This window comes from Ranitomeya variabilis, chromosome 3 (assembly GCF_051348905.1).
Source record: "Ranitomeya variabilis isolate aRanVar5 chromosome 3, aRanVar5.hap1, whole genome shotgun sequence".
Lineage (NCBI taxonomy): Eukaryota > Metazoa > Chordata > Amphibia > Anura > Dendrobatidae > Ranitomeya > Ranitomeya variabilis.
In genome coordinates, this window is record NC_135234.1 from 676,669,851 (window position 1) to 676,741,367 (window position 71,517).

The 71,517-nt window shown below is 44.3% G+C and overlaps 1 protein-coding gene across 8 annotated transcripts; it reads right to left on the reverse strand.

Moving 5' to 3' along the window:
- Nucleotides 1-18,723: 18,723 nt before the first annotated feature.
- Nucleotides 18,724-55,623, reverse strand: PCBP2 (poly(rC) binding protein 2). 8 transcript variants are annotated; one of them, XM_077297980.1, is made up of 13 exons: nucleotides 55,308-55,623; nucleotides 48,834-48,980; nucleotides 47,973-48,029; nucleotides 42,896-43,012; nucleotides 42,672-42,803; nucleotides 41,816-41,944; nucleotides 34,449-34,523; nucleotides 28,907-29,008; nucleotides 28,170-28,211; nucleotides 27,863-27,938; nucleotides 24,000-24,055; nucleotides 23,290-23,459; nucleotides 18,724-19,138 (listed from the first exon to the last, which is right to left on the reverse strand). In XM_077297980.1, exons 2-13 carry the CDS (start codon nucleotides 48,900-48,902, stop codon nucleotides 19,102-19,104), a joined length of 1,062 nt encoding a protein of 353 aa, XP_077154095.1. In that variant the 5' UTR covers nucleotides 48,903-48,980; nucleotides 55,308-55,623; the 3' UTR covers nucleotides 18,724-19,101. The 8 variants fall into 8 exon arrangements, with proteins under 8 accessions (XP_077154095.1, XP_077154097.1, XP_077154093.1 ...); XM_077297976.1 differs by lacking the exon at nucleotides 18,724-19,138 and adding an exon at nucleotides 20,158-20,785 and having other exon boundaries at nucleotides 55,308-55,525; XM_077297982.1 differs by lacking the exon at nucleotides 28,907-29,008 and having other exon boundaries at nucleotides 55,308-55,525.
- Between the last annotated feature and the right edge of the window lie 15,894 nt (nucleotides 55,624-71,517).

Below are 71,517 nucleotides of genomic sequence, written 5' to 3' on the forward strand. Positions count from 1 at the left end.
ACAGAAGAGGATCCCGCCAACCAGAGGAAGAGATGACGATCGCTATCATCAGGACAGACGACCCATCTGCTGCCGCTGCAATCAGGCAGGCCACATTGCAAGGTACTGTCATTTAAGCGAGTGACCCCTGGGGCAGAGGGCCAATCCCCAGGAGTGGGACGATCAGGCCCACAAAACTGGAGAGCCAAGTATGTTGGAGGACGACCTGTTCTCCCCATTGTGATCGACGGTATCCCCATGAACGCTCTGTTGGACACCGGTTCTCAGGTGACAACTATGCCTTACATCCTTTATAAACGTTATTGGGCTGACACAGACATTACTCGTGGCCCTGATGATGATTTCACCATAGTAGCCAGTAACGGTCAGCCATTACCACAAGTGGGATACAAAGAGGTCACCATTAAAGTGGGGCGGGTAGATTTGAAATCCCAAGGGATAGTGGTTGTTGATATTGATCGCCGTGAATGTAACCCTATGATGACTTTTGGTACTAATGTCATAGAAAATTGTCTTGCAGAGGTTATTGTCTTATTACAACAGGTGGCCGAAACTGCTGGTTCCAGTGAGCAACGTGTTTTGCAGAAAGAAATCAGAGCTCTGGTACAGAGACAGCAGGTAGAACTATCTGGTGGAGAACTTGGCCGTGCCACAGTGAGTGATTCCATCCCCATCGCAATACCCCCCATGAGTGAAATGTTAATATGGTGTCGGGCAGCAATAGGCCGCCTCAGAGGTAAAGACTACCAAGCCCTGGTAGAACCTGTGTATTCAGATAGTAGGCCCACAATCTTGACAGCCAGAGGGGTGGTTGAAGTCCGCAAGGGGAGGGTACCAGTACGTGTCCTTAACTGTGGAGAGAAGGAGGTCCACCTAACCAAATATGCCACACTTGCCAAACTGTTTACTGTTGATAATAATGTGATACAGGCAACAGAACCCTTGGTCCCGTCCAACCAGGCGGAGCACAATGGCTGTGCAGGACAAATGGAAGATTGGTGTCAGAAACTACATGTGGGCACTGATTCTACACCGTCACATCAGAAACAAGGGGCTTACAGGGTGGTCCATGAGTATGAGAGAGTATTCAGCAAACACCCACTAGATTTGGGGCAGTTAAAGGGGTTCAACATGATATCCCCACGGGAGATCATCCGCCCATTAAAGAGAGATACCGTCCTGTACCTCCAGCTCAGTATCAGTGTGCCAAAGACATGTTACGAGAGATGAAGGAGGCTGGGGTAATCAGAGATAGCTGTAGCCCCTGGGCAGCTCCCTTAGTCCTCGTCAGGAAAAAGGATGGCACCATGAGAATGTGTGTAGATTATAGGCAGATAAACCGCATTACACACAAAGATGCATACCCACTGCCCAGAATCAAAGAGTCATTAGCTGCTTTAAAATCTGCTAACTACTTCTCTACCTTGGATCTCACCAGTGGGTACTGGCAGTTTCCCGTATCAGAGGCGGACAAGGAAAAGACGGCCTTCACCACACCGATGGGTCTCTGTGAATTCAACTACATGCCATTCGGACTGTGCAATGCCCCAGGAACGTTTCAGAGGATGATGGAGTGCTGTCTTGGACACAAGAATTTTGAAACCGTCTTGCTGTATCTGGACGATGTCATCGTCTTCTCCAAGACTTATGAGGACCATCTGGAGCACCTGGCTGAGGTGTTCAAAGCTCTGTATAGCTTTGGTCTAAAGGTAAAGACATCCAAATGCCATCTGTTAAAGCCCAAAGTTCAGTACCTGGGCCATGTGGTGAGCGCCGAAGGAGTGGCCCCAGACCCTGACAAGGTCACTGTGATCAGAGACTGGCCGAAGCCCAGCAACCTCCTCCAAGTCCGGCAGTTCCTCGGGCTGGTAGGCTACTACAGAAGATTTATCAAAGACTTCACCAAGAAAGCCGCGCCACTACAAGACCTGTTAGTGGGCTAAACCAAGAAAACCAAGGGTAAGAATACCCCATTTGACTGGGACGACGGACTGGAGAGATCCTTTACTGGTTTGAAGTTGGCTCTGACGGGAGATGAGGTACTGGCTTACCCTGAATATGACCAACCATTTGTGCTGCACACGGATGCCAGCAACATGGGACTAGGAGCCGTGTTGTCCCAGGTCCAGAAAGGCAAAGAAAGGGTAATCGCCTACGCTAGCAGGAAACTTTGCCCCACTGAAAGGAACCCTGAAAACTACAGTTCCTTTAAGTTGGAGTTCCTCGCCATCGTCTGGGCAGTGACGGAGAGATTCAAGCACTACCTGGCCTCGGCAAGATTCACCGTCTTCACGGATAACAATCCACTGACACACTTGGACACAGCAAAACTTGGTGCCCTGGAGCAACGGTGGATGGCCCGGTTGTCCAATTATGATTTCACCATCAAGTACCGGGCAGGGCACAAGAATGCGAAAGCCGATGCATTGTCCAGAATGCCCAACTTGCCAGAGATGGGAGAAGATTCAGAAACACTCGAAGAAATAGAATTGCCAGCTTTCCATCGCCCCAAGGCAACTCAGTATTCACATCATGTGAAGAACAGGCACAGAAACAAGCCAGAAGCCACGCTGAACCCATTGCCCCACCATGGATGGGCAAAGACACAGCACAGTGACCTCGCGGTCCTAGTCAAAGAACTCCTGACGCAGGCAGGTTCACACCCTGGTCCAGATGATCCACAAGAGATGCAACAACTGTGGAAGGAGAAAGGCAAACTATTTATCTACGATGGTAAGCTGTGCCGGAGAAACATCGACCCCCGCACTCATGAGTTAGTTTGGCAGATGGTCCCAAGACAAGACGCGCCAATGGTTCTGGAAGCGTACCACGATGGAGCAGGGCACTTCGGATGGAAGAAGTTCTACTTCGTGGAAGGTTCTACTGGATTGGCATGAGAAAAGCCATCATAAAGTGGTGCCGAGAGTGTGTAGCCTGCGCAGAAAGGATTGTGACAGCCAGAGGGCTCCCCTACAGCCCATAGTCACCAAACAGCCACTTGAACTCGTGGCCTTGTACCACATGAAGCTAACGCCCAGCCGATCAGGCTTTGTCTACGCTCTGACCATTGTGTATCACTACTCCAGAATCCTGGTAGTTGTACCTGTCAAGGATCTAACAGCAAGAACAGCAGCCAAGGCCTTCCAACGGTATTTCTGTAGACCATACGGATACCCAGAGAAGGTCCTTACTGATCAAGGTCCAGCCTTTGAAGCGGAAGTGTTTCAAGAATTCTGCAACCTGTACGGATGCAAAAAGATCAGAACAACTCCGTATCACCCACAGACCAATGGAATGTGCGAAAAGATGAACCAAGTAGTGATTGACCTACTGAAAACTGTACCTATACAGGAAAGGAACTTATGGCCAGAAAAGTTGCCAGACTTGGTAGATTTGTACAACCACATTCCAGTGAATTCCACCAACTGTACTCCAGCATACCTGATGAGAGGAAGGTCCAGCAAACTGCCTGTTGATCTAGACATGGGAGTCCTAACCCCAGAAAATGCCTCACCAGATGCAGATTGGGATACAGAAAGACAGTGAAAGTACCGCCAAGTACAAGAATGCGTTGAAAGAAGTCTATCTCAAGCCAGACAAAAACGAGAGAGACTTTAACCAACGTGCCCCTGCAGTTCCCTTGTCACCAGGTGAACAAGTGTTAAAGTGTAAAAGGAGAATGCACAAACTTGATGATCAGTGGGAAGCAGAAGCATATACCATCTTACCGTCCAACTTTGACAATACTAAAGTCTGTCTCATCAGCAAAGATGGAGGAGAAACTTCCACGGCAATATCCAGAGACCATCTCAAGAAATGCCCTGATAAATTGAGGAACAGAGAAACCGATCCAGGAAGATGATACACACTGTTCTTGGAGATTTTCCCCAGTCTTGGACTCAAGTACATCAGGCCATCATGATACCTGTCTTAACGTTTCCCCAGCTGGAAATACCAGAACAAAATGTGATTCCAGACCATCCTGAACCAGAAGAGACTCTCCACCAACAAGTTCAAGCAGCAAATGTCACCCCAGCAGTGGAACCAGAAAATCCACCCTCTGCTATAGGTGAATCTGTCAGACCTATGTTGAGTTTAAGAAGATGCAGACTGTTGCCCAATTTACCTACACAATGCAGGCCTACAGATAGCACACACACCAGTGGGTCCACTACAGTAACAGCAGACATGTTAGATCAGGAACTGCGCAGGTCTACTCGTAGTACCAAAGGTCAAATCCCAGCTCGTTACAGGGATTGACAATGTCAATAATTGCTGTTACATGTTTGAATTGCTTGCTTATCTTTGTTACAGGTTTAAAAAAATGGACATTGCGGTAATGGACAATGCTTACCCAAAAACTTTCTTTGTAAATAGTTTGGCACCCTCAAGGTGCACCTTGATTCTGCCCAATTTGCCGGCGTGGGTAGAGCCTTTCTTTGCTGCATCTGACCAAAGACAATACAGATGTACTTTTTATAAACATGTTTTGCAACGTTCAAGAGTCCTCACCTCCCATAAAGGGAAGCATCACTTATATTAATTTGTTTTATAAGCATTTCAAAAATTTGCTTAGTCTATTGCTAACCTGTAACTGTTGTGTTCATTTCCCAGTCCGGGAGAACTGGATTTAACGGGGGGGAGTGGCACCCCAGGGTTCTGGTCATCGCAGTGGTATTGCTTCCCTCTCGGGGAGAGTGATGCTAGGTTTGGAGGCAACGAAGGATAACTGCATCCAGGTAACACAATACATGCAACATGTTCACACTCCAGACCAGAAGAGGGAGCTCTAAGCCTGTTTAAGGTGAACTCCCCTATAAGAACATCCGGATCTGGAGGGAAAGAGTTCAGTTCCTGTTAGAAAGACAGAGCTCCTAGGAAACAGACAAATAGAAAGCCGAACGGATTGCAGAGAGCGTAAAGGAAGTCAGAGCAAAGGAGAGGATACCAGAAGGGGATCAGCCCTGCACAGGCTGCCTCCTTCCGAGGCGCAGAATCCCGGTAGCCAGCATACCGAGGGAGTAAGGACCTTTATGCTTTACTTCAGAGACCGGCAGGACAGCTAATTGCAGGTTACCTGTCCACCCTACACCCAGGAGGCACGGTGGCAACCTTTGTAGGCCAGGGCGTGCTAGAGTCACTATAAACAGCCCCAAGCCACCAGTCATACTGGTTTGTCCTATCCTATATGGGGGACAGAGAGAAAGACATTACATCTGTGAGGACCTTATGTGAAGCCTTAGGCAGTAAGGAACTACAACACTGCAGCGCAAGGGAAAGAAAGCTGATTTCCACCTGGACAAAGGGGACTCTGGACTTGCCTCCAAACCGGCCGGACTCTGCCTGCCCTGTGATCTGGTGCCCTGGACTGTGGATGCTGAAGTCTTCAGTAAAGGTAAAGAGACTGCAACCTTGTGTCCTCGTTCTTCTCTGCGCCTCTCATCATCCACCATCTACACACCGGGAAGCCCTGGGGATATACTTCACCTGTGGGAAGGTATACCATCTAGATGCCATAACATCACCCCAGCGGACCCCTTAAAGCAGCGTCCACAGGTGGCGTCACGAACACAAACTCTATCCCTTTTAAAGACCTTTCCCTTTTACACGGACGTCCCAGGGCCACGGACCGGGTCAGCCACCATGACATCCCCCTGTGAGCCAAAGGACCCAGTACCGAGTACCCCACGGCCCCATGGGGGAGATCCATTACCAGCCATGTCTGTTGCGGCATACCCATCCCCCCTGTATGCTACAATTTACGAACAATTTTTGATGACAGTGGTGGAGATCTTTTGAAGGTAGCCATGCGCTTGGCTTCAACATCTTTACCAGGTAACTTCTTGAAATCGGTGTAGAGAAGAGCAGGGGTGACGACGCTTTTGGTATCATCATTAGTTGTCCCAGTGCAGAATTTCCTAATACGTACAGAAATACGCCAAAGAACAAGTTTTTGTATTACATATATAACAAGGATAAAGGCAGCGATGTGTAACAAACTTTGCAAAATTCTAGCTATCCAGCCTCCAATTCCTTTGAACCAATTGGCTGGATTACGAAAGGAAAAGGTGTCTGCCCACCAACTGTCCTTATTACGATGTCCTTTATCATATTGATCTCTGAGTCTTTGAATGTCTTCTAACTTTATATAGATCCTAACAGCACTATGAAGTTAATGACAGCAAGTGGGTCCAATAACCTGACACATACCGCCTTGTGCTGCTGTTAAGTAATCCAGTACTATAGTATGTTGATTAGTGACTATGATAAGTTGGTTTTGGACAGCAACAGTAGTAGTAAGTATATCCAATTTTGATCAAATTTGATCATCTAGATTGTCTGTGGCCCTAACCAATTTATTCCACATTTGTGTAATCATAGAGTAAATGAAAATAGAACTGACAATTTTATTGGCTATACCCATCTGTACTACATGTGGTCTCCCCGAAGGGCGGGGTGAGTTATCTGTAGCTCTTTTATATAATGTATGTATCCAACTGTTTATTTGAGAGGACAAAGGTGGCCGGGGTCAATCGAGCTAGAGTACAAGTACCCTTTACCCCTACTGGCACCCATTTATAAGCATTGTCTCCACACACCCAGAACATATCAACAGGTAAATCCCATAAGGCTGAATGTTGCAGTACCAATCTATGAACTAAGTCTATGAATGTAGACACATTCTGAAGCATACACCAGGTTGGAGACTGTCCCAAAGGACTACAATAACCTACATTAGGATTCCCACAAGTGGGGGTTCCTGACACATATTCAGAGGACTCATTACAAGGTATATTGCCAGGAATACTAGTGCAGATGTCTTTAGAACCTTGTAAAAACAGACTAGAAAATTTCCATGACGTATTATGTATCATTCTTTCTAACAATATTGGTTTGAAGGCATCAGTAGAGTGTGAAGTCACATTAAAACTAATTTGTAAACCATACGTTGGAACTTGCCCTAGATTAGTTAGACTAGTCCTATTGTTAGGTACCCAAGCCCCTCCTTTATAGGCCAAATATTGAAGGTGTGTACCGCTTCCTGAAAGGTTACCTTACCACCAGGGGTACCCCACACATCCCACAATAGGTATACCGACAGTAGTATTCCATAACTTAGCATTATCTGTAGCATTGTTAGCAAATGTGTCAGAACAGTTAGTCCGAGCAAATAACTCCTCAGGTGGGACAGGGATAGCCAAAAAGGGGATGCTCGTGGCTGACACTTGTGAATACGTGCAGATCCAGCTGTCTGCCAGAGACTGGGAATTATCCAACAAATCTCTCAGTAATCTTTCATGATGTTGTATAAACCTATTATTCAAGGACGTGGGGGAATTTAGGCTGTCCCATGCGGTTACCAATAATATGGAAAATGCGAAAAGCCAAAACAATATGCCCCCTTTATTTGCTATTGGCTTGTTTAACCAGCTTGCAGTGCGATGCGTGGATCCACGTCGGCCTTCCTTCCAGTTTCACTGACGTAGGGGTGATGAGAAGGACTTGATAGGGACCGTCATACAAGTGTTCTAGTCCGTGTTTTCTGACATGCCTTTTCACGACCACAAAATCACCAGGCTTCAATTTGTGACAAGTGTCGGTTTCTGCTGATTCTGGAAGAGAAGAAGAAACTAGAGCATGGGTGTTAGCAAGATTTTTACTAAGCTGAATAACATATTGAACAGCACGGTCAGTTTCTTCTGATAACTGCTGAGGCAGTACTTACTGGGGGCCTGGCACCAAACAATATCATATATGGGGACAGGCCATGTTTTGCAATAGGGGTAGTACGAATATGGAATAGTACAATGGGTAGGAGCTCTGGCCATGGAGCCGTAGTCTCCTGCATAATTTTGGTCAATTGTCCCTTCAGTGTACCATTCAGCCTCTCAACTTTCCCACTGGATTGTGGATGTTACGGAGTATGGAGGCTACAGTGGATCCAAGCATTGTCAGAACCTCCTGATACACATGAGAAGAAAAAGCCGGACCTCGGTCACTTTCAATGACTTCTGGAACACCATATCTGCATATGACTTCCATCACCAGTTTCTTCGCTGTGGTCTTTGCAGTCATGTTGGTAACGGGGAATGCTTCCGGCCAACTGGAGAACATGTCGACAACCACCAAACAATATTCATACCTTCCAGACTTAGGCAACGTGATATGGTCCACCTGGAGCCTTTGGAAAGGATAGTCGGGCTTGGCAAGGTGCTTTGGAGGTACACGTTGAAGTTGACCGGGATTGCAGGTCTGACAGATATTGCATGCACGATTGAGTGCTGTCAGGACTGTAGAAATACCTGGAGCCCAGTAGAATTTTTGTACCAGGGCTAGGGCCTGTTTTTTTATCTCGATGTATGGGTCCATGTGCCCACGTGGCAATAGCAGGGTACATCTTAGGGAGAAACACAAGTTGGTCCTTTTTCCAGAGACCATTGTCCATACGTGCTCCATCAATCTTCCATTGCTTCACCTCTTCCTTTGGAGACATTCTCTGCATCGTCATTAAGCGGTCTCACGGGGTCCGACAGAAAACCTCAGTCTGTCATGGATCATCAGGTTCCTGTAGAGTTAGTATCTCTTGCAACTGTTTACGCTGAGAGCGTGTGATCACCATAGTTGGTATGGTTGGTTCAACAGGCAGAAGAGCAGCGGCTTTTGCTTGCATATCCTCAAAGGCGTTGCCAACAGTCTGTGGACTGTTCCTACGACTGTGCGCCTTAACTTTGATAATGGCCATCTAAGTAGGTAATTTGATCGAATCCATGAGGGTTTTAACAGCTTCAGCATTTTTCACTGGAGTTCCGGCAGTAGTAATAAAACCTCGAATGGTCCATAGAGCCCCAAAATCGTAAGCAATACTAAATGCATACTGTGAGTCCGTGTATATATTAGCCCACCTGTCTTTGGCCAAAATACATGCAGTAGACAGAGTCTGAAGTTCTGCTTCTTGTACTGACTGTGAGGGCGGGAGCGCAGCTGCGTGCACTACAGTGTCCTCTGTGGTAATGGCATATCCCGCGTGGAATCTACCAAACTGATCAGCATATCTTGAACCATCCGTGTATAACACCAGATCGGGATTTGGAAGTGGATTCTCACTGACATTTGGCGGAGTAGCTGTTTCTTCAGTCAGAAGTTGGGAACAATCATGTTGGAGATCATCCTCTCCCTTTGCTGGGTAGCGATCATAGCCGAGGCATGACTCTGCAGAGCCTGAAGCAATGTGGAGGTTTGGTTATCTATAGACTGCGTCATAGATTGCGACCTGAGTGACCCATTCCGGCGTGGCATTAGACACCGAAGCATTGGCAGGGGCTTCTTGGGGCTCTGACGCAGTAGTCTGGATGCAGTCCTGGCAGCGCATTACGTGCTGCCACTGGGGAGAGCGGTCCAGCAGGCTGTACAGAATGCATAATAGCAGTCCTGCCTGATTCTCTTGGACCTTTAGCCCGGCATAGTGCACAGAGTGCAGAAGGGCTGCTATGCAAAGGACCTTACAGGGGTAGAGAAACCTATAGGGGAGCCTTATAGGTAATATGGATTCACAGCCGAGTAAAACAACCCAGCTGTGATCTTACCCCACCAGTATGCCCCTAGGTCCAGCGCCGAAGATCCAGTCTTGTGCCCCCCGGAAACTGGCTGGCCTGGTCCTGCTGACCGGGAGATGCAGGGTTAATCCTTGCTGCAGTAGAAATGGCGGCCGAGGAGAAGAGGGCGGAGAGCTGAGAAAAAGACAGCAAAGCTGTGTAAAAACGCGCCCTTTCTGTCTCGATCCACCCCCTTTATGACACTGTAGTGTCGTATTTCTCATCCGGGAGGCAGGCGGGGGGGGCAGAGAGGAGGCGGTGGCTACAGCTAGGCCGAAGCCGGGGCCTAAATTAGATGCCTGATGCCCAGAAGGGCTCCAGGCCGGCGCAGAAGTCAGATCCGAACCGGACCCCACCGGATTTAAAGGCAGGATAGCGGTGGGGCTATAAGCGGAAGGGGGGCCCGGTGTGGGGTCCCCCTGAGGCAGTATAGAGCTGGTGTTGCCGCAGAGACAGGGACGCAGGGAGCCCTGTGTCTGTATGTGCCATGCCTGCCTGCACTCCCCCTGGCCCCGACAGGAGCCCGCAGCTGGGCTGGGGTCCCTGGATGCAGGCGCAGTGTGCTGGCCCATTGCTGGGAGCTGTAGAATGCTGCCTGTACAGGCCCTACCTGAGGCGTCTCAACCTAATGCCCCCAGAGGGGGATTAGGGAGGGTGCTGTTGTTACCTTCAGGGGCCTTTATCCTCACCTCGACCTCAACCCAGAAACCAAAAGGAATTGGGGAGGGGGGGGGGGGGGTTCTCGACTTCGAACCAGCACCCGAGGGACTGAGGAAGGAGCGACATGGGGAAAATAGCAATCTCGACTTGAACCGGGCACCACGTAATACGGGGCCGAGGAAGGAGCCATGCCGGGAGTCTCACAGGAGACCCACTTTTCTTCATCTGTAATCCGTCGGAAAAAAACGGAGTAAAAAATCTTAGGTGTGCCTCCTATACGACACTAAGCAAAAACTGGAGAAGGCTGACGCAGTCCAGGGGTGTATACTGCAGAGGAGCCACGGTTAATCTTTTTCAGATTATGCATAGTGTCACCTCCTAGTAGACAGCAGCATAACACCCATGGTCCTGTGTCCCCCAATGAGGCGGCAGAGTAATACACAAAGAAAATGGGAGACGTTTATAAGCATCCTGGATAGGACCTGTGCACAGTATATACCGTATGGGAATAAACATACTAGAAATAGGAGGAAACCAATATGGCTAAATACAGGTCCTTCTCAAAAAATTAGCATATAGTGTTAAATTTCATTATTTACCATAATGTAATGATTACAATTAAACTTTCATATATTATAGATTCATTATCCACCAACTGAAATTTGTCAGGTCTTTTATTGTTTTAATACTGATGATTTTGGCCTACAACTCCTGATAACCCAAAAAACCTGTCTCAATAAATTAGCATATCAAGAAAAGGTTCTCTAAATGACCTATTACCCTAATCTTCTGAATCAACTAATTAACTCTAAACACATGCAAAAGATACCTGAGGCTTTTAAAAACTCCCTGCCTGGTTCATTACTCAAAACCCCCATCATGGGTAAGACTAGCGACCTGACAGATGTCAAGAAGGCCATCATTGACACCCTCAAGCAAGAGGGTAAGACCCAGAAAGAAATTTCTCAACAAATAGGCTGTTCCCAGAGTGCTGTATCAAGGCACCTCAATGGTAAGTCTGTTGGAAGGAAACAATGTGGCAGAAAACGCTGTACAACGAGAAGAGGTGACCGGACCCTGAGGAAGATTGTGGAGAAGGACAGATTCCAGACCTTGGGGAACCTGAGGAAGCAGTGGACTGAGTCTGGTGTGGAAACATCCAGAGCCACCGTGCACAGGCGTGTGCAGGAAATGGGCTACAGGTGCCGCATTCCCCAGGTAAAGCCACTTTTGAACCATAAACAGCGGCAGAAGCGCCTGACCTGGGCTACAGAGAAGGAGCACTGGACTGTTGCTAAGTGGTCCCAAGTACTTTTTTCCGATGAAAGCAAATTTTGCATGCCATTCGGAAATCAAGGTGCCAGAGTCTGGAGGAAGACTGGGGAGAAGGAAATGCCAAAATGCCTGAAGTCCAGTGTCAAGTACCCAGTCAGTGATGGTGTGGGGTGCCATGTCAGCTGCTGGTGTTGGTCCACTGTGTTTCATCAAGGGCAGGGTCAATGCAGCTAGCTATCAGGAGATTTTGGAGCACTTCATGCTTCCTGGCACCTGCTCACAGTGCCAAAACCACTGGTAAATGGTTTACTGACCATGGTATTACTGTGCTCAATTGGCCTGCCAACTCTCCGGACCTGAACCCCATAGAGAATCTGTGGGATATTGTGAAGAGAAAGTTGAGAGACGCAAGACCCAACACTCTGGATGAGCTTAAGGCCGCTATTGAAGCATCCTGGGCCTCCATAACATCTCAGCAGTGTCACAGGCTGATTGCCTCCATGCCACGCCGCATTGAAGCAGTCATTTCTGCCAAAGGATTCCCGACCAAGTATTGAGTGCATAACTGAACATTATTATTTGATGGTTTTTTTGTTTGTTATTAAAAAACACTTTTATTTGATTGGACGGTTGAAATATGCTAATTTATTGAGACAGGTTTTTGGGGTTATCAGGAGTTGTAGGCCAAAATCATCAGTATTAAAACAATAAAAGACCTGACAAATTTCAGTTGGTGGATAATGAATCTATAATATATGAAAGTTTAATTGTAATCATTACATTATGGTAAATAATGAAATTTAACACTATATGCTAATTTTTTGAGAAGGACCTGTAGAGCTGCAAGGGGCAAAATAAGTGACAAAAAGAAAGCATTTCAAGAATTAAAGGAAGTAGGTAGTGATGAGGCATTAAATAAATACAGAAAATTAAATAAATTCTGTAAAAAGCAAATCAAGGCAGCAAAGATTGAGACAGAGACTCATTGCCAGAGAGAGTAAAAATAATCCCAAAATATTCTTTAACCACGTAAATAGTAAGAAACTAAAAAGTGACAAGTGTGGGCCCCTTAAAAATAGTCTGGGTGAAATGATGGATGAGGAAAAAGCCAATATGCTAAATGACTTTTTTTCATCAGTATTTACACAAGAAAATCCCATGGCAGACAAAATGACTAGTGATGAAAATTCCCCATTAAATGTTACCTGCTTAACCCAGCAGGAAGTACGGCGGCGTCTAAAATTCACTAAATTTGACAAATCTACGGGCCCAGATGGGATACACCCCCCGAGTACTGCAGGAACTAAGTACAGTCATTGATAGACCATTATTTTTAATCTTTAAAGTCTCCATAATAACGGTCTGTACCACAGGACTGGGGTATAGCAAATGTGGTGCCAATATTCAAAAAAGGGGACAAAAACTGAGCTCTAATTATAGGCAAGTAAGCTTAACCTCTACTTTGGGTAAAATCTTGGAGGGCATTTTAAGGGATGCTATACTGGAGTATCTGAAGAGGAATAACCTCATGACCCAGTATCAGCACGGGTTTACTAGGGACCATTCATAGAAGCTGATCAAATTAGTCTGACATGAAGAGGTAAGTTCGGGACTGGACGAAGGGAACCCAGTGGACGTAGTGTATATGGACTTTTCCAAAGCTTTTCATACGGTGCCACACAAAAGGTTGATACATAAAATGAGAATAATGGGGATAGGGGAAAATATGTTTAAGTGGGTTAAGAGCTGGCTCAGGGATAGGAAACAAAGGGTGGTTATTAATGGAGCACACTTGGACTGGGTCGCGGTTAGCAGTGGGGTACCACAGGGGTCAGTATTAGGCCCTCTTCTTTTTAATGTTTATTTACGACCTTGTAGGGGGCATTCAGAGCAGAATGTCAATATTTGCAGATGACATTAAACTCTGCAGGGTAATCAATACAGAGGACTACAATTTTATATTACAGGATGATTTATGTAAACTAGAAGCTTGGGCTGATAAATGGCAAATGAGCTTTAATGGGGATAAATGTAAGGTCATGCACTTGGGTAGAAGTAATAAGATGTATAACTATGTGCTTAATTCTAAAACTGTGGGCAAAACCGTCAATGAAAAAGACCTGGGTGTATGACAAACTCATTCAGTGGCCAGTGTCAGGAAGCTGCTACAAAGGCAAATAAAATAATGGGATGCATTAAAAGAGGCATAGATGCACATGAGGAGAACATAATTTTACCTTTATACAAGTCACTAGTGCGACCACACTTAGAATACTGTGTACAGTTCTGGTCTCCGGTGTTTAAGAAAGACATTGCTGAACTAGAGCGGGTACAGAGAAGAGCGACCAAGGTTATTAGAGGACTGAGGGGTCTGCAATACCAAGATAGGTTATTACACTTGGGGCTATTTAGTTCGGAAAAACGAAGACTAAGGGGTGATCTTATTTTCATGTATAAATATATGGGACAGTACAAAGACCTTTCTGATGATCTTTTTAATCATAGACCTGAGACAGGAAAAGGGGGCATCCTCTACGTCTGGAGGAAAGAAGGTTTAAGCATAATAACAGACGCGGGTTCTTTACTGTAAGAGCAGTGAGACTATGGAACTCTCTGCCGTATGATGTTGTAATGAGTGATTCATTACTTAAATTTAAGAGGGGACTGGATACCTTTCTGGAAATGTATAATGTTACAGGGTATACATATTAGATTCCTTGATAGGGCGTGGATCCAGGGAACTAGTCTGATTGGCGTATGTGGAGTCGAGAAGTAATTTTTTTCCCCCCAAAGTGGAGCTTACTATTTGCCACATGTTTTTTTTGCCTTCCTCTGGATCAACAGGTTATGTTAGGTTATGTGTTGAACTAGATGGACTTCCTTCAACTTTAATAACTATGTTACTATATGTTGATGGTAGTCAAAATGTTGTATTAACTGTAATCTGCTAACTGTTCCCTGCTGTGAATGGACCTCCACCTCCTTCCTCTCACCTGGCTTCATTTCTTGGACACTTGTATGGTATAAATTGCATGGAGCTGGTCAGATCTGACTTTAGTCAGAAGACATCATTTAAAGTGACATCTTTTTAAGTGTATCATCAGAAATATACCAGAAATCGGACAGACAGTAAGACTAATCCCTGTCTAATTTCACTTGCCTCTCTTCTTCCCCTGCTCTTTAACCATGCTCACATTTGCCCTCAGTTTTTGCTCCACTAATCCTCACTCCTTCGCTAACCCCAAAGCCCTGCACCTCCGAAACAAATAACTACCTCCCCCTCCTCGCTTCATCCACAGACCCGCTCTTTAACTTCAGACCTCACCTACCAAAATATAATATAAGTTGATCACTCTCCTTCACCCACCTGCTTTCCCTTTCTCTTCTCATTCCCACTACTGGTGAGGTGACATATCCCCCAATCCTGCCCGCCCCCCCCCCCCCCCATCCCACTAATCCTCACCCCTATCCTTCTCACACTATGAGAAACTACCACAACCCCTCACTTAAATCTGTGCCACTGACCCCCACCACCCCGCTTCTCTGGGGCTCTTAGGAATGCCCGCTCCGTCTGCAACAAGCTCCGTGATCTCTTTACTTCCCGCAACCTTTCCTTCCTGGCCCTCAGACCTGGCTGACCCCCCCCCCCCCTGCACTGAGTTAGTGGCCTCCACTTTACCCACACTCCACGCTCTGGCAATAGACATGGCGGAGGAGTGGGCTTCCTTCTTTCTAAAAACTGCTCCTTCAACCCTATCCAACCCCCACCCTCCCTTCTTTTGAGGTTCACTCTGTCCGTATCTACTCTTCCTCTCATCTCCAAATGGCTGTCATATACCGACCACCGGGCTCAGCCACTGCCTTCATTGACCAATTCTCCACTTTCTCTCTGCCGACATCCCCACCATCATAATGGGTGACTTTACACCTGTCAGCCAGAAACCTCCAAGCTCCTGGCCCTTACTTCATCCTTTGGACTTAAGACAGTTGTCCTCCACAGCCACCCACGCAGATGGACATACACTAGACCTCATCTTCACCCGCCTTTATTCCTTATCTAATCTCACAACCTCTCCCTTCCCCCCCCCCCTATCTGACCACCATCTACTCACCTTCTCTCATCTTTGTCCTCACTTGCCCCCTATGTCCAGCCACTACCACATCCTCGCAGAAACCTTGCACACCTATACATTCAGACTCAACTCTTCTACCCGTCCTCCATATCTTCACTCCACGACACAGATATCACCGCTTTCTATCACTCCACCCTCACATCAGCCATATACTCAGCTGCCCCTCTCATGCACGGCAAAGTGCGTCAAATAGGCAACCCTGGCATAACCTCACAAAAAAAACTCGACAAGCATCCAGGGTCACAGAGCGGCGTTGGAAAATAACACTCCTGCCAGGCGACTTTACTGCTTTCAAACAAGCTACACTTGCCTTCAAACTAGCCCTCGCTTCTGCTAAACAAACCTATTTCATTAACCTTGTATCTTCACTATCCTACAACCCAAAACAACTGTTAAGCACATATAACTCTGCTCCGCCCACCACCGCCCCTCATCTCTGAGGACTTTGCCACCTACTTCAAAAACAAGATCGATCAAACAAGGCAAACCTTTACTGTTCCACCACCCCAACCACTACATATACCAGACCTCTGCCCTTCCCTAATAACTTCCCTCTCTCTCCCCAACATCACTGAAATAGAACTTACTCACCTCCTTTCTAAATCACACCTCACCACCTGTGCACTTGACAGCATCCCATCCCACCTGCTCCCCAACATGCTCATTTCAGCCCTAACCTCTCTCCAACCTATCGCTATCTTCTGGTACCTTCCCCTCTGCCTTCACACATGCCACCATCACACCCATCCTCAAAAAGCTAACCTTGACCCAACTGCTATGCCCAGCTATCGCCCCATATCACTGCTCCCATTTGCTTCCAAACTCCTTGAGCAGCATGTCCATGCTCAACTTTACTCCCACCTCTCATCTAACTCTTATTAACATCCAATCTAGCTTCCGCCCCCACCACTCCACCGAAACTGCTCTGCCCAAAATTACTAATGACTTACTCAGTCATAGCCGACAGTTCTCCATCCTCCTTCTCGACCTATCCTCTGCTTTTAACACAGTTGACCACTGCTACAGATTCTTTCTTCCCTTGGCATCAAAGGCCTTGCCCTGTCCTGGATTGCTTCATACCTTTCCAACCGCACATTTAGAGTTTCCCACTTCCACACTACCTCCTCATCCCACCCTCTGTTGGAGTCCCTCAAGGCTCTGTCCTAAGTCCCCTACTTTTTTCCATCCTTGGCCTAGGACAACTCAAAGTCCCATGGCTTCCAATACTACCTGTATGCGGTTGACACGCAGATCTACCTCTCTGGCCCAGATGTCACCTCTCTGCTATACAGAATCCCATAGTGTCGAGCAGCCATATCCTCCTTCAACTCTCGTTTCCTAAAACTCAATGTAGACAAAACCGAAATAATCTCTCTTTCCCCCCTACCAGATCTATCTATTACGGTAAATGGCATCACGCGCTCTCCTGCACCCGAAATCTGCTGCCTCGGGGTAACTCTCGACCCTGCCCTGTCCTTCAAGCCGCATGTCTGATCTCTTTGCCACCTCCTGTCACTTCCAACTCAAAAATATTACCAGAATTCATCCCTTCCTCAGCCCACAATCTACTTAAACCCTTGTGCATGCCCTCATCTCCCGCCTCGATTACTGCAACACCCTTCTGTGGCCTACCCGCTAACTCTTGCACCACTCCAGTCGGTCCTCAACTCTGGTGCCCAGCTAATCCACCTCTCCTCCCCTGCAAATCCCTCCACTGGCACCCAATTCCCCAAAGAATTCAGTTCAAACTACTAATACTGATCTACAAAGCCATCTACAACCTTTCCCCTCCCTATATCTCTGAACTAATCTCCCAGTATCTTCCCTCACGAGACCTCCTACTCCTCCACCCTTATTCGTCCCTCACACATCCGCCTCCAAGATTTCTCCAGAATATCCCCCATCCTCTGGAACTCCACGCCTCAACACGTCCGATTATCCACCACCCTTGGATCCTTCAGATGGAACCTGAAAACACATCTCTTCCGGAAAGCCTACAATAACTATTCTGCCATGTCACCAACCACCAGAGCTGCCACTCCCCTGACCTTCTGTCTCCTCCCCATTATCCCGTAGAATGTAAGTCTCTCCCCTCTGCACCAGTCTCATTGTAAAATTTGTTTACAGTAAACGTTATCCATAACCCTGTATGTAACCCCTTTTCTCATGTACAGCACCATATTATAATAATAATAAACCCACGATCATATGACATAGTGACGATGGGCAGGATTAGTGACACGCTTCCGGCACGATGTTAAATGCAGCTTTCAAGAGATTGACAGCCGTATTTAACATGTTAACAGCTGTGGGTGGATTGATATTCCACCTGTGGCTGTTAGGGGAACATATCAGATGTTAGATCCGCTGACATGTGCCAGAATGATGTGAGCTCAGCGCCAGAACCCACATTAAAAGGTAGGGGGGGCCACATGGGCCATACATGTATGGTGTTTATTGTGAAGGGGTTAAAACCTGGCTAACAAAAGTTTGAACTGATTCTACTTATTGGAGTGGGGGGGGTTAGAAACAAAGGAAATGTGCATTTCAAAAGTTAAAATTTGAAGATGACAAATTGTTTGATCGTGTGGAGTTTCGCTTCATCTGCAAATGGCTGATAAACTATTTACATTGAAGGCACTGGAAAGTGAATTGGACCTCACCTAATAAAGCACCAGGGCTTGGACTGCCAGGAGAGGTGCATTCGGTACAGTGCAATACACTTGTCATAATTACTTTCATTTAATAGTTTTCAGGAGCACTTCCAAAATCTATGCTGAAGGTTGAGATGACTATTACCCAAAACAAGGAAAAACCAATGATGTGTCTTTGTTATATAAGCAAGGTTCATGCAAAATTTAAAAATAAACTATAGGGAAGTTGTTAGCAAGGTCTTTCTTTTAACGAAGATGGTTGTGCTTAGTTTTACAAAAACAGGTTTTACAGGAGTCAGAGGGTGGATAACTTCTCATTTATCCCTTTAACAAAGTCTTCTACATTAGTCACACTGCTTTGTGGGGGCTTACTAAACACTTGAAATGTAGAAGAGTAATGACACAAGATTTCAGTCCATCTTTATTTTGTTTTATGAAAAATTCCTGACGTTACAGAACTAAATTGAAATGCCTTTAATACCCCACTCTTTACATTGTGACTTAAATTAAAAAAAATATATAGGTAACAGGACAAACTTATGAAACTAAAATCTGTATCAGCAGGTTTTAACAGCGGGAAAAGGAAAAACAATTTGTTAAAATGCGGTCACTTCATTTAAAAAAAAGTTGACGAGTGGATGAGGAAAAGCACGATGAAACTGAAAATTTGCAAACTAGTTAAAACCTGGAGAAATAAAGATGGAAAAACAAAAAAAAAAATTACAAACTTTGCAGAGCTATGCAAACTGACATGAGCTAAACAGAGGAAGAGATGTTGGAAGATGTTTAACTGCTTCCCATGCCACCGGCTTCTGAAGAAAGCCTAAACAGAAAAACAAAAGATTTAATGTAAAACCAATAGGACACATTACCCATACACATCCAACCAGCTACCAGATGTATCTGCTCTGAATGCACAGTACACAACTATATCAAGACTTCAGCCATTGTAAGCTGTGCTATGGTAAGGTCTTGTGGTGTGGCCAAGCATCCTGTGAGTGGGCCATCAGTTTGATGCTTGGGCTACAAAGCAATTTTGGCCACACAAAATTAAAATTGTAATATGCTAGGACTGAAATTTTTGGCATCAATAACCAGATTGCAGTTTAAGTCTTAGGTCCACCTAACATTTAACCTTAGTAACAGCATCTTCTCTTGCAGCTCAGACTTTAGAGAAACTACATTAATAGGTACATGCACTGCCAAATGCAAGGGGCCCCCTTAAGTAACAGATTGGTTGGGGGTCCAGACTTGCTGTACCTCCTGGTTGTGGCTCCAGGTGTTCAATTCTCCAGCAGTTGGACTTGCAGCAAACATTTATCCACATTTTTTAGTATTCCACGTTATACAAGTCATTGCGTTGTGTAGATAATTGTAAAACCCCAATTTGCAGAGATCAGTCTCTGGGACACCATTTGACCTACAGGTGTTCACACTAGTAGGAGTTTCTGCATTTTAAAGGACAGCAAGTTTCCAAGCCAAAAGCATGGTGTTATCTTGCCATGAATATAAATAGGAATCAATTCTTATGTTTATAGTTCGTGATGAGCAAACGTATTCAGATAATGTGTAATCCAAATATCTTGGGCATCCGAGTAATATGTTAGGAGTTTCTGCAGCTGTCTTACAGCCGCAAATCATGCTTCAGCGGGAACTCCAACACACTATTCAAGCACGCCCAAGATACTTTGATAACGTCCTAGCATGCTTGGATAATACCTTTATTTCCAAGCACGCTTGCTTAACTTTTTGCAAAAAAAAAAAAAGCACAACATTAAAGGCCATTTAAGAAAATATGTGTAGCGTACAATATGGACAGCTCAGAAATAACTCATACTAGGGTTTCTCAAACCATTGGCGGCTTTATTGAAATACAGTGAATGCTGATCAAAGCCATAGAATAATTGCTAACACTAAGCCGAACGATGCACAAAGAGGCAGGAATCTACCTATCAAATTATCAATGAGAGCTGCAATCTTGCCCACTAACCATTTTGACAGCTCAGTTTTTAGCATTATGTGCATTTACAGCAGGTTTAATAGACAGTCAATGCAATCAATGTTACTTAGAGAAGTTCAGTTTCTAGGACAACTCCAACCACAGGCTACTCAGTATGGAGAGAAGCGCTGCTTGTCCGATTTCACTTTAGAGTATTGCTGGGCGGCAGAGGCAGGAGCAGCACAGGAGGTAGAGGCTGTGGACACGACATTTAGAGCCAGGAGCGGGACAGGTTTCATGTCAAGCAGATTGGAGACACAAGGGGCAGTCGAGGGATTAGGGAGGCTGGAAGGTGTTTCCGAGGAGGAGGAAGAGGATGTGGAGGCTGAGGAGGGTTCGCCGCCCCCGGCCGTGGAAGCGTTCACCAGAGAGGGGGCAGCATTGGAAGAGGAAGGGGTGGAGGGTTGAGAGATGCTGAGAAGGTCAGGGGTCGTGACGCTCTGGGAGGAGGAGGGTTTAGCAGTTTCTAGACTGAAACAGAGGAAAAAAGAAAAAAGGGAACAAAACTAAACGGGTGGGTGGGAGAACAGGAACAAACGGAGGAGTACAGGAGGATAACAATGGAGGCTGAGAGCAAGCTAAACACTATAGTGAAACCCAGATACTAAGCAACTTAACGTTATTGTTAGCTCAGTGCCTAAAAGCAGGCCAACTACATTTTATCTTCAATTGAAGGAACACTCCGGGCATAATGGATACTGGTCAGTCTAGAGAAGGGCCTATGTGAGAAACACATGACAGATGGAAGAGGAGACCAATCCCAGTCTCCTGCATCATTACCTCCATAGGCCTCACACTAGTAACCATGTACAAGTTATGTCCAAAGTTATTGTAAGGCAGAGGTGTCAAACTGCATTCCTCGAGGGCCGCAAACACGTTAGGTTTTCAGGATTTCCTTGTATTGCACAGGTGATAATTTAATCACCTGCATAGAATGATTCCAGCACCTTGTGGAATGCTAAGGAAATCCTGACCTGTTGGCGGCCCTCGAGGAATGCAGTTTGACACCTCTGCTGTAAGGTGTTGTACTCCTCTTCAATACTGTGTAGTTCAGGAGTTTTGATGATGGTTTATCCAGTGGGGCCCATGTACAAAGCAGAGTCAGTCTACAGCTCTTCGTGGATCAGCATTATTCATCTCAATGATGCCAATTCACCAAGAATCAGACAAAAAGATCCAGGCAACCAGCTCATGTAAACCGAGAGCTACAAGAGGTCCCACATGGACCGAATTTATGGGTATGACTACCATGGACATAACTGGTGACGCCACTGCAGAGATGCTGCCAATTTACTACAGATTTCACCAGTTTTTGAAACTTGCTGCTTTGCAAACAAACCTTAGAGGAAAACCCTCATCAGAAAAACTAATTTCTGTACTAAAAAATAGTTTTAAAGTGCATTTAACTTCGTACAATCTATATTTAAAAATAAATTTAAAAAATTGAAGACATGCAATTTTCACACTGTCCACTGGGGCATTTTATTTTAGATTCCCTTTTGTTTCAGGAAGTAAAAAGCACACAGCCACTTGTCAGATTCTGACACCATATTGTCAGATGTGATATCATCTATGGGGAATAAGGTGTCAGTTGTGTATAGAATAGTCATTGTAATCCTACCTCTGAGGAATAAACTGATTTACTCTTTAAAAAACACAGGAAGAGTATAAAAATAGTTTAAAAGTGGGCAGTGTGAAAGTAGCAAGATTATAACTTTAAGATTGAGATTTGATTCAGACTTGCAAAAATGTATGTAACAAATACCAGACTAAAAATAATAAGTCATTTTTGGACTATTGCTTCCCTTTAAAAGAGGAATTTGTAACAAAAAGCTACTTTCACCTCCTGGACTGATCTTTCACTCAATTCATTGGTAAAAATCTGTATTCAGTGGAGACAGATGTTCACATTACTGAAACAGGAGTTGTTGCTTTTGAAATAGCGAGGCAGAGACTTTGCTGCAGATTCTCCAGAAATGATACCTACAGCTCTCCATAGAACTTTGGATTTTAAAGAGGTTACCCAGGACCATTTAATTTGTATTTATTTTTTGTTACTATTGGCCTAACAACTAACAAGCAGGTAGTGGTCATCTACCTCCCTATTGTGTCCAGCACTGTTCTCTGCTGTCTCAGCAGTCAGACTGCTCCTGCTGGCGATTCAGTAGCTCCCACTGATGGTCATGTCGACAGCAGCAGCTTTTGCTTCCACACTGCTGACTGGGCACAGCTGCCAACATCACACTGATTAACAGCTGGCTTCGACAACCTGCTTCCCACAGTTATGCAGCAATAAGCCTGGTGTCAGCAGTCACTCCCTGTGGTCAAGCCTGGAAGAGCTGTTCTGTTGACATGGAGCAGCTGAATCGTCAGCAGGAGCAGGCGAGAGACAGCTCAGATAATGTTGAGTAGAACAGGCAGGTAGCTGCCTCTTAGGAACTTCCTGTTTTTTTTTTTTTTTGTCTCAAAGTCCTGGACAACCCCTTAACTCCTTTCTAGGAATGATAAAGTCTGTATTCACTGAAGACTGTAAGAGTGGACAATGAAAAGATTGTTATGAGACAGTTACTCTTTAAACATTTAACAATCCAGCACAGAAGCCCCAGTGGTCCCTTAAGACTATGCCCGTATGTTTTATAATACCAGCATAATGACCTCCCTTGCCGATTAGTGATGTCAACAGTACAGTGTGTGACCAGAGGCCACCCATAGGCTATCAGTGTCACATGCTGATTCTTGTAAAGATCAGGGAGCAGACCGCTTCTGTGATAGTTTGCTGGTGGAAAGAGCAATTTAATTTAAAAAAAAAAACTCAGTAAGAAAAGACTTTGTACTGATGTCATTTCGATTATATGTTGGTCAACTATTTTACATTTTTTGTTCATTAAAAATTAACAATGATATCTAAGGGACAGAGTTTAAATACCCCTTGCAGTACTAAATATATATAAAAAAGTCTAGACAAGATGTCTTACCTGACATTGATAAGGTATTGGGCCAAACTGATGCTGGCTGTTGATCCAGTAATTGTAACCTGACGATCAGTAGAACCTTCAACAGGGTTCGCAATCTTGATCTGTGCTCCAGACATCTGGCGGATCTCATTTATTTTAGCTCCCTGACGTCCAATGATACAGCCGATCAGCTAGGAAAAAAAAAAAAGTTATCAGTTTATCCATTCATTTATGCAATGGAACAGATCAGATACTGGTCACTGAGGAAATCACTAGAATGCAGAGTATAAACATTACACTGATATATTAGTTTCATAACCTGTGGGACCACAAGGATTGGCCCCATTCAATGTGACAACAGTACTAAAGCAACTCCTTGAGCCACCTATGGAAACCGTTTGCAAATTCATGGTGAGAGGCCACAGCCAAATGAACAATTTAGATTAAAAGTGGAAGATTGTTTATGGGGAAATTTCACAGCGATATTTGTACAGAACATTAAACTTTTTTTAATTTAAGAGGTGGAAGAAAGTAATCAAATCAGAGGGGAAGAAACACTGCAAAATATTTGAATGTGTCAACATTCCATTTCACATTTATGTCAATTCAGTTCTATATCAATGTCAGACTTCATTACATTCTGTATAGCAGGCAAGTCCAGCTACTTGCATACAGTAACATGCTACTCAGTCAGTGGGACTTCAGCACTAGCTTGGACATTTGATACATACATCGTTTGGAATGGTGAGTTCATGGGAGGTCGTCTGTGCTGAAGCATCAATACCTCCTAAGAGATAAGAAAAAGAAGAGTATTAGTAAGCTGCTCATAAGGCTATAAAAATGTGTTTAGACCAGTAAAGGGGAAGTGTCCGATAGCTTATCTAATGCCAAATTCACAACAGAAAAAAAAAATAATAAAAAAAAAATGCAGAAGCGGCCCATGCAACTGTAAAAGTGAACATTTGCCTGTGATCATTTTCAGTACATTACTTGACTAGCACCCCACAGCTTAAGGCCTTAGAGCAGACCTGGGCACAGTACGGCCCGCGGGCCTTATCCGGCCCTCTAGCTGTTTCAGTCCGGCCCTGTGGAGGCTGTGTGGGCCTCATACATCATATTATAGAGGCTGTATTCGGGTTCAAATGGTATATATGGAGATGTTAGCATACTTAATTATGCTCAATATTAAGTGATATAATTTATAATATAATTAATATGTTGCTATTAATATTGAGTAGAATTAATTTCAGCCATCTTTGTCTTGCTTTGAAGCCCAGCCTGGATGTGGGCTTTGTAAGACATCATAACAGGCCATCTGCATGGCCTGCAAACCCAATGTTAAAAATAGGGTACGCAGGATGCATGCAGACATAGGCGGAGCTGAAGGAAGAGGCGCAGCAGTGGGCAGGGCTTCACAGAGGAAGAAGGCTTTCATCCACAGCCCTGCCGAATGCTAGGGTGAAACAAGCATTAATGTAAAATAAAAAAAAATAAAAAATAAATGGGTAGTTCAGTTCTCAAGACTGCAAAAAGCCGTAAAAAAGCTATATTTTTCTCATTTATATAGCGCCATTAATTCCACAGCGCTTTACATACATTATCTCCTGTACATAAACATAAAATATAGCAAAGACATATGCTCACAACTCCACTGAGGAAAAAAATGAAAAACGTGACAGGTCTCAAAAATTATTATTGTATACTATAGTTGATTCATGAGTTTTAATGGGAAACTGAACCATTTAAATGACGCTGTTAGATACTAAACTGGCATTTAAACTTAAAATCAGCAATACGAGCACACTCCTGCCTCCAAGCTGGCATCTATTGGGTACAATAAGAGATCAGCTCCAGAGCTGTTTGAGACCAGTCACATACCTGTACGTCAAATTTTGAGAAGGCATTAAGTACTGCAGCTTGCCTAATCCTATCATTGTGTAATCTACACTCTAGAGGGCAATGCTTGCTGGATTTAGATGCCGAAATAAATTACCTATTGAGGTATGAAGTGACACATTAGTGAGTGACAGTAAAAAAGATCTTTATTAACAATTAGTTTTAAAATTACAATTCTTAAAAAGACAGGATGGTGTAAAGAATTGGACCTCCAAAATGTAAACAGGTGGTGACCCACGGTTCCCAGTGGCAAGGTATTTTATGAATATACATATAAGGTATTACTATATTAAAGATAATAAAATCCCTATAGAAGAAACAAGGCTGTCTATGTGGATGGACGTGAACACGTCTCTTTAGAAATCCCACATAACAGTCTGATATCTAATTAAAGGGTATAGTAGAGAAATAAGTGAACAGGTGTGTGTGTGTGTGTGTGTGTGTGTGTGTGTGTGTGTGTGTGTGTGTGTGTGTGTGTGTGTGTGTGTGTGTGTGTGTGTGTGTGTGTGTGTATATATATATATATATACATACATATACACATATACATATACATACACACATTGCTGTTCACTTATTTCTCTACTATACCCTTTAATTAGATATCAGACTGTTATGTGGGATTTCTAAAGAGACGTGTTCACGTCCATCCACATAGACAGCCTTGTTTCTTCTATAGGGATTTATTATCTTTAATATAGTAATACCTTATATGTATATTCATAAAATACCTTGCCACTGGGAACCGTGGGTCACCACCTGTTTACATTTTGGAGGTCCAATTGTTTACACCATCCTGTCTTTTTAAGAATTGTAATTTTAAAACTAATTGTTAAGATCTTTTTTACTGTCACTCACTAATGTGTCACTTCATACCTCAATAGGTAATTTATTTCAGCATCTATTATCGAAGTGCTTATGTTCTGCCTATACTAAACCCCTCTTTTTTCGGATTATGGGATTAATTGCTGGATTTAGAGACAAGAACTTTGAGAGAAGTGGATTAGAATCTAGTTGGCATGTGATCATACAAAATCGCTTTCTAGTGGTCACGCGAGTATTGCATTAACTGGCAATTGGAGCAGAATCTAACACTAAATTACATTCTGCTCAGAAGCGGGCTAGACAACCCCTTTAATAAGTCCATTCACATTTTAACATGCACCAATACTAGATGAATTTGTGCTTTAGAGTCTGAGTGTTTTAAATCCACTTTAACAGACTGTGCAAGGGAGATTACTGCAGCAGAAATGTAGACAATCAAAGGCTATGGGATGCTGGAATAATGTGACTAAAGGAATGAAAGTTTTAACTTATTTCCCTTTGGACAACACTTTCAGTTGTACACTTTGTACAAACAGAAGTGGCAAGGCATCTATTGAGAATGTCACAGAGCATCAGAACTGCAGCAAGTTCACAGAACCGACTGCAGAGTTTTTTTTGCACAATTGAGAGTCAGTCTTCTGGCAGATTTCCCTGCAGGAAACCACTCGTCTGTTGCATGGTACCCTAGAGTTGAAGGGCTCACCCAAGACCAGAAGTCATCTTGGAAGGGGCTAGGCTGATCAGAGATCAGCCGAGGACCAGCAGAGAGCCAATGAATCCAGTAGAGAACATATCCAGGTGAAGTGTCACTTGATGCGCTGCTAATATATTAAATGGATTTTTTCCTTAAACTTTATTTTAGCAGGTTTACAGAGTCAACCTAGACTAGGTTTTACTCCTAATGAAGAGGTTCTGTGTTGACCTCAAGATGTGTTGACTCTAAACCTGCTAAAATAAGGTTTTACAAGCACAGAAACAAACATGGGTCTGCTCACCTGGTGTTGCACCTAAACATGTAACAGTAGCACGTATAGCTGCTGCAGGACACGTCCAAAGGACTTTAGAGAGTACATAGCCGAGTGAAGTCACTTGATGCGCTGCTAATATATTACACGGATATTTTCCTTAAACTTTATTTTTCACTCTTATTTCCCAGTTTTCCACATTACTAATGACTCCAGTAGGGAGAGCTGCTTTTTTTTATTTTTTAAGTTTATGTAACACTAAACAGATCAAAAGTAGCCAGCTTTAGTGTACGTTCACTGTTTCTTTAACTTTTCTATTACCATAGCATTCCAGAGATGGGTTTTTATTTAGTGTGCCCCATAAGCAAATTTTATTAACTTTGCCAATGTGGAACTGTTCACAGGATAATGCTAAAGGCATGCCCCCAGGGAATCACATGAGCATCTCCCCTCAACTTCATTGCATCGTCAGTATACATTAATGTATGCCAGAATTTCCATGTATACATTGTAATGCAACAACGCATTTAAAACTTTGATTTAGTGTGAAAAGCATGGGGAAGAACAGCCCGTTATGGGGTATCCCAAGCAACAGCATTTATCACTTTCAGCACTGTTACAATGGAAGCAGCAGTCTGTCCAGAACCTGCCTGAACATACATAAAGTTCAAGTGCAGAGTGTTTCACGGGGCTGCTCTGTGTATTTGTCCGAGAATGTACATTACAAAGTCCCAACATTGAGACTAGTGTAGAAATCTTAACCCAAAAGGTACACTTGCACTGCCTACTTTGGTTTGCTCCAAATGATCAAGTCATACTTCTAGCACAATGTGAAGTGTGTAGGACATTGCAAAGCCAGCAGTGAGCGGTGTGGCCATCAAAACAAGAGGCAAGCATAGATTCCTTACCACTGAATCCGGTGTTGCCACTATGGGACATGGGGAAGTGAGATTGCTGCATTGCCAGTTGGTGTAACTTGGTCAGCTAAAGGGAAAGAAAAAATAAAGCAGTTCTACAGAGGTGCACGGCTCTTAAATATTGTTAGAAGGAAGGTAAAAGATTGTTTCCAGGTGAAAATAGGTAAATCGACAGTAGTAGCAGCTTTAACAGTACAGACCCTTCCTGAGCAGAAGCAGTGCATTGGGAAGAGGCATTTGGCAGGGGACACCATTCACCTTAGTACATGAGCACAGCATAGAGCAAAAGCACACTTACATCAGGCTGAGGAATGGCATACTGTCCTTGAATGGTGTAGGCCTATAAAAAGGAGTAAAAGTAGTCCTATTATACCCTTGTGACAGCCAGAAAGATCTGAAAGGTGTAAAAGCAAGTGATCGCGAAGCAAGACTAGAGCCCAAAACTATAAGCAGGATACAGACAGCATTAAAGCAGCTTATGAAAATTAGAACCACCCCACTGAGCAAGAAGACATTTGATCTTCACATACATTTCAGCAGGTACCACATAAGAATGCTAGCTAAGAACAGGGAACACTACTACATACACAACTTGTAGCAGGTGTCTGTGGTCAATGCTGCCCGTCTTGTGTATTTTATATATGCACTGATATATATGGTACCGTTACACAAGCTTCATTTAAAGGGGACTGATCATTAAGCTGTGCCAGGATTTCATCCTTAGAATAGGGAGAGTGGCAGCTGCTCATCTTCCCACCCCTAATGAAAATCACAAGCACATTTGCCCAAGACAAATGCTCATGTTATGATAAACTGCTAACTATTAAGTTGGGGTGTAACTCATGATCTACTCTTCATAGAACAGCTCAGACTGCACATGATCTGTGATAAAGGCCCAGAAGTTACATTTAAGATTTTAATGATCAGCATAACAAGCAGCTTTCAGTCTTCACAAAAAAAAAAAAAAAAGCCAGAGAAAACAAAACCCTAACATTAGGAAAGGGGTAGATATAAAGTGAATATAACAGGACCTACCCCATGGAGATCCACAGCATCTAGGGAGACTCCCCCTGAGTGGGACCTCCGCCCCTCCCACAGGTCAGTCTCACATGCGTGCCCTCCGGCCTGGCGCGACACCTGTTGAACAAAGCGAAAATGGGGTTCAGTCATCTCTGATAAAAGTCACAGCCTCTGTCTTCAGACGTGATAACCCAACCACTACCACCTAACATGGGGGAGCAGATTGGGTCATGGATCCAAAATGAGGCCAGTTTTATACTCCTTTCACTCATGCACTGTACAGTGAACCGCTGGCACTTAAGACTGCCCATGCCCCTAGTACCTTGCAGGATTATAAATTTATTATGTTACTTAATGCTATGGTCTCTGTGAAGTAAAAGAAAGTTATTCCACTAACGGTACAGTTCTGTTTAGCCAAACCATAGTAATCAAGTTGGTTTTAGGGCCCGATCGGATGCAGACCCATAGTAAGAGGGCCATAGCAGTTGCCTCACTACTGCCAATTATACTGACATTAATATACAGGATGAAACACGAGCTATGAGTAGTATTAAAGGGAAGTGTTTATTCTCAGCTACATAGCACACTACATGATTAGTCCTGATCCTGCCAAAGATCACAGCAAGTGCCTCAAGGTGGCAGTACATTAAGTTATAGATGCATCTTGCAACATACACTGCATGTGACTGATCACTTTAAACCATATGCAAGCAACCATGTCTCAATCATTACATCTACTTTACCAATAAAGTCATTTTGGATCCATGCTTACAACTCAGTGGGTATTTAAAAAAAAATAAATAAATAAAAAAAGACAAAAAAATAAATAAAATAAATAAATACAAGTGAAGACCATCAGGCAGGCACTTCTATCAGAGACACTTACACTTTGTTCAGTAGGTGATGCATCAGCTTGGCACACGCATAAACTTTCAGAAATCAAATGCCTAACAGAACCTTGATTGTGATTTGTGGGCCATCCCAATTATTTTCTACGAAAGTTGACAGATATTTGATGACCGCCCCACAGATGACTAGAGCAGTGCAGCTCTTCCTTACTGCAGCCAGTCACTGAACGAAGCATAGTCGTGCACATTGTTTAGTGTGTATAGATCAGAGGTAATCCTGTCCATCCCATTTCCATCAGCCCTAGAAATTAGAGAACGGCACACGCTACTCTGCTCAACCTCCGACTGCAGTAATGAAGAATGGGCCTCCAGTAGGGTTGATCGAATAGCTTTGGGCAAGTGCTTATCCGAATAGCTATAGCGCTTACTAAATAGCTGCATCGGTAACCCAGATACCTGGAACATGATAATTAGCTGCTCGGCTCCGCAGGTACATGTGTCGTGGCTGTGACTGTCACAATACATGAATGGAGAGCCTGTTTGTTGTGACTCACCTAGCTGCAGAACAGCTGATCGGGAGCGTTCCAGGTATCAGGCTCTCAATGCAGCTATTTAGTAAGCACTGTAGCTATTCGGATAAGCTCTTATCTGAAGCTGTTCGATCAACCGTAGCCTAAAGCAAACAGATATTTATGGCCCATCACATGATTTTAACTAAAAATTCAGTTTTCACAAGTTACAGGATTTTCTTCTTGATATTTAAAAGCCAGACGATAATTCTCATAACTACTCCATAGGAAAAAGCATGTGGCTCGCTTAAGAGTTTGTATAGCTATAAGGTTTTCCCAAAAAGTCAATCAAGTCAGTCCATTGATCGCCATTACAATTGTTTTGCTTCCATGAAGGGGAGCAGATTAGACTGGATTCAATGTAAAAGCACATATACAATGAAAAGTTTAAGAGGGAGTGGCTGCACAAAATGACAAGCACAGGCACTGTGCACCCTTGCCCATAGCCAGTTCAGCGCACCCTCCTACTGGTTTTCCCCATACTCTAGCTTGACAGCCGTCTTCTCAGGAGATAAAGACTGTAAACCACTAGGAAGGTGCACTGAATTGTGTGACCATTAGTGATGAGCGAATATACTCGTTACTCGATATTTCCCGAGCACGCTCAGGTGTCCGAGAATTTTTTAGTGCTCTGAGATTTAGTTTATCGCCTCAGCTGAATGATTTACAGATATTAGCCAGGCTAAGTACATGTGGGGGTTGCCTGGTTGCTAGGGAATCCCCACAAGTAATCGGGCTAACAGATGTAAATCATTCAGCTGCGGCGCTAAAAACAAACTCCGAGCACTAAAAAATATACTTGGAGGACACCCGAGCGCGCTCGGGAAATCTCGAGTATATTCGCTCATCACTAGTGACCATGCCGTGAGTGTGCAGAGCTCCTACACTTGGGTCATTTTAAAACAGACTCGGCTTTTAAGATCTTAGTGACCGGGCAAATTGTTGAAATCCGACCAGTATCACAATGTGGTAATAACTCTGGAACGCTTCAACATAGCCCATTGATTTTGCGATTGTTTGTGAAACATTCTACTTTATGATGCTAAATTAATGTTGATATTTTCTGCATTTATAAATATTAGAAGTTATAAAATTAAAAGGAGTTTGAACTTTGAATGATCAAACTTTAATAAGCATTTCCCTCCTGTCTGCTTTACATGAGCACCATTTGCAAAATTTTATTTTGTTTTCACTTTAGGTTTAAAAATGTACCAGCAATTTTATGTTTTTTCAAGGAAACTTACAAAACTTTAGAGACCTACTAAGTTTTGAAGTGACCCTAGTCCCTTATTGGAAATCCCCCAAAAGTGATGCCATTTTAAAAACAGCAGCACCCCCCCCCCCACATATTTCAAAATTGCTTTCAGGTAGTCCATTAACCCTTCAGGTGATTTTCAGGAATTAATGCAAAGTGGAGTGGAACAGCAAAGAAATGTACTTTTACAATCAAAATTTTGAAACTTCCAATCAGGCCACAGTAACCAGCAGACCAAGCCCATTATTTGGCCATGAATTGCCATGGCAAACATCAGGACCACACAATCAATGTCTCAAGGTACCCATGTGGTTTAAGAGGGAGCCCCCCGCTCTCTTAACCATCTAGATGCTGTCATTGACAGCAGCATTTAAGGGGTTAACAACTATAGGTCGGTCCCAACACTAATCGTGGCTGCTGCAGCAAGTTGTCAGCTATTGTGTACAGCTGACAGCTATAGTATTGTCACTAGTCAGGGAATGCTAGTCTCTTGTAACGCAGGTCAGTAAAAAGGAGTATTGGTGGTCACTAAGGTGTGTAAAATCTGTGCTGAATACATATGCACATTAACAGTGGGGACACTAGCACAATAATGGTTTCTATGCAAACAAATATCCTTGGCTCATTAGCTGTGTGGTCTTGTACTTTTACAAATAGTGCTCAAAGGCCAGCAGCTCACTTCTAGAGAAGATTCACAAATAAAGCATTTGTCGCAGATCATGTGCAAGGTTACATTGACACCTCAGTATTTTACACTAGTATTTGCAAGCCAAAATAAAGAGTGCAAAAGAGGAAAAGTATAATAGAAACATCACTTATGCATGTTTTCACCCACTCCCGGTTTTGGCTTACAAATTTTGATAGTCTGAACATTGCCCTAGAGAAAAAAAAATAAAAAAGCTTTAAAAGCACTCCCACCTCATTCTCTTACCTCCCACTAGATACTTTATATGTATTGTAGTGTCATTACATTACTTGACAATCTCAGAGCCTTTTCAGGACCATGTGACCACAAATCAGACTAGCCAGCTCACAGGAGTTGTGTTTACCAACAGTCGCTTTCTAAATGAGAGTCTAAGTCTCAGACTTGCTTTGAAAAATCAGCACCGCTCCACACAAGTGTTGTGTGAAACAGCAAAACAGATCAACAAGGAAAGAAACTTGCTGAAAGCTAATGTTTAATTTAAAAGAAAAAAAAAAATAAAAAAATAAATGACTGGAAACTATATGCCATAAAATTACACAAAAAACTTTGATACAATATTAAAGGACTAAACGTAAAACCAGTTAGTATGGGGACAGCAATATGCAAAAAAAAAAAAAATGGGTACACATTACAGGTGAATCGCCACCTTTAACAATGGGGCTGTTATTAGAATTAAAGTGAAGATTAAGTATTTATAAATTTGTGGAGCATGCACGTGTCAGGGGTGCTACAGTCATTTAAAGGTACAGTACTTATCTAATTCCATCCTTAAGGTTTCCTATCCCTGTTCTCTACTATCATGCCCCCTTCTTATGAATCACATGGAGGCAGTTACTATTACCGTATATACTCGAGTATAAGCCAACCCCCATGATTTTGCAACAAAAAAAAAAAAATACTGGAAAAACTTGACTCGAGTATAAGCCTAGGGTGGAAAATGCAGCAGCTACCGGTAAATGTCAAAAATAAAAATAGATACCAATAAAAGTAAAATTAATTGAGACATCAGTAGGTTAAGTGTTTTTGAATATCCATATTGAATCAGGAGCCCAATATAATGCTCCATGCAGTTCTTTATGGCCCCATATAATGCTCCAAGCAGTTCTTTATGGCCCCATAGATGCTCCATATAGCATTGTGCCACATGTAATGCTGCTGCACTAAAAAAAAAAAAAATAAATAAAAAAAATAATGACATACTCACCTCTCATCGCTGCCCCTCAGCGTCCCGTCTCTCCGCAATGACTGTTCAGGCAGAGGGCGGCGCACACTAGTGCGTCATCGCACCCTCTGACCTGAACAGTCACTGCAGAGGACACAGAAGATGGGGCGGCGGTGGAACGAGGGAAGGCAAATATGAAATACTCACCTGCTCCCGGCACGGTCCCTGCATGTCCCACTTCTCCGGGAGCGGCAGCTTCTTCCTGTAGTGAGCGGTCACATGGTACCGCTCATTACAGTAATGAATATGCGGCTCCACCCCTATGGGAGTGGAGTCCATATTCATTACTTTAATGAGCGGTACCAGTGACTGCTGATCAGGGGAAGAAGCTGTTGTGCCCCATGACCGTGGGACATGCAGGGACCGCATCAGGAGCAGGTGGGTATTTGACAGGCGTCGCTCTCCCTCACCTGCCGACCCCCCGCCTTCCATGACTTGAGTATAAGCCGAGAGGGGCACTTTCAGCCCATTTTTTGGGGGGCTGAAAATCTCGGCTTATACTCGAGTATATACGGTATATGGATTGACAATGGAATATTTATAAGGATATTGCAAACACTTATGGGGCTTGTTATATTTTGACTACTTTACTATGTATGATATATAAAAAGATTTTTGGAAGCTTCATTGCTCCACAAGTTTATAAATACTTAATCTTCACTTTAATTCTAACAGCTCCATTCTTAAAGGTGATGATTCACCTGTAATTGTGTACTTTTTTTGGCTGTTTGCATATTGCTGTCCCCATACTAACTGGTTTTACGTTTAATATTGTATCAATAAAAAGTTGTGCAATTTTATGGCATATAGCTTCCAGTCTATTCTTTTATTTATGTAATGTTTGGAAGTGCCATGGATCTAGGCATGGTATATACTCTAATGTTCTTAATTTGTTAATTGCATCAAAAATGTGAACAGCTTTAAAAAACAAACAAAAAAAACCTATGTATGTCTTACCTGACCACCTGCAAAAATCACAGGTGAACTGGAGGGCTTGGGCCTATATGGGATGGTGACGCCCTTCGGTGGAGACTAGAGAGAGTAATAATTAGAATTTAAACCTTAGTTTAAATGTTAGAAGGGAAAAAAATACAGATAGACGCAAGAACAGACATTGAAAAAGCCCTGATCATGGTTAAGGAGTTCTTGTTCAGGAAAACAAAAGACCCAATTAAGAATTTGTGAAATATATTGACAAACAATTCTTTAAATGAAAAAAATTTGTTGGAAAACCCTCCCAGTGCACATAATCAAATATAGAACACAGTTATAACAATAACCTGACAATTCAATATACTTGCCTGCTATCCCTTACTAACAGTGGAGGTTGGCACCCTAATAGATACGGTTATTTGGCGCCCCCACTCCGCGGCGGCTGTCCCAAACTAGCCCTGATAAATCCTAATTGAGAATTTACAGCTGGCAAGGCACCATTCAGGAGTCATCTGCTAAAAGAAAAACACCAAGGTTACTTACCGGTAGCCGGTTTTTCCGGAGCCCATGACAGCACACCTGAGAGAGGGATCCGCCCAGTCAGGACAGGAAACCTACTGAAATAAAAGGGCGGTACCTCTCCCTCGCTTCAGTTGGTTTTCAGAGCATGAGAGGCCCTTTTGGTTAGTACATGGTAATCCATCACCACATTATAAATATAACAAAATACACCCAGCTAAAAAGTGCGCACCAAAGGGTGAAAAAGAAGGGAGGGAATATACAGGTGCTGTCATGGGCTCCGGAAAAAACGGCTACCGGTAAGTAACCTTGGTGTTTTCCCGTCTCCCATGACAGCACACATGAGAGATTTTTGGAGAAAGAACCACCTTAGGGAGGGACCACCGCTTGTAGCACCCTTCTACCAAAGGTAAGGTCAGACGAGGAGGATAGATCTAGCCGGTAGTGTCTAAAGAAGGTAGACGGAGAGGACCAGGTAGCGGCTTTACAAATTTGATCTATCGATACCTCTGCTTTTTCAGCCCAGGAAGTAGACACGGCCCTGGTGGAGTGAGCCTTGATGCCATCAGGGATTGGGGCGCCACAGGAAGCATAGGATAATGAAATAGCCTCCCTAATCCACCTAGCAATAGTACCCTTGGATACCCCATATCCTTTCCTACTACCCTGGAAGGCTACGAAAAGGGATTGATCTTTTCTCCACTGATTAGTCAAGGATATGTACTGCACAATAGCCCTCCTCACATCCAGTGTATGAAATTTTGCCTCCCCTGGGTTCCTAGGATTATTACAAAAGGAGGGCAACACAATCTCTTGACTTCTATGAAATTTAAGTACAACTTTTGGAAGGTATGCCGGATCTGGTCTGAGTACTACCCGGTCATCAAAAATTTGCGTGTAAGGAGGGGAGACGGACAGGGCCTGTAAGTCGCTCACCCTACGGGCTGATGTTAACGCAACCAGGAGGACCGTTTTAAGAGTGAGTATCTTTAATGATGATTCCTGCAGGGGTTCAAATGGACTATTGGTTAGAGCATTTAATACCAGATTTAAATCCCACGGGGGAAGTCTGAATTTTTATCGGTCTGGACCTACTACAGGATTTAATAAAGCGGGATACCCATCTATTGGAGGCAAGATTGCAATTATATAAAGCACCTAATGCCGATACCTGGACCTTGAGTGTATTGGTTGCCAACCCCAGTTGTAAACCCGCTTGTAAAAATTCTAAGATGGTACCCACAGGAGCCTTGTCCCCCAAAGGTTGCCCCGAAAAATCCAGAAACTTTTTCCACGTTCTACCATAAATTCTAGATGTTACTGGTTTTCTACTTTTTAATAAGGTGGAAACTAACCCCGGCGAAAACCCCCGCCTACTCAGTAATGCCCTCTCAAATTCCAGGCTGCAAGATGGAAGCCCTTCACCTGAGAGTGGCATATTGGGCCCTGGGTTAGTAGGTCCGGAATCTCTGGTAGGATCCACGGATCGGTTATAGACATTTGTCTCAGGAGGGAGAACCAAGGTCTTTTCGGCCAAAATGGAGCAATTAAGATTACTCTCGCTTGTTCCATTCTGATTTTCCTCACTACTGCTGGAATCATTGCTATTGGTGGAAACACATAAGCGAGACTGAAATCCCATTGAATCTGCAGGGCATCTACTGCGAAGGGATTCTCCCTCGGGTCTAGTGAACAGAACCTGTCTACCTTCCTGTTGGTTAGAGTGGCAAACAAATCTATCACAGGTAAGCCCCAGGCCTGCACTATCTTTTGAAAGACCCGGGGATTTAAAGACCACTCCCCTTGCCTTAGTGTCTTGCGACTTAGGTAGTCTGCTCTCGAATTCTCGATTCCCCTTATGTGAAGAGCAGAGAGGGATAGCAGGTGGTGCTCTGCTATTTGTAGGAGGACAGACGCTGACTTCATTAGGGAAGGGGACCTCGTCCCCCCTTGGTGGTTGATATATGCCACCACTGCGCGATTGTCCGACATGACCCTGGTATGGTGGCCCTGAATGATGGGAAGGAAGTGTTTCACAGCTCTTTCTACGGCCCATAATTCCCTTAAATTTGACGCCTGTTGTGACTCTATATGGGACCAAGATCCCTGAACTGAGAGAGTCCCTAAATGAGCTCCCCATCCTGTACCGCTTGCGTCTGTGGTGATGACCTGTTCTATCGGAGTTACCCACTGGGCCCCCGATGTTAAATGATTTCTTATGGTCCACCATTTTAGGGAATCCGTTACCCCCAAAGAAAGACACAGCTTGCCCTCTAAACGCCCTTTTAACAGTTTTTGCGCCGACAGGACCTCCCACTGCAACAATCTTAGATGGAACTGAGCCCATCTTACTGCGGGTATACAGGACGTCAGAGAGCCCAGCAAGGACATTGCTTTTCTCAAAGTCATTACAGGGTGTTGAATTGCTGCTTCCACAAGATTTTGGATTTTGACCAGCTTGTTTTCTGGTAGGAGACAAAGCTGACGCCCGGAGTCCAGAACCAGGCCTAGAAAGGACTGAACCGGCTCCGGCGTCAACCTTGATTTGGCAAGATTTATTTTCCACCCCAGCAATTCTAGTGTCGTCATAACCTCTTCTATTTGTGACAGGCAGTGCGCCGCTGAGTTCCCTATTATCAGGAAGTCGTCCAGATATGGAACTATTACCACGTCCCGGGAGCGGAGGAAGGACATGACCTCTGACATCAGCTTGGTAAAAATTCTTGGCGCTATTGACAGGCCGAACGGGAGGGCAGCGTACTGATAGTGCCTGAGACAACCTTGGACATAAACCGCTACCCTTAGGAATTTTTGAAAATCTTGATGAATTGGGACGTGATAATAGGAGTCTTTTAAAATCGATAGCTGCCATGAAGCACTGTGGGAATAAGAGTTTTATCGCTGTATTTACAGACTCCATTTTGAAGGAACAGTTTACCACCGATTGAGGTTTTTTAGATTGACGATAGTTCTTAGTGACCAGTCTGGTTTTTTTTATCAAAAAAAGAGGGGAATAAAAACCTTTTCCTTGTTCCCTCCGCGGGACTTCTATCAAAACACGTTTTGAAACCAGCTCTAGTACCTCTGTTTCCAAGGCTAGCTGCTCTTCCGGGGTTTTTCTTTGGGGTGTTGAAATAAAAGTCCGTCGCGGTGGATAAACAAAATCTATTTCTAGGCCATCTTTGACCACCATCAGAGCCCAATGAGAGGGGGAGATGTTTACCCAGGCTGGGAAAAAAGATGAAAGCCTCCCCCCTACTGGCCTGGCGTCATTGGGAGGGCTTTTTAGTTGAAGTTGAGGAACCTTTAAACATATATCCAGATCCCCTTTTGTCTCTGGAGTCCCAGCCCCTTCTGTCTCCCGGGGGGCGGCCCCTACTAAATTTGCCCCTCCGAAAATAAGGCCTTCTAAAGTCTACTGGAAAGCGAGGAAAACCCTTTTTCCTGTCACCGGCTTTTTCCAGAATGTCCTCCAACTTTTTACCGAAGAGGAAATGGCCATCACATGGTATAGAACAGAGTCTATTCTTTGAGGGCAGGTCTCCCGGGCACCCCTTTAACCAGAGAGCACGCCTAGCTGCATTGGATAAACCTGCAGCTCTGGCCGCCAGCCTTACGGAATCTGCTGATGAGTCTGCTATAAAGGCGGCCGCCCCTTTAGCCATAGTCACATTAGATAAAATTTCGTCTCTTGGAGCTTTTGATGTCAACTGCTCCTCTATTTGCTGTAACCAAACAATAAGGGAACGAGACACACAGGTTCCTGCAATTGCAGGTTTCAGAGCGCCTGCGGTTGCTTCCCAAGTGTGTCTTAAGAAACCGTCCGCCTTTTTATCTAAGGGGTCCCTTAATACCCCAGAGTCCTCTAAGGGAAGGGATAGCTTTTTAGAAGATTTTGCTACTGCGCCATCAATTTTAGGCACTTTATCCCAAGTCTCTGAATCTTTTTCCTCAAAGGGGTACCGTCTTTTAGAAGCCGAGGGCAGATTACCCGATTTTTCCGGCTTTTTCCATTCTTTCTCAATAAGGGCCTTTATTTTGGAGTTAACGGGAAACGTACGTTTTCTTTTTTCCTCCAACCCTCCGAACATAATGTCCTCCAGGGATTTGGCTGTTTTCTCGTCTTTTAGGCCCATAGAAGCTCTAACGGCTTTAACCAGTTTGTCCATGTTCTCGGTGAGAAAGCATGGACGCCCCCCAATATCACTATCTGAAGAGGAGCCAGAGGACTTAGAGGCGGAGGAGCAGGGAGATAATGGATCCTCCTGATATTCCTCTTCAGAATGAGAAACCTCCGACGCGGAAACCGGTTCTGGGTCTCTACTACCCTTTTTCTTAAGGGCCGCTTTAACAGAGCCTTCTACTTCAGCTCTAATTATTGCCCTAAGACTAGAGGCAAAGTCAGGGGTTTCTTCCTGGATGGTTTTTTGAATACAATCTATGCAAAGACTTTTCTGCCACTGGACTGCCAACGGAGCTCTACAGAGGGCACATTCCTTATTCCTGGTCTTGGAGCTAGCCTTCCTCGGCGCCTGCCAAGTAAACAGAAAATGTAGCCCATTACCACCAGGGTGACATTCACGTAGATCACTCACCACCCGCTGACCACAAACGGTACCGGAATCTGAGGCAGACTAGGAGCACGCGGAACGATTCTCCTGGGGGTAGAATCCTGAGACGACCGACCAGGACGTTTGCCACTCCTTGCACTCGAGCGGCTATCTTTTTTGGTACGCTGGTGAGCAGGCGTATCACTTGAAAGGGGCTCACGCTGCTGCTGCTGTAAAGGCTGCTGCTGCTGGAGTTCCATACGATCCTCCATGTCTGGAATAGCAGTATGGAAATGAGCGTTGTTCCAGCGTTATTTCTCCCTTAATAAAGGGTACTCGTGCTCTCCACCTCTTCCGGTGACCGTTGCGCTCTTTTTCCTCCCCCTGGATACCGCCGGGTAGCCTGTGGCGCTACCGGCGTTCTTTGCATGGGCGCCGCCATCTTGGATCCGGCGCGCCGGTCTGACGTCACGCGGGCACGCCCACTCCCAGCGTACCTTGCGCGCAACGTCAGCCGCGCACCCGGAAGTGGCCCAGCTGAGGGGGAGAGAGCGGCATGGCGGACAGAGACCGGCCCCAGGAGTCCGGACTGTGCCGGACCGACGCCCGCACGTGCGCAAGAGCCCTATGGGATCTGCGAATGGCGCTACCGCTCCTGAAGGCCGACATACAGGCGCCCTGCCTGTGCTTCCAGTGCCGGGACAGGAGCGGGTAAGTGGATCTTCTATCAACAGAAATGAACCGCCGTTCTTCAGCACAAGGGGTTCACATCAGGACAGGAAACCCAACTGAAGCGAGGGAGAGGTACCGCCCTTTTATTTCAGTAGGTTTCCTGTCCTGACTGGGCGGATCCCTCTCTCAGGTGTGCTGTCATGGGAGACGGGAAAATTAAAGAAAACACTAAAAACAGGCAGAGATGCTTACCTGTCTGGTGACAGGTAAGCATCTCTGCCTGTTTTTGGTGTTTACTTGAATTTTTCCTTTTTTGGTGTTTCATGTTAGAGTAGGACTGGCAAAACGTAAGGACCCTTGGCGCGGGTTGCCGGCTTGCATATTATGGCCAGAATATCAACTAATACCTTACATATATTTATGTTTTGCAGGTATATTTTTTGCAGGGTGCAGTTGGGCCCAAATTGTTCTGTACACTGTGGCCTCTGTTCACACAGGATGCATTTTAGCACTGGGCAGCCCGCCATAGGGCGTCATTAATAGGCTGGAGCCAGATGCTTGCATTCCTTGTGTGAACATGCCACATACAGAGTATGTATCTTAGTGCATTGGTGTGCCACACGGCCAAACCCTTATTGAAGGCTGGCTGTTTCATTAGGTATTGCACCTGTGCATTTGCCATTTTATTTGGGTCCGCTGCATCCTGCTTGTGCATTTGTTTTGAGGCCCATTTAGACAGGTAAGCATCTCTGCCTGTTTTTGGTGTTTTCGTCATCTATTAATAGACAGCCCACACACTGGCTAACTATTGAAGACAAGATGGCAGTAAAGGGGGTTGAAAACTTTCCATCACTTATGTTCTTGCAAACTCTGCAAGTCACCTTTTCCCTGTTGCATCCTCTACATGTGCAGTAACAGGAAGCAGAATCTCCATTATCTGCTTATGCACAAAGTACACAATTATTTCTCTGCCAGGTTGGACTTTGTATTGATCCCTGTGGCAGGCTAGATTAGTTTAAGTTTTTGAAGCAAAAAGCTTCATTGTGCCCCTAGTGGTGTTTCAGAACTCATTTGTTGCCAGACAGCAACAGATCACAGCTTCTAAAGGAAGGGGGATGATCAATTTATAGAAAGAACCCACTAACAAAGCAGTAACCCTTTTAAAGGTAGGCTATGTTCACACTTTGCGGTTTTTGCTGCAGATCCGCAGCGGATTTGCAGCTGCGGATCTGCAGCAGTTTTCCATGCAGGGTACAGTACAATGTTACCCTATGGAAAACAAACCGCTGTGCCCACTTTGCGTTTTTCCGCATGAAAATCCGCGCTGATTTTCCGCATGAAAATCCGCGCTGATTTTCCGCGGAAAAAAAGTAGCATGTCAATTCTTTCTGCGGATTCCGCAGCGGTTTTCCACCTGCACCAATAGGAAAGTGCAGTTGGAAACCTGCAGTGGAATCCGCAGTAGAAACCGCACAAAAAACCGCAGGGAAAACCACCGCCGTTTTGCACTGCGGGTTTTACAAATCCGCAGCTGAAAAATCCGCAGCAAAAAAAAGCATAGTGTGAACAAGCCCTTATTGTACAATTAACACCTACACAAGGCATCCAGCTGGTGATAGTTAATAGTAAAAGCATCAAAACTTCACTCACCTCTAACATTACCACACAGATCTGCTTGACACACTCAATGATGGACTGAGGGATACCAGCAATAGTGATCGCCCGCTCTGTGGAATTAGGTAGCATATCTCCTGCAACTTGTACCTGAGCTCCGGTACTCTAGCGAAAGATAAATATTTAACAGTGAGACATGCCTTAGGCCAGGTTCACATTACGTTTTTGGCGTTCGTTAGACGGACTAAGTTACACCGCGGCATAAGGCGGTGTAACAGTCCGTTAACACCGCCATTTAGTCCAGTGTATAGTTGTGGGCGTGCGCTAGCAATGTGCCAGCATTGAGTGACGGACCCTGGGAAGCGGGTTGCAGCGTTTCCGGGTCCATCACTGCTAGCGCAGATAGAGCTAGCAGATGCTCTATCTGCACTAGCGCGACGACAAACACATGCGTTAACGGGCTGCTGTTAACGCAATGTGAACCTGGCCTTAGTGTAAAAAGGATGGTCGGCTGAATTTAGCGTTCCATGGAGGGGGAATAACAGGTTTTGTTTTGGCTGCTAGAAGAAACGACATTACAGTGGGGACTCCCTAGTTATCAGTCCTCTACGGAGAGAGCCCACTACTCTGTGGAACAGGCTGTGATATATGCACAGTCACACAACAGCCTGCAAGTCATCACTGCAGGCTGGGAATGTGCTCATAAGTACCAACAGGCTATAAATCAAACAGCACAATAATTCTGTGCCATTTTGAACATAACCTGTAGCTGTAGGTTACCGTTCCATAGGACAGAATACAAAGCAGATAACCACATTAAAATCCAGGAACATGAGAAGGCAACAATAGACATGTGCAATTTTCTCATCCAATGAATCAATACAGAACTCACCTCTCTGATTTCCTTTATTTTACAACCTCCTTTTCCAATTAGAGATCCACACTGACTTGCAGGAACTACCAGACGCAGAGTCACTGGTGGTTTGCTGGATGCTGTACTGTTTGTCATGGAGCTGCTGATATCCTAGGCAAAAATTGTTAATGCAAATTAGTCTTCTATACACAGAATTCCAGGAACAAACATCCTCGATGACAAAATGTACAGGTTAATCTTACCTCTTCCAGTTTATCAATAATCATTGAGAAAGCTTTAAAGATAGCATTTGTTGGGCCAGCTAGGGTGATAATGCGTTCAGGGCAGTTGCCTTCTGAGATGTTTATCCGTGCCCCACTCTAAAGAAAAAAACAAAAAACAAAAACAAGCATTTATATTCACTACGCCTTTATAAAAAAAGGTTATACAAGTTTTTGATTATATTCAAAAGTATAACGTGAAAAACCAGGGTTGAAAAGTTCAGGGTATTACATAAAACATGGACAATAAAGCATGCTACTACAATATAAATTTGTTTTTGTATATTTCAACAAAATATGAAATATATAGACAAAAGCATAAGTATTATAAATGGATTTTTTGAAAATATAAACAAAACTAGAAAATGTGTCTTCATTTTGTTCTGGATTTTACAGGCAGAAAAGCAACAAAATGTTCCCATTAAAATGGGTAAAAAAAGTTTAAGGACAGACAACTCAAAAAATACAAAGTTTCATCTACAAATTAAGCCCCAGAGTATATTGAAGGACAAAGAAGGTCCAGTGTTTCAAGAGTCTGATCTTCAGCCAGTATTCCCTTACACAACCACTGAATAAAATTTGTTTGGTGGACATCACATCGGAAGCATTTATCAGCTGTGTAGATAACCATTGTATAGCCAATGGATAGGAAAATAAAAGGTCTGTGGAAAATACTTAGGGTCATTTTTAACACTGACAGAAGGAAACTTTTTTTTTTTAAACACTTAGAGTACGTTATCGTGGTCGTTAAGTAGGTGATTTCAATGTCAGGTATTGGAAGTTTGACAAGGATGGCCTGTCGTGGACGTGTTATATTCAGATATACAGCCTATTGAGATGGTCTTGCAGAAAGTTTGGGATTCAGAAACAGATGGTGCAGAGGCATCTACCACAACTTGTCGCCTGCAAGTAAGCAAAAAGTTGGATATGCATCTCTGTACGTCTTTCCCCAAGAGTGAATTGCTCAAGGTTTGGTCACCAAAGTTACTTATTGAGCAAAAAAGTCTTGTTCATACCAACTGTCAGAAGTTAGTATGGGAAAAACCTGTATTTGAAGTCAGGGTTTCCACCAAAAGGTTTTCTATAAAGAAATAAATAATTAAAACCAGGCCCTTTAAGTATCCTACTTTCGCACCAGACCCACCATTGCGTAATCAGCAGGGGATGTGGAAGGTTTCACTTTGTCGAGTAAAGATTGGGTATGAAGAGTGTTGAGCGATACCGTCCGATACTTGAAAGTATCGGTATCGGATAGTATCGGCCGATACCCGAAAAGTATCGGATATCGCCGATACCAATACAAGTCAATGGGACACCAAGTATCGGAAGGTATCCTGATGGTTCCCAGGGTCTGAAGGAGAGGAAACTCCTTCAGGCCCTGGGATCCATATTACTGTGTAAAATAAAGAATGAAAATAAAAAATATTGATATACTCACCTCTCCAGAGGCCCCTGGACATCACCGCTGGTAACCGGCAGCCTTCTTTGCTTAAAATGAGCGCGTTTAGGGCCTTCCATGACGTCACGGCTTCTGATTGGTTGCGTGCCGCTCATGTGACCGCCACGCGACCAATCACAAGCCGTGACATCATTCTCAGGTCCTAAATTCCGAATTCTAGGAATTTAGGACCTGAGAATTACGTCACGGCTTGTGACTGGTCGCGTGGCGGTCACATGAGCGGCACGCGACCAATCAGAAGCCGTGACATCATGGAAGGTCCTGAACGCGCTCATTTTAAGCAAAGCAGGTTGCCGGTTACCAGCGGTGATGTCCAGGGGCCTCCGGAGAGGTGAGTATATCAATATTTTTTATTTTCTTTATTTTTTACATGGATATGGATCCCAGGGCCAGAAGGAGAGTTTCTTCTCCTTCAGACCCTGGGAACCATACACTGGGAACTTCCGATTCCCGATACCACAGAAGTATCGGATCTCGGTATCGGAATTCCGATACCGCAAGTATCGGAATTCCGATACTTGCGGTATCGGAATGCTCAACACTAGGTATGAATAATCAGTGAAAAGGTCTGGTCCAAGTCTGGATTAGTATAGTATGAAGTAGTGTGCATCCGTCACTAGTTGTAGGATGCAAAGATGCTAAAATATATATAAAACTTAGGCTACCATGTAGTCACGATTGTTGCAGAATTTTAAAAGATTTTATTTTTGTTACCCCACCTGAATGATTAATTTTCTTTACCAAATTCTTTGCTCATCTCTGTGGTAGAGAGTTAGCTACACTTTAAGGGGTAGTCAACTTCTTGGACAACATTTAAATGCCCTGGTGCCCTGAGCATGAGTGAAGCTTACTCACACGCCAGCTCAGTTCTAGTGATGCCAGGTCACCATGAGCACTGCAGTCAATCAGCAATTGCTCATCAGTATTTCATTTGAGTTGACATCTGCCATGATGAAGTTATTATACTAGCAGTCAGTGGGCATGTGAAAACTGTAGGCAAGGGTACAATTGCTAAGAGACCTGGCACTAACCAATGGAGCAGTGCCAGTGCAAGTAGAGTACAATCTTTAGCACTGTGGCTCGGTGCTTCACACTTTCTTTGCAGCGCTGGGTTAAAATCCCACCAAGGACAACATCTGTAAAGAGTTTGAATTTGTGTGGGTTTCCTCTGGGTTCTCCGGTTTCCAACCACACACCAAAGGCATACCGATAGGGAATTTAGATTGTGAGCCCCAATGGGGACAGTGAATGTCTGAAAAGCTGTGGAATACGATTGCTCTATATAAGCACAAAACAATTTGGGTTATCCAAGCAGAGGGCCACTTCATTAAGGCCAACACTAACCAAACATTAGATAAACATGTGGCATGATTAGCTAAAGGAACTAGATGGACTTTTCTAGTTCAGAGGTGTCTTGAGTAAGGCTGTATGTACACGTTCAGGATTTTTCACGTTTTTTTAGCTATAAAACCGCTTTAAAAAAACGCACATATGCATCCCATCATTTATAATGCATTCTGCAATTTTTGTGCATAGTGATAAAAAATGCAGCATGTTCATTAATTTTGCGGATTTCCCCACTATATTATCGCATTGGGAACCTCCGGAAAAGATGCGAGAAAAACGCAAAAAAAAAAAAAAAATGCATGCGGATTTCATGCAGAAAATGTCTCCAGCTTTATTCAGGAAATTTCTACAAGGAATCCTGACGTGTGCACAGAGTAAAACTACTTCCCATAATTGGGCAGTACATTCTTAACAGCCTAATCTCTCCCTGCTTAATTAAACATGTAACAATTTTGTTAGCTCTGCCTACCACTACTGACTGTTTACCAGTGACATGGAAATGTTAAAATTTGTGTAAAAAAATTGCAACACAATGGAGGATCCCCGACACTGGTTTCAAATTTGTGTCTTATATGCTTAGTCTACAAAGCACCAGCTTTGTTACTGGCCCAGAGTACAACTCACAGCGATACAATAATTTGGATTAGCCTGTCTAAAGCATAATAAGGGTGAAACTTGGGGCCAGGCAGGGTGGTCATGTAGGCAGAGGCCCAGGAAGCTTTCCATCAGAGCAAAATGCTACTTGAATGTTGCCAGCATGGTGCCAGTCTCTAACTGGCAAGGAAACAATTAATTTTACGTCATTATGATTACATTACACATCCATGTAGGAGTATATAAGAAATGTAAAATGCACTACCACCAAATATCAATCTGCTTCTCAATGCAGTTGCACTCCAGATTCTTTATTTCAGGTTGGGAACTAGTTTAGAGGAGCAAGAAGTAGCCATTCACAATTGGTCTTAGCCACATCATGCCAAGCTAAAAAAATAAATATAGATTAAACTGCACTCAAGTTCATCTACCAAAGAACCTTCATGAGTGGACATGCCAACTCACTGTAGTTCTTCTGCACAAACTTGTAACTATATTATAAGATGCAAGGTGTTGATTGTTAGTGTGGCAACCATGCCCTTATTATGCACCTTCCTCCCTCTGACCATCTTTATTACCTCAATTTGCATGCAAGTCACAGGACTATAATTCTGAACTATTTCTTATCAATTACTGTGTGTAGGGCTGCTGTTATACAGTCTTTCCATTAATAACACTTTGCCCCTAGATACAACCATTGTTAAAGCTTTTTAATTTGGCAGCACTTCAAGGTTAACACATGAACAAGATGACATTGGGAACAACATGTGACTAGAAAAGAAGTTGCCAGTGAAGCAGAGCACAAGTATTCAACAATTTGAGACAAAATAAGAAAAAAAAGCCATTTGACAATAGTTGTAGTTGCCATTTTTGGATCGTTAGCAAATACAAAATGCTGTCTCACAAATCTGCCATGATGAATATTCATGCTCAGAATTCTTTAAAGCACAACTTGAGTTACAATCAATATCCCAGATGCATACAGAGAGCAGATGGCAATATAACGTTACCTAGAAGGGTAATGGTTCTGTGGATCATGGAGCCGTCTGTGTTCCCCTCACACCTGATGGGCACCTGATACACACCTTCCAGCATTATTCTGTTAATGCCGCTCAGTCTCTTGCAGTTTGTGACCTGCAGGCTGCTCCAATGTCATGGCACGCTGGAGGTTACTAATTAATGCTAGTCAAGGAAAGCCTTGTTCGGGCTCTCAAGACTTTCATTGAGAGCTCATGACGTAACTTCTGAGTTCCGGCCAGTCAACAGCTGCACTCACAAGGAGGCATCAAAGTACTAGGTCGGTGGGAGAAAAAAAAAACAAAAAAAAGAACAAACAACTGAAGATACTGGAGAGAATAGAATACTGAGGCAGAGGACCTGTGCTTAAAACATCACTCCAGTGGCAGGAGAAAAAAATAAATAAATAAGCCACTGGAGCAGTGCTTAGTGCTCTACTAGTACGTACTTTCATTATCAGGAATATGGGAGAAAGTTAGATGTTTTGGCATTTTTTAAGGTTTAACTTAGAGATTCTTTCATTTTGCAGATCATCCCCGTAACCACAACTAAATATCTTAATTATGCAACACACACACACACACACACACACACTTGTCCTCCCTCCAAATCATAGCAGCCATGTTATGGCTAAGAACTTACCTCTTCACGCATTTTTTTAACAGACTCTCCTTTCTTTCCAATGATGCTACCAACTTCCTGAAAAATAAATGAAGTGCTGATAATGTCATACATTACATTTTTATAAGGAAGTGATTAAGATCGGATGTGAAAAAAATAAAAAGTGAAAGATATGTTCTCTTCTAAAGCTGCTGCCGTGCAATAATGAATATTTACACAAGAGGTCTTTCAGGTAGACTAAGCCTGGAAGGATGCAAAAACACCAAAACATATGCAAAGCTGTGCATATGTTCTGACTTTCATCATGTAACAGCTTCAGGCTTTGATAGCTATGGAGTGGCTAAAATACACCAATTCAGGCTGCTTCTTCAAGCCACCACAGGACTGACAAGATGGGAGAAAAAAGTGCAGGTACACCACAAAGATGTGTACACATACCAAAAGCCTCCTCACTAAAAGTAAGAGTTTGCTAAAGCTGGTTCTGCTTGGAAGACTGGATGCAAACCTTGGAGTTAATATGGTTTAGGTGTGCCCAACAGTCAAGATTTTGTTTTAGTAAATATACGCTGAAAACAATGAACACCCAAACAGCCGAGTTAAGCAATTTCTCAGCTTAAAGTAGAATTTAACATTTGATACATACTGTAAATTGGCTTTATAATTGGTTATAGTAATTAAGGAGATTGTTCATAATCCCTAAAAAGCATACAGAATATGCCCGTCACTTGGCACACCCTTTATCAGGGGCCAGACTTTGCTGCATACAGTGATCATCCGGGAAGTCTTCTCCAAAAGCGACAATGTCCACTTAATGTAAGGTTACACTGGCATCAAGGAAACACTGGTTAAAATAGCCCAAGCAGGTTTAAATAATGCACCTACCTTGCCATGCATCAGCAGCCTGATGGTGAGGGTAACATTCAGGCCTCCTTCAATAACACCGGTGTCCATGATGAGACAAGTTCTGTTCAATCGGCACAACAGCCAGAGGATGAGCAATGCAGTCTTTGGTCACAGGAGAAGACAAGACTAGAACAAAAGAGACTTCAATTTATCTGAAGAACATGAAGATAGACAACTTTTTATCTGAAGCTACAGAATACATGAAGATAGAATCCTCCACGCTCCTGCCCATTTCTATTTCATATAAACCATAATTGAGGCACATGGCCAATGTAAGGTCTTCACAGGAACACAAGCTGTATCCAAGTTTTGGCAAGACCATCTGATGTGTATATGGTACTGCCACCTCCCACCAACCGACAGATATGTCCAGAAAACAAGGACGGGGGAAAGTACAATTTCATCACGTGTGAAGAAGGCGCTATGAACAATCAAATTAGATAAAAACAACATTTTACTATCAATTACAGGGTGACATTAGAAGCCACATATGTAAGCAGATAAAACTGCTTCAGGTACAGCCTGCACTGATTCCGCTGCCTCCTCACCAACACCGGAGCTGCTGCAACCCTCCCCCCCAACCTATTGTCTCCTTCCCCACCATCCTGTAGAATATAAGACCTCTAGGGCAGGGTCCTCGCCTCTCTGTATCAGCCTGTGATTGTTAGTTTGTTTACTGTAAGGGTACCGTCACACATTGAAATTTTCATCACTGCGACAGCACGATTCGTGACGTCGCAGCGTCGTATGATCATCGCTCCAGCGTTGTAGACTGCGGTCACACGTTGCAATCACGGCGCTGGAGCGATGCCGAAGTCCCCGGGTAACCAGGGTAAACATCGGGTAACTAAGCGCAGGGCCGCGCTTAGTAACCCGATGTTTACCCTGGTTACCAGCGTAAACGTAAAAAAACAAACAGTACATACTCACCCGTCGGTGTCCTTCAGGTCCCTTGCCGTCTGCTTCCTGCTCTGAGTGCAGCCGTACAGTGAGAGCAGATCACAGCACCGCTGCGCTCTGCTCTCACTTTCCGGCCGGCACTCAGAGCAGGAAGCAGACGGCAAGGGACCTGAAGGACACCTACGGGTGAGTATGTACGGTTTGTTTTTTTACGTTTACGCTGGTAACCAGGGTAAACATCGGGTTACTAAGCGCGGCCCTGCGCTTAGTTACCCGATGTTTACCCTGGTTACAAGCGAAGACATCGCTGGATCGCTGTCACACACAACGATCCAGCGATGTCAGCGGGTGATCAAGCGACGAAAGAAAGTTCCAAACGATCTGCTACGACGTACGATTCTCAGCAGGGTGTCTGATCGCAGTAGCGTGTCAGACACAGCGATATCGTAACGATATCGCTAGAACGTCACGAATCGTAACGTCGTAGCGATGGAAATTTCAATGTGTGACAGTACCCTAAGGCTATGTGCACACGTCAGGATTTCTTGCAGAAAATTCCTGAGAAAAACCTGAAATTTTCTGCAAGAAATCGGCATGCGTTTTTGCCGCGTTTTTTTCTGGACATTTCCCCAATGCATTTTATAGTGGGAAATCCGCAAAAAAACTGCAAAATTAATGAACATGCTGCATTTTTTACCGCGATGCGTTTTTTGTGTGGAAAAAAACGCATCATGTGCAAAAAACATGCGGAATTCATTCTAAATGATGGGATGCATATTGTATGCTTTTTTTTGCGGTTTTATAGCGTTATCGCGAAAAATCAGCAACGTGTGCACACAGCCTAAGTGGTATCTGTAATTTGTATGTAACCCCTTCTCCTGTACAGCACCGTTATTATACTCGATTTCCTTCCTGAACGTCCCAGGCGCTGTAAGTTATTTTTTTTCAAGCATGCGCAGTTTGCGCTGCAATTCAAACTTACAGCGCAGGCACCAGGGAAGTTCATGAAGGAAATGGAGGCGGCGCCCGGAGGCCCCAAGTGACAGCTAGGAGGCGTTTGTGTTAGGGGGAAAAAAATAAATAAAATATATATATATATATATATATATATATATATACACATACACACACACACATATATATATATATACACACCCCCCTGACAAATTCAGGTATGAGGGGCACATTATAAAAGCGATTATTTCAGCGTTTGCAGGGACCTCAACTTAAATCCACCTTGACAGAATGCAGCATTAGTGCTGCGCAAGTGGCTTTTAGTTAAAAAACGCCTGGGGTGGTGGGGGGGTTTGGGGTCACGTGACGTAAACGACTTACAGGAGAGCTAGTGCTGACAAATGGAACGGTGCAGACACTGGAGGTGAGAAAGCCTTTTTATTTTAACAGAGGGAAACACTCAGATTGAGAAAGGGTCATTCTAGTAATGGACAATCTTTAATATCAGTGTTTCTTTAACTGTGCCTATATTTTCACCTTCACTTATTGGGTACTACCAGCATCGTAGGACTTGGAGTGTGTGTCCACAGGCCAGATTACATCCGGAATAGCTGCGGATTGAACACTGCGTAGAGCTGCAGAGTTCAATACGCAGCATCCAGATGTTACAGCATAGTGGAGGGGATTTTATGAAATCCTGTCTCCACTATGCGTGCGAACACGCATCCGGCGGCCCTGTGTTTCCTGACATGCGGCGCATCTTTTTAGATCGCAGCATGCCAGTTTACCTTGCGGCGACGCTCCATCGCCGCAAGGTAAAACAAGGGCCCTATGAATGGGGTGCAGAGATTCCGGATGTGTGCAATGAACACATCCGGAACCACCGTGCGTATAGAAGGGGGTGGAGCGAGTTTTCCGCTCCGTCCAAAGAGCCAGCTATCCGGATAGTGGAAACATACCTTTACAAACCAATTTTAAAGGGTGCAGCAGAGAACCACAGCACCTCCCTTGGGGAAGTCACTGACATCCAAGGCCCCTTTCACATATCCGTTTTTTGCCATCAGTCGCAATCCGTCGAATTTTGAATTAAAAAAAAAAAAAGTGATCTGGCAACTGATGCCAAAGGATCCAGCTTTTTCTCAGACTTGTATTAGACTGATTGCGACAGATGGCCTCACGATTCACCTGTCGTTCGCCAGATCTATCTGAAAATTGTTTGTCCGGCAGCCGGAGACAACGGACTAGTAACATTTGTGTCCAAAAAAAAAAAAAAAAAACCCACACGGACAGCGACTGATCCGTCGTTTGCAACAATGGAAGCCTATGGCGCCGGATCTGTCAAATGACTGAATCCAGTGACTGATTCCATTTTTTTTTTTTTTTTTTTTTTTTTAACTGAGCATGCTCCGATTTTTTTTAGGATACAATTAGCCGGATCAGCTAGTCGGATTTGGCAAAAAAAATACGGATCAGTCGCATCAGTTTCACAATCTACAACGGATGTTTTTTTTTCAAAATCAGATGGATTGCGACTGATGGGAAAAAAAAACTGGCGTGATTGAGACCAAAAAAAGACCAAGAGCCAATTTAAAATATCAGCAGTATCTAGAACAGGGGTCCGATTACCTGGAGAAGTAAAATGCCCTAGATTATTAATGGTTTGCACATTTAAGTGCAGCACATCTATGTAAGGTAAGCCAGCCAAGAGGAGGCATAAGAAAGGAGCACCAAGCAAACTGCACGATTTGTATGAGTGACAAACAGCAGATTTAGTTCTATAGTTGTCTAAATTAAGGACAGTCATAAATCTGCCCTACTGCTCCCAAAGACAGGTTATATTGGACTGGAAGCAGTAAATCCTAATAAAAGCAGGGTAAACCCTCAAAGGGAGGACTGGCACAACAGTTAGCAGCTAGGCTAGTGTACAAGGCAAGTTTAGGGAAACAGAGAAGCTTCCCTCCATCAGCAGACATTCCACACTGTTCATAATGAATGAGTTATGAAAGCCCGAGGATGCCAGAACGGCAACACAAACTTCCCGGGTCAGGATGTTCAGACTATGAAGTAGATTAAATTCTCTTTAAATGCTGGCGACCATGGAGACACAGTAGCCGCTTTGTTCTTTGCTGCACAGCCGTACAGTTACAGGGCGAGTGAATAAAAAGCTCTATGAAATCTGATTAAAGAGGGAGCTTCATGTTTATAAGCCATTCAGCAATAGATGGCAGTCACCGCCAGTTTTCACACAATCACTGGAAGCCATCAGTATGAAAAAAGGCCCCATCATCTACAGATCACCCCTTATCACATGCCGAGTCATTTATCAGAGATCACTGAAAAGCTAGAAAATAAGATGATAGAACCTACACTGAGATGGAGAGAAGCTAAGCCCTTGCCTCAAATCACCAGGGACACGCGACCTACCGCTGACCTTTAATGAAGGCAGACGAAAAGAAACATGCCGGTACCGGTGTGCCCCGCAGCTGAAACTGGCAGTGATCTTATGCAGCATTTAACAGAGCGCCATCCTCAGTGCCAATGTTTAGACCATTACTAACTTGCAAAATTGTCAACAAGTTTTAGAGGTGCGGCTTTCAACACCAATGTGCAGCATGGCCTTAGAGAGATCAGACACCAACCATGGCCTGCAGGCCCATCACTACATGGAAGCTGTTGTATGCCACCTGTTCTCCAAATTAGAGACTACACAAAGCCCAAGGTCATGGGAGCACATGGTGAAGAGACATGTGGCTTCCATACAGCAGCAAGTAGTCTTATCACACATTGTCAGAGAGCCTCCTACACACTGCACATGCGGATGGGCAGGGTATGACCTTGTCATGATGGATTGAACGAAGACTTGACCAAGCCTGCAGTTTAAGAGTAAACTAACCATTTTGTAGTCCCGACATCCTTATGGCTTCTCACATCTATACTGTGACTAGCGGAAAGTATATTACAGGAAACAGATCTGACCACGTTCTGTACAAGGTGCAATTACCACTGCCAGATGCTGAATTGAGGTTCACGCTGCAAGGCGAGTTTGATAATAACTGATGACCATTCTACAAAGGCAGCATTGGACATACAACTTTAAAGGGGTTTTTCCAGGTGCAGTTAAAATGAGAAGAGGTGGTGCAAAATATTGGTGAGCAACTGCCACACCAACTGTTGTGAAAAACTCCCATCAAACCTTAATGACGGGAGTAGTTTCACGACAGCAGGTATAAACCAAGGTTCCAGTACTGTTAACTGCAGAAGGGATAGCAACTGTAAGTCACTGGCTAAAGATGACAAATGCTGCAGAGATGCAAGCCTGGCAGCACGAGCAGGTGATTTAGCAGACAAGTAATACCATTACCTTCAGTCTATTTTAAGACTACGTTCAATCAGTGCTTTAGATGCAGCATATTTATGACTCCGCAAGAGAAATTGACATGCTGCGGTCTCGAAAGACGCACCGCATGTCAGTGTCTGGGGGTGATCCGCATGCTCACATGCACGCATAGCAGACATGCAATTTGTAGAAATCCCATCTACAATGCTGTAAAATCTGGCCGCTGCAGGCACATACCCCAACAGATCCACCAAGACCTGAAGGTAAAGACAATGATGCCACGTAATCTCGTGATGTGACCCAAGTACAGGAATAACACCACCCCTCCAATAATAGAGACCCAGCAGGAGCGAGCTGTCCGTTAACCACCTTCACTGCAACTACAAGGCCAACATATCATCGTGTACCAACCTCCAGCACAGAAGTAGGTCAGATACAGGATGACGAAGAGCTGGGAGGCTGCCAGGCAGCATGTGCAGGAGATGGCTTCAGGCGAGCTGCTGTGTCCCAGGACACCTTGGCATGGCGGGCAATCACGGCAGCAGCTGCTGTGAGTCTCTGAACAGCCCAGATGCAATGTTAACTAGTTCTGTAGGACTAACCACAGTTCTGCAGTGCCCAGGCACAAAGGTCTCCAGACCTAGAGGTCGTTGAATACTTATTTTACAGTCCTTCTACAAGGACGTAGAAGGGACAGTCACTTATTACAAGAAAGTGAGTTCGTGATTGGCATAAGTGCCCTGGCAAGCTACCATTAGGGATCACCTCACTGGTGGGCAGCAAGCATAAAGACTGGGATCACCATGGACGACACCTAACAAGTGACACCAGCCATGCAGCATGTATGATCACTACCTGACGTAAGGGAGGTGAGCAGACCCCCAACACTGCCAGGAACTACCTTATCTCCGAGCTGCTGCTGTGAGTGCCCGGGGTCCATGCCCAGCTTGTGTACAGGGCACAGCTTTCCAGCACGTAGTCACTACAGAGCTGAGGGAAACACTCCCCACTGGGAGCTGCGACACAGCGCAGAGGCAGCAGGCCCGGGGATGATGGTGGCTCTGCGCCTGTAAGCAGAGGCCGCGTGGTAGGACAGGGGGCGGCCGGTCACATGGTCACTGCTGGCAGAGAGGGGGTTAACAGGAGGAGGCCATGACGGTGCGGCGCCTCACATGGTGCAGCCTCTAGTAGTCACGGCCTAGTCAGCAGCGCAGTCACAAAGCCCGGGCGAGGCCGCAGCTCAGGGACAAGGCGGCGCTTACCTTCCGAGTTAGACAGGACGGGGTGTGCGGCACACAGAGAACGGGGATGGGAAGAGAGGGGGAAGGGAAAAACAAGGGATGAATGGGGAGGAAGGAACGGTCCGGAGGCGAGGGGCCCCGGGGAGGGAGGGAAGGAGAGAGCCGGGCGGGCGAGGAATGGCGACGGCGGGAGGGGCTGGCGGGAGCTGCGGCTTCTGCTGCTGCCTCTGCTGGTCTGGGAGGGGGAGAGGAGGCGCGCGCTGCTATCAGCACGCCCTCACCGGAAGTGGTCAGAGATGGCCGCCGGGGGCGGGGCTACAGCCAGCAAATGAGGCTCAGGCTCAGCCTCAGCTGACGGCGGTATTTGGGGACAGTGACGCAGTAATACCGTGGCTGTATACCGGGTACCATCGGAGCGGGTTACTGCTAGAAGTAGGAGGTCCCACTGGCGCCATAGTGGTACACCCTATTTTCTCTGCGAATACCAACATGGCGCCGAGGAATGACGCGTTTTTTTCCCTTCATTAATCGTCACTTTGTGCCTGTCATAGTAGGCACAAACTATTTTTTTCGTAACGTTAACGCATATATTGGATTAGATTTTTGTGTGGCTTTAGTGTGGTTATTCAGCAGTTGTGGTTTGCTACGATTCAATAACTGTCTAAGATGGCTGTGCCCGGGCATTCATTGCCGAGAGGGAGAGAGACAAAATGGCTGCGATAGCATTTCCGGCGTCCGGGGGTGTGACCGGCCGTGAGGGCTCCAAGATGGCTGACAGGCGGCCGGCCGTGTGGGGCGGTCACGTGCTGCTGCTCCAGCTTTCCCGCCTTTTCTCTGTCATGTAGAGCAGGACGTGACAGGAAGACGCCAGAGTCAGGACAGGAGGACGTGAAGAGTGATTGTACTGAACATGGGGCTGTGAGCCTCATACTGGGGAATAAAGGCTCCATGACGTAATGTAGAGCCTGGACATGGGGCTGTGAGCCTCATACTGGGGAATAAAGGCTCCATGATGTAATGTAGAGCCTGGACATGGGGCGTGTGAGCCTCATACTGGGGAATAAAGGCTCCATGATGTATAGAGCCTGGACATGGGGCTGTGAGCCTCATACTGGGGAATAAAGGCTCCATGATGTAGTGTAGAGCCTGGACATGGGGCTGTGAGCCTCATACTGGGGAATAAAGGCTCCATGATGTAGTGTAGAGCCTGGACATGGGGCTGTGAGCCTCATACTGGGGAATAAAGGCTCCATGATGTAGTGTAGAGCCTGGACATGGGGCTGTGAGCCTCATACTGGGGAATAAAGGCTCCATGATGTAGTGTAGAGCCTGGACATGGGGCTGTGAGCCTCATACTGGTGAATAAAAGCTCCATGATGTGGTGAAGAGCCTGGACATGGGGCTGTGAGCCTCATACTGGGGAATAAAGGCTCCATGATGTAGTGTAGAGCCTGGACATGGGGCTGTGAGCCTCATACTGGGGAATAAAAGCTCCATGATGTGGTGAAGAGCCTGGACATGGGGCTGTGAGCCTCATACTGGGGAATAAAGGCTCCATGATGTAGTGTAGAGCCTGGACATGGGGCTGTGAGCCTCATACTGGGGAATAAAGGCTCCATGATGTATAGAGCCTGGACATGGGGCTGTGAGCCTCATACTGGGGAATAAAGGCTCCATGATGTAGTGTAGAGCCTGGACATGGGGCGTATGAGCCTCATACTGGGGAATAAAGGCTCCATGATGTAGTGAAGAGCCTGGACATGGGGCTGTGAGCCTCATACTGGGGAATAAAGGCTCCATGATGTAGTGAACAGCCTGGACATGGGGCTGTGAGCCTTATACTGGGGAATAAAGGCTCCATGATGTAATGTAGAGCCTGGACATGGGGCGTGTGAGCCTCATACTGGGGAACAAAGGCTCCATGATGTAATGTAGAGCCTGGGCATGGGGCGTGTGAGCCTCATACTGGGGAATAAAGGCTCCATGATGTAGTGAAGAGCCTGGACATGGGGCGTGTGAGCCTCATACTGGGGAATAAAGGCTCCATGATGTAATGTAGAGCCTGGACATGGGGCGTGTGAGCCTCATACTGGGGAATAAAGGCTCCATGATGTAGTGAAGAGCCTGGACATGGGGCGTGTGAGCCTCATACTGGGGAATAAAGGCTCCATGATGTAATGTAGAGCCTGGACATGGGGCGTGTGAGCCTCATACTGGGGAATAAAGGCTCCATGATGTAGTGAAGAGCCTGGACATGGGGCGTGTGAGCCTCATACTGGGGAATAAAGGCTCCATGATGTAGTGAAGAGCCTGGACATGAGGCGTGTGAGCCTCATACTGGGGAATAAAGGCTCCATGATGTAATGTAGAGCCTGGACATGGGGCGTGTGAGCCTCATACTGGGGAATAAAGGCTCCATGATGTAGTGAAGAGCCTGGACATGGGGCGTGTGAGCCTCATACTGGGGAATAAAGGCTCCATGATGTAATGTAGAGCCTGGACATGGGGCGTGTGAGCCTCATACTGGGGAATAAAGGCTCCATGATGTAGTGAAGAGCCTGGACATGGGGCGTGTGAGCCTCATACTGGGGAATAAAGGCTCCATGATGTAGTGAAGAGCCTGGACATGAGGCGTGTGAGCCTCATACTGGGGAATAAAGGCTCCATGATGTAATGTAGAGCCTGGACATGGGGCGTGTGAGCCTCATACTGGGGAATAAAGGCTCCATGATGTATTGAAGAGCCTGGACATGGGGCGTGTGAGCCTCATACTGGGGAACAAAGGCTCCATGATGTAATGTAGAGCCTGGACATGGGGCGTGTGAGCCTCATACTGGGGAATAAAGGCTCCATGATGTAGTGTAGAGCCTGGGCATGGGGCGTGTGAGCCTCATACTGGGGAATAAAGGCTCCATGATGTAGTGAAGAGCCTGGACATGGGGCGTGTGAGCCTCATACTGGGGAATAAAGGCTCCATGATGTAGTGAAGAGCCTGGACATGAGGCGTGTGAGCCTCATACTGGGGAATAAAGGCTCCATGATGTAATGTAGAGCCTGGGCATGGGGCGTGTGAGCCTCATACTGGGGAATAAAGGCTCCATGATGTAGTGAAGAGCCTGGACATGGGGCGTGTGAGCCTCATACTGGGGAATAAAGGCTCCATGATGTAGTGAAGAGCCTGGACATGAGGCGTGTGAGCCTCATACTGGGGAATAAAGGCTCCATGATGTAATGTAGAGCCTGGACATGGGGCGTGTGAGCCTCATACTGGGGAATAAAGGCTCCATGATGTAGTGAAGAGCCTGGACATGGGGCGTGTGAGCCTCATACTGGGGAATAAAGGCTCCATGATGTAGTGAAGAGCCTGGACATGAGGCGTGTGAGCCTCATACTGGGGAATAAAGGCTCCATGATGTAATGTAGAGCCTGGACATGGGGCGTGTGAGCCTCATACTGGGGAATAAAGGCTCCATGATGTAGTGTAGAGCCTGGGCATGGGGCGTGTGAGCCTCATACTGGGGAATAAAGGCTCCATGATGTAATGTAGAGCCTGGACATGGGGCGTGTGAGCCTCATACTGGGGAATAAAGGCTCCATGATGTAGTGAAGAGCCTGAACATGAGGCGTGTGAGCCTCATACTGGGGAATAAAGGCTCCATGATGTAATGTAGAGCCTGGACATGGGGCGTGTGAGCCTCATACTGGGGAATAAAGGCTCCATGATGTAGTGAAGAGCCTGGACATGGGGCGTGTGAGCCTCATACTGGGGAATAAAGGCTCCATGATGTAGTGTAGAGCCTGGGCATGGGGCGTGTGAGCCTCATACTGGGGAATAAAGGCTCCATGATGTAGTGAAGAGCCTGGACATGGGGCTGTGAGCCTCATACTGGGGAATAAAGGCTCCATGATGTAGTGTAGAGCCTGGGCATGGGGCTGTGAACCTCATACTGGGGAATAAAGGCTCCATGATGTGGTGTAGGGCCTGGACATGCACGATAAGAGGGTGAACGCCCGCAGCACAGACCTGCACAGTATACACTGGGCTCTGATCCTGCCCCAGAAACATTACCCTTCTCCAAAGCAATTGTTATTTATTCCTAGGGAAAAACAAGGCCAGGAGTAATGACTATTTTATAAAAAAAAATGGATCCGTGGCCATCCACCTTGCGGTTGTTGATGGCGTCATCATTCACTTGGCTAAAATCTCTAATTCTAAAGTGCCTGGCAGGGTGCACATAGAGATCATGTGGCCCCATCACAGAAGTCCTGCGACCCCCCCCAATAATAAAAATAGCGTATTAGGCAGGGACACGGCACATAGGCCTAGTCACAGAAGGGCATACAATGGGGTATTTGATACACTGCCAAGTTTTCCCATCTGCAAAGAATAGAGAGGTCTGTAATTTTTATTGTAGGTACACCAACTGTGAGATACAATATGAAAAAATCCAGAAAGCCACATTGTATGATTTTTAAATAATTAATTTGCATTTCATTGCATGAAATAAGTATTTGATACAATAGAAAAACCGAACTTAATATTTGGCATGGAAACCTTTGTTTGCAACTACAGAGGTCAGATGTCAGATGTTTCCTGTAGTTCTTGACCAAGTTTGCACACACTGTAGCAGGGATTTTGTCCCACTCCTCCATAAATACAGTATAATGAACCCCACACTGCTCTCCATACAATATAATGTACCCCACACTGCTCTCAACACAGTATAGTGTGCCCCACACAGCTCTCAACACAGTATAATGTGCTCCACATTCCTCTCCACACAGTATAATGTACTCCAGACTGTTCTCCACACTGTATAATGTACCCACACTGCTCTCCAGAGTATAATATACAACACAATGCTCTCCACACAGTATAATGTACCCCTCACTGCTCTCCACACAGTATAATGCACGCCACACTGCTCTCCATACAGTATAATGTACCCCACACTGCTCTTCGCGCAGTATAATGTATTCCATACTGCTCTCCACACAGTATAATGTACCCCAGACTGTTCTCCACACTGTATAATGTACCCACACTGCTGTCCACACAGTATAATGTACACAACACTGCTCTCCATACAGTATAATGTGCAACACACTGCTCTCCACACAGTATAATGTACAACACACTGCTCTCCACACAGTATAATGTACAACACACTGCTCTCAACACAGTATAATGTACAACACACTGCTCTCCACACAGTATAATGAACACCACACTGCTCTTCACAGAATATAATGTATCCCACACTGCTCTTCATACAGTATAATGTACCCCACAGTTCTGCAGCACAATATCATGCCCCCACCACACACATAGCCCTCCCACAAAAATAATTTCTACAGAAAGGAAAAAATAATTCTTTTGAGCACTCTTCCTTACATAGTTCCTTATTTTTTATTTGTGGTTTTTAACTTTATGTCTAGTATTTTATCTTATGTTATCTCTTCATCAATTATTATGCAATGTTTATTGTTTATGTTTTATCATCAGATTGTCTTCAGTCCACTCGTCCTGTGTTTCCTGTGATGCCTCATATATGACTCCTCTATTTACCTGTTTTGAATATCTCGTGGATGGGGTTTTGACAAGGCAACGGCCTTGTGATATGCTCCACTTCTGACCTTTATATGGGACACATCCTTTCAGGGACTATATCTTCTGAACAATATGTTGCCTTGACCCATTTTGGGAACCTATTCATTTGGATGACCTCATAACTGTAATGCATCCAGTTCTGTTGTGGTAAAGACTATTCATTCATTCCATTTGGATCTCTGGTCAATCTATTTACTCTAAGGATCCCCCTGGCAGCTAACTACGGACTATGTTTTTAACAATATTCTGTCCTGGCGCATTCAGTGAGACTTTTTTTGTGGACTATTACATAGATCTAACACATCCGGCTTTGTTGTGCTTCCATCGATTCCATTTGTACCCTTGATTAACCCATTTACTGCAAGGATTTCCTTGGTTGCTAACTGTGGACAAATTTTCCTTTTCTATTTTACTTAGATATGATTGGAGTGATGTCTTTCTTAATTAAATGTTTTCTTTTCCTGGGAATAGAAATACTATGACTTGACCAGTATTGCTTTTATGGTGACAGTTGATTACCAAGGAAACTATGGGATACCCCTGGATATTATGTTGAAATATGTAAACCATAGTCTATATTGAATTTATACTGTGAAATTAACACCTAAGCAATAATTATGGTCCTTTCATCTTATTCACTTATTTTCTTGCCCTTTTTATTTTATTTTATTTTATTTTGTTGCCCCTAGTCCTTTTCATTCTTATGTCCTCATTCTTTCTGATCACTGCAGAATGCCCCATCCTCACTTTCGATTCTTTTCTTTTTTTACTTACGTTCAACATTAGGGGTTGGCCCTTGAATTCTTCTTTATTCATTTAATTGTTATATTTCCACATATATATAAAAAAAGGAGGGGAATGTTTTTTTGTGCCGACAGTCCGCCAAAACACGACGCATCCGTCGCATGACAGATGCGACGTGTGGCAATCCGTTGCAATGCGTCGCTAATGCAAGTGTATGGAGCAAAAACGCATCCTGTGGGCAACTTTGCAGGATGCGTTTTTTTCTCCAAAACGACGCATTGCGACGTGCGTCGAACGACGCTAGTGTGAAAGTAGCCTAAGTAGTTGCACCCTTCTATTAGATCAGGCGGGCTTCCCAGCGCTACAAAAATGCATCCCATGTGAACAGACACCACAGTTTACAAGGCAGAATGGGTCCAACTGCACGATGGGAAAAGGTGCAAAAAACACACATTTTGGCCAAAATATTAACTAATACCTCACATTTTTATATGTGTTTTTTGCACTTTTCCCCAGGGTGCAGGTGGACCCATTCTGCCTGTAAACTGTGGTGTGTGTTCACATGGGATGTATTTTCATAGCTCTGGGCAGCTCTCCTTATCTAATAGAAGGGTATAACTACTAGGCTGTTGACCTGGATGCTGTGCATTGCCATAGTGTGAACAGCACCACATGCAAGTCTTTATTGTGCATCAATATACCAAGCAACCGCCCCCTCCATGAATTGGTAAGCTGTGAGCGGTTGCCTCATCGGTATTCTTGCACCTGTGTTACTGCCATCTTAACTATATGGGTCCACCTCATCCGGATAGTGCATTTGTTTGGAGGCCTGGGCAGGTAAGGATCTCTGCCTTTTTGCTGTATTCTTATACCATTTCACACATCTACTTTCATTACAAAGACACCCCATTATTTACCACCATTCACTTTTTTTGTCCCCTGTGCGCATGCTCCGTGGGCCCGGTCTCTGATCTTTGGGAGCGTGGAAAAAGGACTGCATAGCGTATGCTCAGTCTCCATGACGGTCACAATGTGCTTGCGCTTCACCGACGTGAGCTGCAAGATCCTGTTGGGTTCCAGATCAGCGATGCGCCTTTCAGCTGGGACATTCTCTGCACAGCTGCAGCCATTCGGTACACACCTGGCACACGCCTCTCCATGTCACTTCATACATTGGACGAGCTTCCTATAAATAATCTGGTGAATCCCTACCCCAACACACGCCTCCTGAAGAAGACCTAACGAAACGTGCGTTGGGGGGGCGGGGACGCCAGGGTTACCTCTATATCACAGCAGTAAGTCTATTTCTCTTTGTATATGTGCGGTCCTGCAGTTAGATATTACGTATATCACCGATGATCTATTAGGCTGTATTACCATCAGCGATCAAACTACAAGCACATTGAACTTTGTATAGCCCATTATCTATGTCGTTAAATAGGTTATTCATGTCTTTATTTATTTTCATTTTGGTTAATTAATTCATTTTTACTACCTATTGGTCCCTCTAATCACATTTGCTTTGTTGAATCAGGGTGTATGTTATTGTACTTTATTTTAACCTGAAATACTATGCACTGGCACTTTCTATTTACAGTAAAAATCATTTGCACTGTCACCTTGAGCTATACTATTAATGATTATATTTATGGGATTTACTTGTCTATATATTTCCTTTTGTAATGTATACATAGATTAATTGCTACAGTAGTACCTACTTGCCTTTTTAGTATTTTTTAAAGCTTCTTTGCACTTTATAGTAACTCTGGCCTCTGCAAAATTTTATATTTATCATTGATAGTGGCATTTAAATAGTGTGTTCGCCAGTGCTTGTGCCCACCCCTATTCCAGCCCATAATACGAACACGGGACCAGTGGGTTATGGCAGTCGAAGGTCTGCTAAACGCCTCTGTTGCACCAGCTTGGTAGTCCTCTGAATCCAAATTATAGGCTGAGCTTGAAAGGAGACCATGGTTCATATTATAAGCGATCACAGGTAAAGTCCTGCAGGTGGACTAAAAAATGTAAATTAAAAATAATATCTTTAAAAAAATTCGTTTACATTACCCTCGTTTTCCCAGTTATAAAATGAAGAAATAAACAAAATAATGATAGACCAGGGATTCAAGCTTGAGGAGGATAATTTGCATATTCCAGTTGCCTTCTGGGAAAAGCGAAGAGTCTCCCTCAGCAAGAAGATCGTTGGGTACAGCCGGGACCAGCTGCTTGGAAAGCATCACCAAACCAGGGATTCAAGCTTGAGGAGGATAATTTGCATATTCCAGGTGCCTTCTGGGAAAAGCGAAGAGTCTCCCTCAGCAAGAAGATCGTTGGGTACAGCCGGGACCAGCTGCTTGGAAAGCATCACCAAACCAGGGATTCAAGCTTTTTTTGAATTTTTGCCTGCAGGACATTATTGCAAGAAAGCTTGGCTGAGTAGATTACACAAGAAGGAAAACACACAGCAAGTCAGCAGGATCTAGGAGCAACATGGCAGATGTGACAACCTACATGGTGAGCTGCAGCATGTGCTACATGTTCACAGATCGACTAGAAGAAGAATCCAATTTCACCTGTCAGAAGTGTAGACTAGTGGCCCTTTTAGAAGAAAAGGTGCGGGGTCTGGAAGAAAGAATAGCAACTTTGAAACTCATCAAAGAGAATGAAGACTTCCTAGACAGAACAGAAGCATCTCTACTGGTCACAGAAGGTGAAAAAAGTGTCAGAGAACCTCCAAAAGCAGATGAGTGGAAGCATGTGACCAAAAGAAGCAAGAAGACCATGGAGAAATCACCAACCACACAACTGAAGAACCGATATCAAATCTTTGTAGAGGATGAAGATGGCACACCTAAGGATGAAGCACTACCAGCAAGCAAAAAAGAAAAGGGTACACAGCAACAAGTGACAGCAAAAAGTACAGCCAAGAAGCAACGAAGAGTGGTGGTGGTGGGAGACTCACTACTGAGAGGCAAAGAAGCAGCCATCTGCAGACCGGACATAACCGCAAGAGAAGTATGCTGCCTTCCAGGTGCGATGATCAAGGATGTGACCGATAGGATACCAAAGCTCTTCAGCTCCAAGGACGTCCACCCATTTCTTCTGATACATGTTGGCACCAATGACACGGCAAGGAAGGACCTACCGACAATCTGCAAGGACTTTGAAGAGTTGGGGAAGAAAGTAAAGGAACTGGATGCACAGGTAGTTTTTTCTTCTATCCTTCCAGTAGACGGGCATGGCACCAGGAGATGGAACAGGATCCTTGATGGGAACAACTGGCTAAGACGATGGTGCAGACAAGGATTCGGATTCCTGGACCACGGTGTGAATTACTTGTACGATGGACTCCTCGCCAGAGACGGACTACACCTCAAGAAACCTGGGAAACACACATTCGCCAGAAGACTCGCTACACTCATCAGGAGGGCGTTAAACTAGAAGAAGAGGGGACGGGAAGAAAAACATTAGACTCGAACAAAGAAGACCCAGGTAAACATACTCAGAAGGGAGGTAAGAACATTTCTAAAACAATCCACAGCGAGGAGATTGGAACAAAACAAAATCCTCTAAACTGCATGCTCGCAAACGCCAGAAGCCTGACAAACAAGATGGAAGAACTAGAAGCAGAAATATCTACAGGTAACTTTGAGATAGTGGGAATAACCGAGACATGGTTAGATGAAAGCTATGACTGGGCAGTTAACTTACAGGGTTACAGTCTGTTTAGAAAGGATCGTAAAAATCGGAGAGGAGGAGGGGTTTGTCTCTATGTAAAGTCTTGTCTAAAGTCCACTTTAAGGGAGGATATTAGCGAAGGGAATGAGGATGTCGAGTCCCTATGGGTCGAAATTCATGGAGGGAAAAATGGTAACAAAATTCTTATTGGGGTCTGTTACAAACCCCCAAATATAACAGAAATCATGGAAAGTCTACTTCTAAAGCAGATAGATGAAGCTGCAACCCATAATGAGGTCCTGGTTATGGGGGACTTTAACTACCCGGATATTAACTGGGAAACAGAAACCTGTGAAACCCATAAAGGCAACAGGTTGCTGCTAATAACCAAGAAAAATTATCTTTCACAATTGGTGCAGAATCCAACCAGAGGAGCAGCACTTTTAGACCTAATACTATCTAATAGACCTGACAGAATAACAAATCTGCAGGTGGTCGGGCATCTAGGAAATAGCGACCACAATATTGTACAGTTTCACCTGTCTTTCACTAGGGGTACTTGTCAGGGAGTCACAAAAACACTGAACTTTAGGAAGGCAAAGTTTGACCAGCTTAGAGATGCCCTTAATCTGGTAGACTGGGACAATATCCCCAGAAATAAGAATACAGATAATAAATGGAAAATGTTTAAGAACATCCTAAAAAGGCACTGTAAGCGGTTTATACCTTGTGGGAATAAAAGGACTAGAAATAGGAAAAACCCAATGTGGCTAAACAAAGAAGTAAGACAGGCAATTAACAGTAAAAATAAAGCATTTGCATTACTAAAGCAGGATGGCACCATTGAAGCTCTAAAAAACTATAGGGAGAAAAATACTTTATCTAAAAAACTAATTAAAGCTGCCAAAAAGGAAACAGAGAAGCACATTGCTAAGGAGAGTAAAACTAATCCCAAACTGTTCTTCAACTATATCAATAGTAAAAGAATAAAAACTGAAAATGTAGGCCCCTTAAAAAATAGTGAGGAAAGAATGGTTGTAGATGACGAGGAAAAAGCTAACATATTAAACACCTTCTTCTCCACGGTATTCACGGTGGAAAATGAAATGCTAGGTGAAATACCAAGAAACAATGAAAACCCTATATTAAGGGTCAACAACCTAACCCAAGAAGAGGTGCGAAACCGGCTAATTAAGATTAAAATAGATAAATCTCCGGGCCTGGATGGCATACACCCACGAGTACTAAGAGAACGTAGTAATGTAATAGATAAACCATTATTTCTTATTTTTAGGGACTCTATAGCGACGGGGTCTGTTCCGCAGGACTGGCGCATAGCAAATGTGCCAATATTCAAAAAGGGCTCTATAAGTGAACCTGGAAATTATAGGCCAGTAAGTCTAACCTCTACTGTTGGTAAAATATTTGAAGGGTTTCTGAAGGATGTTATTCTGGATTATCTCAATGAGAATAACTGTTTAACTCCATATCAGCATGGGTTTATGAGAAATCGCTCCTGTCAAACCAATCTAATCAGTTTTTATGAAGAGGTAAGCTATAGGCTGGACCACGGTGAGTCATTGGACGTGGTATATCTCGATTTTTCCAAAGCGTTTGATACCGTGCCGCACAAGAGGTTGGTACACAAAATGAGAATGCTTGGTCTGGGGGAAAATGTGTGCAAATGGGTTAGTAACTGGCTTAGTGATAGAAAGCAGAGGGTGGTTATAAATAGTATAGTCTCTAACTGGGTCGCTGTGACCAGTGGGGTACCGCAGGGGTCGGTATTGGGACCTGTTCTCTTCAACATATTCATTAATGATCTGGTAGAAGGTTTACACAGTAAAATATTGATATTTGCAGATGATACAAAACTATGTAAAGCAGTTAATACAAGAGAAGATAGTATTCTGCTACAGATGGATCTGGATAAGTTGGAAACTTGGGCTGAAAGGTGGCAGATGAGGTTTAACAATGATAAATGTAAGGTTATACACATGGGAAGAAGGAATCGATATCACCATTACACACTGAACGGGAAACCACTGGGTAAATCTGACAGGGAGAAGGACTTGGGGATCCTAGTTAATGATAAACTTACCTGGAGCAGCCAGTGCCAGGCAGCAGCTGCCAAGGCAAACAGGATCATGGGGTGCATTAAAAGAGGTCTGGATACACATGATGAGAGCATTATACTGCCTCTGTACAAATCCCTAGTTAGACCGCACATGGAGTACTGTGTCCAGTTTTGGGCACCGGTGCTCAGGAAGGATATAATGGAACTAGAGAGAGTACAAAGGAGGGCAACAAAATTAATAAAGGGGATGGGAGAACTACAATATCCAGATAGATTAGCAAAATTAGGATTATTTAGTCTAGAAAAAAGACGACTGAGGGGCGATCTAATAACCATGTATAAGTATATAAGGGGACAATACATACAGTGGGGCAAAAAAGTATTTAGTCATTCAGCAATAGTGCAAGTTCCACCACTTATAAAGATGAGAAGCGTCTGTAATTTACATCATAGTTAGACCTCAACTCTGGGAGACAAACTGAGAAAAAAAAATCCAGAAAATCACATTGTCTGTTTTTTTTATCATTTTATTTGCATATTATGGTGGAAAATAAGTATTTGGTCAGAAACAAACAATCAAGATTTCTGGCTCTCACAGACCTGTAACTTCTTCTTTAAGAGTCTCCTCTTTCCTCCACTCATTACCTGTAGTAATGGCACCTGTTTGAACTTGTTATCAGTATAAAAAGACACCTGTGCACACCCTCAAACAGTCTGACTCCAAACTCCACTATGGTGAAGACCAAAGAGCTGTCAAAGGACACCAGAAACAAAATTTTACCCCTGCACCAGGCTGGGAAGACTGAATCTGCAATAGCCAACCAGCTTGGAGTGAAGAAATCAACAGTGGGAGAAATAATTAGAAAATGGAAGACATTCAAGACCACTGATAATTTCCCTCGATCTGGGGCTCCACGCAAAATCCCACCCCGTGGGGTCAGAATGATCACAAGAACGGTGAGCAAAAATCCCAGAACCACGCGGGGGGACCTAGTGAATGAACTGCAGAGAACTGGGACCAATGTAACAAGGCCTACCATAAGTAACACACTACGCCACCATGGACTCAGATCCTGCAGTGCCAGAAGTGTCCCACTGCTTAAGCCAGTACATGTCCGGGCCCGTCTGAAGTTTGCTAGAGAGCATTTGGATGATCCAGAGGAGTTTTGGGAGAATGTCCTATGGTCTGATGAAACCAAACTGGAACTGTTTGGTAGAAACACAACTTGTCGTGTTTGGAGGAAAAAGAATACTGAGTTGCATCCATCAAACACCATACCTACTGTAAAGCATGGTGGTGGAAACATCATGCTTTGGGGCTGTTTCTCTGCAAAGGGGCCAGGACGACTGATCCGGGTACATGAAAGAATGAATGGGGCCATGTATCGTGAGATTTTGAGTGCAAATATCCTTCCATCAGCAAGGGCATTGAAGATGAAACGTGGCTGGGTCTTTCAACATGACAATGATCCAAAGCACACCGCCAGGGCAATGAAGGAGTGGCTTCGTAAGAAGCATTTCAAGGTCCTGGAGTGGCCTAGCCAGTCTCCAGATCTCAACCCTATAGAAAACCTTTGGAGGGAGTTGAAAGTCCTTGTTGCCAAGCGAAAAGCCAAAAACATCACTGCTCTAGAGGAGATCTGCATGGAGGAATGGGCCAACATACCAACAACAGTGTGTGGCAACCTTGTGAAGACTTACAGAAAACATTTGACCTCTGTCATTGCCAACAAAGGATATATTACAAAGTATTGAGATGAAATTTTGTTTCTGACCAAATACTTATTTTCCACCATAATATGCAAATAAAATGATAAAAAAACAGACAATGTGATTTTCTGGATTTTTTTTTCTCAGTTTGTCTCCCATAGTTGAGGTCTACCTATGATGTAAATTACAGACGCCTCTCATCTTTTTAAGTGGTGGAACTTGCACTATTGCTGAATGACTAAATACTTTTTTGCCCCACTGTATATCTCGCTGAGGATCTGTTTATACCAAGGAAGGTGACGGGCACAAGGGGGCATTCTTTGCGTCTGGAGGAGAGAAGGTTTTTCCACCAACATAGAAGAGGATTCTTTACTGTTAGGGCAGTAAGAATCTGGAATTGCTTGCCTGAGGAGGTGGTGATGGCGAACTCAGTCGAGGGGTTCAAGAGAGGCCTGGATGTCTTCCTGGAGCAGAACAATATTGTATCATACAATTATTAGGTTCTGTAGAAGGACGTAGATCTGGGGATTTATTATGATGGAATATAGGCTGAACTGGATGGACAAATGTCTTTTTTCGGCCTTACTATGTTACTATAGACATATTTGATATTGCATCATTCGTAAAAATTATTATAAAATTATTTAAAACATGATGTCTGCCAAAAATGAAAATTTTGTCAGTGACTGTTTTCCACAAAATGCAAAAAAAAAGTGGTTAATATGTTGTATGTACCACAAAATAGTATCAAACCGCTTGGCACGCAAAAAACAAGTTCTCACACAGATCCATCAATTGGAAAAAAGTTACGGGTCTCAGAAAATGGCGAAACAACCAAAATTTCTTTTTACAAATTTCAGAATGATTTTCTCACTATAAATATATAGAAACTGGACAAGTTGGTATCACCATGTCAGGTCGCTGTAGCTGCATAATGATCTCTGCAAAAATAAAACCCGAAAAACAATTGTGGAACTACAGTTTTTTCCCAATTTCCTTGCATTTGGAATTTTCTTCCTATTTGCCCAGTATAAATAAATGTGAAAAACAGACACGTACCTCCTTTTTTATTTATTTATACTCTTTAAAGGGAATCTGTCACCCCAATTTTCGCCTATAAGATGCGGCTACCGCCATCAGGGGCTTATCTACAGCATTCTGTAATGCTGTAGATACAGTGGGGCAAAAAAGTATTTAGTCATTCAGCAATAGTGCAAGTTCCACCACTTAAAAAGATGAGAGGCGTCTGTAATTTACATCATAGGTAGACCTCAACTATGGGAGACAAACTGAGAAAAAAAAATCCAGAAAATCACATTGTCTGTTTTTTTATCATTTTATTTGCATATTATGGTGGAAAATAAGTATTTGGTCAGAAACAAAATTTCATCTCAATACTTTGTAATATATCCTTTGTTGGCAATGACAGAGGTCAAATGTTTTCTGTAAGTCTTCACAAGGTTGCCACACACTGTTGTTGGTATGTTGGCCCATTCCTCCATGCAGATCTCCTCTAGAGCAGTGATGTTTTTGGCTTTTCGCTTGGCAACAAGGACTTTCAACTCCCTCCAAAGGTTTTCTATAGGGTTGAGATCTGGAGACTGGCTAGGCCACTCCAGGACCTTGAAATGCTTCTTACGAAGCCACTCCTTCATTGCCCTGGCGGTGTGCTTTGGATCATTGTCATGTTGAAAGACCCAGCCACGTTTCATCTTCAATGCCCTTGCTGATGGAAGGATATTTGCACTCAAAATCTCACGATACATGGCCCCATTCATTCTTTCATGTACCCGGATCAGTCGTCCTGGCCCCTTTGCAGAGAAACAGCCCCAAAGCATGATGTTTCCACCACCATGCTTTACAGTAGGTATGGTGTTTGATGGATGCAACTCAGTATTCTTTTTCCTCCAAACACGACAAGTTGTGTTTCTACCAAACAGTTCCAGTTTGGTTTCATCAGACCATAGGACATTCTCCCAAAACTCCTCTGGATCATCCAAATGCTCTCTAGCAAACTTCAGACGGGCCCGGACATGTACTGGCTTAAGCAGTGGGACACTTCTGGCACTGCAGGATCTGAGTCCATGGTGGCGTAGTGTGTTACTTATGGTAGGCCTTGTTACATTGGTCCCAGTTCTCTGCAGTTCATTCACTAGGTCCCCCCGCGTGGTTCTGGGATTTTTGCTCACCGTTCTTGTGATCATTCTGACCCCACGGGGTGGGATTTTGCGTGGAGCCCCAGATCGAGGGAAATTATCAGTGGTCTTGAATGTCTTCCATTTTCTAATTATTGCTCCCACTGTTGATTTCTTCACTCCAAGCTGGTTGGCTATTGCAGATTCAGTCTTCCCAGCCTGGTGCAGGGCTACAATTTTGTTTCTGGTGTCCTTTGACAGCTCTTTGGTCTTCAC

Bases quoted from the DNA above. Each gene is read 5' to 3' on its own strand.
- PCBP2 (XM_077297976.1), bottom strand. From the start codon at position 48,902: ATGGACACCGGTGTTATTGAAGGAGGCCTGAATGTTACCCTCACCATC. The intron at 42,804-42,895 runs GTAAGATTAACC...ATTTTTGCCTAG, and splicing joins TTATTGATAAACTGGAAGAG to GATATCAGCAGCTCCATGAC. The intron at 23,460-23,999 runs GTATGTATCAAA...TTTTTTTCCTAG, and splicing joins AACTCACCATTCCAAACGAT to CTGATCGGCTGTATCATTGG.